At 40.3% G+C, this 71332-nt stretch overlaps 4 protein-coding genes across 10 annotated transcripts; all 4 read right to left on the reverse strand.

Annotated features, from left to right (window-relative positions):
• Window positions 1-2455: 2455 nt before the first annotated feature.
• On the reverse strand, window positions 2456-22126 carry LOC146500949 (attractin like homolog atrn-1-like). 5 transcript variants are annotated; one of them, XM_085136329.1, is made up of 8 exons: window positions 21697-22126; window positions 13453-13645; window positions 12771-12853; window positions 12518-12671; window positions 10525-10571; window positions 9902-10022; window positions 9191-9374; window positions 2456-5446 (listed from the first exon to the last, which is right to left on the reverse strand). In XM_085136329.1, exons 2-8 carry the CDS (start codon window positions 13613-13615, stop codon window positions 4834-4836), a joined length of 1365 nt encoding a protein of 454 aa, XP_084992455.1. In that variant the 5' UTR covers window positions 13616-13645; window positions 21697-22126; the 3' UTR covers window positions 2456-4833. The 5 variants fall into 5 exon arrangements, with proteins under 5 accessions (XP_084992455.1, XP_084992453.1, XP_084992456.1 ...); XM_085136327.1 differs by having other exon boundaries at window positions 13453-13648; window positions 21697-22125; XM_085136330.1 differs by having other exon boundaries at window positions 12593-12671; window positions 13453-13648; window positions 21697-22119.
• A 521-nt stretch (window positions 22127-22647) lies between these two features.
• On the reverse strand, window positions 22648-27017 carry LOC146500950 (ileal sodium/bile acid cotransporter-like). Its single transcript, XM_085134547.1, has 3 exons — window positions 26335-27017; window positions 26102-26190; window positions 22648-25905 (listed from the first exon to the last, which is right to left on the reverse strand). Exons 1-3 carry the CDS (start codon window positions 26492-26494, stop codon window positions 25726-25728), a joined length of 429 nt encoding a protein of 142 aa, XP_084990673.1. The 5' UTR covers window positions 26495-27017; the 3' UTR covers window positions 22648-25725.
• Window positions 27018-30186: 3169 nt separating this feature from the next.
• LOC146500951 (ileal sodium/bile acid cotransporter-like) lies at window positions 30187-41383 on the reverse strand. Its single transcript, XM_085136072.1, has 6 exons — window positions 36703-41383; window positions 36139-36254; window positions 35150-35238; window positions 34545-34720; window positions 34299-34456; window positions 30187-31185 (listed from the first exon to the last, which is right to left on the reverse strand). The coding sequence occupies exons 1-6, from the start codon at window positions 37098-37100 to the stop codon at window positions 30995-30997; spliced, it is 1128 nt and encodes a 375-aa protein (XP_084992198.1). The 5' UTR covers window positions 37101-41383; the 3' UTR covers window positions 30187-30994.
• A 3899-nt stretch (window positions 41384-45282) lies between these two features.
• On the reverse strand, window positions 45283-57523 carry gtpbp8 (GTP binding protein 8). Of its 3 annotated transcripts, XM_085136073.1 has the most exons (8): window positions 57370-57523; window positions 56886-57086; window positions 55486-55639; window positions 53561-53659; window positions 51395-51525; window positions 50647-50746; window positions 48695-48813; window positions 45283-48409 (listed from the first exon to the last, which is right to left on the reverse strand). In XM_085136073.1, the coding sequence occupies exons 2-8, from the start codon at window positions 57053-57055 to the stop codon at window positions 48319-48321; spliced, it is 864 nt and encodes a 287-aa protein (XP_084992199.1). In that variant the 5' UTR covers window positions 57056-57086; window positions 57370-57523; the 3' UTR covers window positions 45283-48318. The 3 variants fall into 3 exon arrangements, with proteins under 3 accessions (XP_084992199.1, XP_084992201.1, XP_084992200.1); XM_085136075.1 differs by lacking the exon at window positions 48695-48813; XM_085136074.1 differs by lacking the exon at window positions 57370-57523 and having other exon boundaries at window positions 56886-57352.
• Window positions 57524-71332: the final 13809 nt, after the last annotated feature.

The following is a 71332-nucleotide window of genomic DNA, read 5'->3' on the forward strand; positions in this document are numbered from 1 at the left end:
GTAGAGAGCCATAGCCCCGTCCCCCAGGGCATGAAGCAGGCATGGAGGAGATCCAGCTTCCAGATATCCTGAGGCCTCAGAGTGCAAGAGCCCAAGGAGGACCACCGGAGAGGCATCCGTGCCACCCTCATGGGAAGAGCTGAGGAGAGCCCCAGATGAGGGGTCACCCAGCAGCCACGGAGCAGAAGCCAGAGGGGGCTGCAGTGGCGTGCCCGCCGGCTCTGCCGGCAGCCAGCTGTGCCGGCAGCCAGCTGTGCCAGAGTGAACCAAGCCGCTGGCCCAGAGGCTGGAGGCCCGAGGGCCCCCTTTGCCCCAAGAAGAGGCCTGACCGAGCAACGGGCACCAGGCCCCGCCAAGTAGTCACTGGGAGTGAGCTGGTACATATCTGAGTGCCCAGCCCCGGACACCAAGAACCACCAACGCACCGACCCCTGAGGGCATCAGTTACCGGCAGGGAGTGTGGTGAGGGAAGATAGGCCTTTGGAGGGCCTGGGAGTTCCCAGAGAGGTGGAGTGTAAGACCCGACCTGACATAGAAACACAGACAAACAGGCACACACAGACACAAACATGCATTCCCACCCTCATGCACACATATACAAATACTCAGCACTCACTCAACGCAGGGATAGACATACATGGACACTGTACACACAATCGCACTCCCCAAACAAACTCTATACCCCAGGTCCAGGTACCCTCACCCCTGGAGGGGGAAACGGCACCTAGACCCAGGAGATGTTACCTTTTCCCCCGGGGTGGAGGCAAGCAGACCGCCCCAGGCTCCGCAGCAGCAGGGAGGCCCCGCATCCCAGATCCCAATCGGATGGCCAACACCTCCTCCCAGCCCCCCCGCCCCGATGGCCAGCAGAGAACAGGGGTGTGTGATCTTTTGGTAATAACCTCTCAATTTAACTACATAAGAAGAAAACATCAGTGTTGGATTGCTTTCATTGGGTCTTTAGAACTACAATCCCCAAAGGAAAAGGCACCTGCTGCTCTAAATGAGAGCCAGTATGTTGCACAGCAGTCAGATTAGACTGTGCAGCCTTTAAGTCCCAGTAAGAGTGCCTGTTGTAGTTTTGAGAAGCGTCTGTGTGTCATGTGTGGAGCAGCAATGTAGGTCAATAGGTCAAAAGAAATGAAGAGCAGCAGCAGCGGCGGCGATGGATTAGAGCAGCCTGGTCTGCAGCATAATAGCTGATTAAGTTACTCTCCTACAGGTGTACTCACGCAAAGCCAGAGTAATCCCAGAACAGATGTACTTCAGAGAGAAAATAAAAGTTGGATCAATAAAGGTCCACATGAACTCTATTTAGCATTTTATTAATGCTGAGATTCTAGGCAGACCCAGTGTTCAAGTTCACTGAACTTCTCTGTAAAATCAAGTGGAAATCCAACGTTTCTGAGGTTTACATTCTGACTTCCCCCTTTTTTTTTTGGTAAACTCAGCCTGAAGTCCACAGATATTTTTCAAAAATATGTAACTTTTCATTTTTAAAGAGTGGGTTTTAGCAAACCTCAAACATGAGGATTTGTTGCACTTTACAGGGACAATTTACAGAAGTGGATTAAGAAAATCATTTGAAGCCTTGGCATTTCTAACAGGACATTCTGGGGGAAAAGAGGGTCAGCCATGAAAGATGTTTAAATTTAGAAAGTCATAAAAGTCATAAAAGTTCAGTGCAATAAAGCGCCAATGGTCATATAGAGATCTTTTTAGACATCCAGTAACTCTGAGGCAGTTACATTAAAGTGTTACACATTACTCACATTAATAAAGCACAGACAGCATACAGGACACAACGGCACCATTGTACAAACTACATCAGTTACAGTGAAGGTACAGGAGCCCCTCGGTGACAATATTTGCATCTAATGTAATAAAAACTTCAGATTTTCATGACCTGCTCAATCCCCTTTAAACAGCAGTGAATTCATGATGTAAACGACAGTTCTTTTTAAAAACAGACACATCTTTTTTTTTTTTTTAAAGCTGAAATCAAACCCATCTGTGAGTCCAAAGGAATTTTTAGTCAGAAGTGAAAACAGACATAGGTGAACAGTTCATCTCCTGGAGCTCGTTGATGGAGTCTGTGGAGATGTGGCGCCCTCTTGTGTAGTGTAGCTGACATTACTGTTAGGTGAAAGCATTCGTTGATTGCACTTCAAAACGATTTAGAAGATCGTCAGGCTGGCCTGTGTTCAAATTTCTGAGCAGGTGAAAACATTTCCAAACGGTCACAGCTGTGTGGTCAGTAAGAGGAGCTGATCAGCGGGCAGGTTCAGTGTTTCGAAGTTTTATCACAATTTCCTTTTTGTTTTTGTTAAGTTTGTGTCCTGGCATAAGGACGCACTCAGCACACTATTATTTTACAACTCACTAATATTCCTCACTGACCTTTAGGTGACATTTCTATGTACTTTTGCAATACTTTTTATTTGAAAAAAAAAGAATCCTTTTAGAGAATTTGGTATGACTTTGACACTCTTCAGATATTTGAGTGATCTATAGATTTTCTGTTTCTGTCAAAACTCTTGCCGATCTTCCACATCTGCAGCCCAGATGTTCAGATTTAGTTTGAAAGTAAAGCATGGAGCTAACAAAGAGCCTGACTGTGAGGTCTCCAGTGCAATATGTTGTTCATCAAAGTATTGCACAGTCGCCATTGTCACGGGCAGGCGGATCAGCTGCACGCTGATCAGCACGCTCTATCTGTTTATCTCTCTCTCCTCTTCTCTCTCGCCGGGGCGGAACTCACTGTGGGTTCACGCCCTCGGCCCACGCCCTCGGGAGATGCGACACCTGGGTCTCATTAAGATGATCAGCATTTAAGCCAGGAGGTGACTGCTGTTCGTTGCTGGATCGTTGTCTACCACGCGTTAGTGAAGCCAAGTCGAGTTAAGTGTGTTTCTTTTGTGCGTTGTATTTAACCCCGTCTCCCTGTCTACAGAGCTCCCTGGATTCCCCCACCCTGTGTGATTCCCGAGTGGCAAGTGTTGGAGTGAGAGCCAGTGATCGTGTGTGTGGATGATCTGAAGAACGCGTGCTTTTCCCCTGGACTTCCCTGGAGCCCCTTTTCCCTCACCCAGCTGTACATAGCACCCCCCCTGCACCTTCTTCACCTACACCTGGCGAATTGTAAATAAATCTTTCTTGTGTACATCTGAGCCTGGAGTCCTGCGCTTGAGTCCTCCTCCAAACCGTAACAGCCATGCTAAAATAATATAAGCACACTGTAATTCACTCAAACACACGCTCAGTTTACTTTTTGTACTTTTATTAAAGCAAAGAAGTTGTTTTGTAAGAAGTAACAGATGGGAATTGTTTAAATGTCCATTTCATAGAACAGGTAAGAATTTCTGTCATGAAGCTATATTTCTGTAAAAATATGAGAACATAAATGAAACCATTTTGGTCATTTTGAAAGGAGCTGTGGGAGAAGCTCAGCTGACGAGCGAATGCAACACAATTTCAAACATTTTTTTACTCGAGTAGAAATATTCTTAACTCACTCAGACACACGTTCACCTTTGTTGGCACCACCTGAAGGGAGTTTGTGTATTTTGAATGAGTATTTCTTAGCAGGTTTGCTCATTACAGTTGATTTTTCTTTTTTTTTTATTGTTTGCAAGTGTTCAGTTTTAGATTAGCTGTTCTGTCTCATGTGATGTGTGGTATTGATCGTGGACAGATTTAAGGAGGTTAGAAGAATAAAGTAATTCATCACAACACAAAGAGCTGACTCACTCTTTAGATGTCCCTGCCTCAGTAAGTACCAATGGTAAATACAGACACTCCAAAGCCTTCTGACACTGCAAATACTTATTTTAATGTTAATTAAATAATGCTTATTTTTCATTTATTTCTGTTTTGCTCTTTTTTTCAGTTCATTAGATACCTGAGTATAGCCGTTGCCTATCTGTATGACCACAGTGTACCCATCTTCTGATGGCTGCTTCCAGCAGGATAACATGCTGTGCCACATATCTGGTATCTGGTATCATGAAGAGGACAATGAGTTCACTGTACAGCCACTGTGTGATGCTGTCATGTCAATGTGGAACAAAATCTCTGAGGAATGTTTGCAGAAACTTGGGTGAATCTGTGCCATGAACAATTAACTAAAGTAGGTCCACCCTGGTGGTAGCATGGTGTACATAATGAAGTGTACAATGGGAGTACAACCAAGAATAAAAATGCACTGATTCTGTCTTTATTAATACAGGAATAAACAACTACAGGACCAAAATAAATAAAACGAGGACCTGCTTTGTTTGTCCTCCTCACAGCTCAGTGTGGGAGTCTTTACTCCAGTTATTTACAGTCATGTTAGTTTCTCCTTTCTCTGCTCTCAGTCTCTGTGATGCACCTCCTCACACACAGGGTGGAGCAGACAGACACAGGAGAAGGCAAATCATATTAATGATGTGCTCTACAGCATCTTACTGTAAGTGTAGCGAGAGCTTCCCAAAAAGTGTTAAACCAAGCCTTTTAGTGGAGTCGGTTCAGTTTGCAGCAGTTGCTGGGAAGTAAAAAATGTTTGCAAACATCAAAGAAAACCTGTCAGTGCAGCAGTATCTAACTTCTCCACACTGCTGACGCCTAGTTTATGAAACACAGAGCTCAGCCAGCTTTTTGAGTCAAATATCAGACTGCCAAATCCCTGTTTTTCTCAGATTTTGTTCCTTTGTGTACACATTTTACAAAAATGGAAAAATCAAAACACTGAAACTGTACAAAAGTATAAAAATATTTCATGTTTTCTTTTTCACAGAAAGCTTGTAACACCTATTAAAACCTGCTTCTCACGCAGAGAACAGAATCGTTTATTCAGTCAATCATCGTCACCTGCCACATGGAGATGGGGCTGGTTCTCGTACAAGGTTTTCCGCCGAGCACCAGCAGCAGGTCGGGCAGATGCTGAGTGATGTCTCCATCCTTGCCCTCCAGCGCCTCCTCCTCTGAGCAGCTCCATTGTTTCATGAATGCTTTGTTCTCAAATGTCTGGCAGCTTCCAATACGCTGACCATCTATCTCTATTAAGGCCTCTCTGCTGGTCTCCAGTTCTGAAGAACTTCTGTTGGCTTCTCTGTCTGGAGTGAAAGTCTCCAGCTCTATAGCGTTATCTGGTGCTGGGAAGCACTTGTTCTTAAACGGCTTGAGTTTCCCTCCCAGTAACCTGGGCTGGAGTCCTGAGTCTGAGCAGAAGCTCTTGCTGGTGCTACTGGTTTTGTAGCTGGGACCCAGACCAGTGCAGCAGTGGTGGATCTTGTCTGGGGGGTTGGAGCCCGGGAGTGTGGGGAGCTGCATCCAGGTCCGAGTGATGAAGCTGTATCTCCACAGGCAGTTCTTTGGAGAGTCCTGGGTCTCGCCTCCACCGAAAAGGAGCATTGAGTCTTTATAGGTGACAGCTGAGTGTCCTGTGAGTTTAGGAGGGCCGTACCTGAGAAAAAACAACCACAGGTGGTGTTTGCAGGAAAGAGCACACCAAATGATGCCAAATAAGTTTAGCTGTCAGTGCTAAAAACATCAGAGCTAAACAGACCGGTCAGACAGGAAGTGCTGTTTGGACCACAGTTGTGCCTGAATGGGAGACTAGCTGGGAGCACCAGGAGCTGTAATCGATAAACTGCTGATCCATGTGTGATCGTACTCTCTGCCTTGCACAGCGTGTGTGATAATATTTCTATATGGCGTGTTGTGCCATGTTACTTTATTAAAATTACCCCTGGATATAAAACACATCATTTGCACTGTTAAACCTGGGATGATAAATCTATTTCTGACACAGATGTGTCACTCATCGTATTTAAAGGAGGCCCTGAAGGACGGACATCTCGTTTTGTTGAACACCAGCTGCCTTGATTCCTCTCCTTGTGTCTCTTCTTTGCCTCGTCTGCTCTCTGTGGTAGGGAGGGGCTAAGACTAATATGCAAAGAGAGGAACTGAGGACACAAAAGAGGGGGGAGGCAAATGATCTGTGGAAAAACATCTTAAAAAAATAGATGAGTGAGGTGTTGAGTTTAATACTGACTCTTGTGTGTTTTGAGGACACCAAAAAACGGACTGCAAATACATCTGTGTGTCACAGCAGACACTACAAGCTTCCTGTCCCCTTTTTCCTTTCCTTTTGCCAAAGCCCTTTTCACACTTTGGGAATTAAAGCTGATATATCACAGATTAGAAAAACAGTGAGTCTATTTGTGGTACGTTTGTCACCAAGAATATGCAGACAGTAAAATTTCCCTTTGATCTGGATGCAAACTTGATTTCCAAGTCTCCTTCATCAGTTTCAGAGCTCTAATGCACAGTGATTTCTGTGACGTGCACCTCTGATAATGTCTTTGAATTAAGTTTGCAGCACTCAGTCAATTCATTTTGTGAAGGTTGAAGAGGCTGAAGCAGACTTTATACCATTATCTCTGAACATTGGATGCTTAGGTTTTGTTGAAGTAGCTAACAGCATATTACTGAACTTGCTTCGTGGTACATACCTCTGACCTGTTTGGAAAAAATGAGGAAAAGCTAAGAATGAAGCTAGCTAACTACGGAAAGTCTTCAAATTAAAAAGGAAAACCAAAAAATAAACTCAGGAAAGGACTACATCGTTCAGCCAATGACTGCTCACAAACACCGTCTGACGCACCGACTCTCAGGACGAGGCGCTCTCAGACTCCTGCTTATAGAGAGCAGCTCCTCTCAAACGTAATAAGTTAAGAGTGTAAAACTATTAACGTTAAGAGAATGAACCTGATGTCAGATCAACACAACACTCCCAAATACCCCCCTCCTTTAAACCATACTTGGCACATTCCCCCAGGAACCCTGCCATAAAACACCTCTAAACCAACCAGGGAAAGTTTGGAGGGGAGGTGAGAAACAAACAATTACATCTGCATCTTAAGCTCTCATATTTTTCTTAGACTTTACTTAAATGTAACTGTAACGGTTTACAACCTACAAAGTCAGGTTATCACCATTAGAAGTCACAAGACCTTCCAGTAACATTGTGTTATTAAGGTCACACTGTCTGTCTGTTTTTTTCCATTTGCTGTATGATACCTGTGCCTCAGGGGGCAAAAACAAGTGACGTTAGTCCTGACTATGCTGCTGACCGGCTAATCATTAGTTCTGATAAACTGCTGTTCATGTTCATAACGCCAGACGAATCAGTCCACTCTGATGATCTGTTATCCACAAGTCTTTACATGTAACATATTCAGTCACCCAGAACAAAAAAAACAACAAAAGAAAACCAAGTCTCCAGATGTAAATCTCAGTGATCTGAAGCTCTTTATATACATAAATTTACGTATTACTAAACTATTAAAGAGACGGTTCCTCAGGACTCTTTCTTTCCTTTTTTTTTTTCAACAGACACACTACAATCAGTGTTTCCACCTCACATGTCAGCCTGTCAGCACGAGACAGCAGCGGCTGAAAACGGATCCCAGTCTTTTCAGCCGCTGCTGAAGGATTCTCTGTCTCATCAACTGGATCAGGTTCTTCTGCCATGTTGTGTTATGTGGGAATATTCAGATGGGGAGCTGCAACAGACTGCTTGTCAAGTTTTCTCGTGAGTCTTGACCTTCCCTTTATGTTCCTCCTGTTCTTTGCTTTACTCTTTATGCTAAAAACTGCATTTGTTTTACAAGGTTTGACTCATTTCTCACCCTTTACAATTTGCCATGAACACCACGCCTCATTACTCTGCATTACACCACTCTATGTGGAATAAATCCTTTAAATCATCTGAAGCAAATTAGTTTCTTGATTTGAAACACAAAGTTCTTTAAAAGCAAAACGAAAAAAATAAATAAATTACAACTAAAATATAGTTTCACAAATTAAAACACAGGTAAAAAAAATGTGAATAAAGAAACGTTAGGAAGCAAAAAGTACTTTAACTTAAAAAATGAAAAGCAATGTAGCAAGCTTGTAATTTGCTAAACTGCTGGAGTGATTAGGACAATACAGCTATAAACTGGGCCTAAACTGAAAAAGCTAATGAGCAAAGTTGTGTTTTTTAGAGGCTGACCATCTGTAAGAGCCAGTGTGAGCTAATTTAGAATGACTCTGGGTCTGGGTCCATTGCTAACTGGTGCATTTAACTATAGTTTCAACAGGCGGCTTACCTACTGCTTCTAGGTTTTATTTTCAGAGTGTAGACCAAATATAATGACAGTAAAAACTCCCAGAAAGCTTAAGAGTCAGGAGCAGCAAAAACAATAACCACAGAACAGGATTAAAAAAACATAGAACTTTTTGACAGCCAGGTTAGTGAAACCCACAGAGATGAATTTATTCAAGGGGCATATGATCCAGTAGTATATTCACACCTTTATATCATGGCAAAAAAGACTTATGTATACCTGCAACAAGTGTGCCTTGTGAATGGACTTTTTCCAAGGTTAGGGAGGTCAGTTAATAATAATAAAAAACATCTGACTCAGCCTAAGAATAGCTGAAAAACCAAAAAGACTCAAAATGTTTTGAATAAAAATCTTTGCATATGACAAATGTAGACAGTATTGCTTCATTTTTCTCTTATTTTATTCATTTTCCATAAGTGTAATTAGCTATATTCAGTCACAAAGAGAATAAATGATATTGGGGCCTCTACTTAACCTATTTACAAAGTGAGCCGCAGTCAAATCCACAGACCTTGTGTGGACATCATGATGAACAGAGCAGCTATTTTCAGTATACATTATTTATAAACTAGCTTGTTTTGTATTGCACTGAATTAGTAAGTAACTGAAACAGCCTCATGTACGTTAACACAACCACAGCAAAATAGCACATGCTGAAACACAGAGTTCATTGCAGTCATCGCTGTCTTTAACCATTCCAAAGTATTTCTTATTTTGTTGTAAAGGAAGTTCTCCAAAACATGTATTGATCATAATTATTGATAGTCTGGTATAACATGTAGATTTGTCTAGAAATGTGCAATGCTTGTCTGTGTTGTTTCACAGAAGAGCCTGTTCAAGTACTGACACAAAAGCAGCCAGCAGGTGTCGCTGTGGAGATGGCTGTGAGATTGTTTTGAAACCATGATCCAGTCTGGCACAACGACTTTGTATGTCTCAGTTTGCCCATCACTACCTGTCAGTGATGTTAATGTCGCAACTGATCTTTTTCACTGCACCCAGTTTTCAAAAATACCGACAAACTCCACACTTACTTGAGTGAACTCCATGTCTGGCTGCTGGAATTCCACTTCCAGAAGTCTCTCTGCTCCCGTAAACCTTTTAAGCCTCCAAACAGGTACACGCAGCCCTGATAGGCTATAGCTGAGTGACTGTGTCTGGGGCCTGGGCCTAATGAGTCCTGCTGAGAGCCACTCAGCAGGGACCAAGACATGGTATCTGCCATTAACACACACACACACACACACACAAGTATCTATAATTAATGCTCATTCTGCAGCTCACATTGTGTTTGCATGTGTCACAATGCTGATGATGTTCACATGCTGCCCTCTAACTGAATATGGGTGAGATTTCACTCCTAGAAACGGTTCAGCTCAGTTTAATTGTCAATTTGTTTCTCCATCTCACAGCTATAAACTACATTCACACTGGTAAATATGAGCAGTTTATAAAATTATATTGACCAAGATGGAATCACAGCTAGAAGATGAGCTTGGCATCAAGTGGGACTAAAATGATGCAGTTTACTGAAACTATGATCTATCCAATTATATTAATACTCAAAGTTGCTTATAGAAAAATCATGCAGAGCAAAAGCTACAATTAATCTTTTGATAGTAACTCTGGCAAATACCATAAAAGGTCAGCTGATTTTGAGTGCGTGAGGTGGGAATTTTAAGATTTGGTTAGTTTTATATGGAAGGAGCTGACTGAATTTTCCCTTTTGTCAGTTTTAAACTCACTAAAGTCCAAACTCCAGAAATCCTGGGAGGTGCCTTTCATGTCAATGAATCCTCCGTACATGAGCATGGCAGAGCCGAGCACCACGGCGCTGTGGCCCTTCCTGTTGGTCGGCATTTGGGTCTGCACCCAGAAAGAGAGAGAAATACATTTAGAATAGATGGTAAGCTACTAACAAGCAGGCCAGTATTCCTACATAGATCTTCTTCTATGGTATTGATTGAACAGTCACAAAAAAATGCATTAAATTTGGGGTTCTTCAACCTAACCCTAACCTTTCTCTTCCTACTTTGGTGATCCTGTTCCTACTTAGCTATATCCATTCTGTGGGGAAACACTGCAAATCCATTTATTTGACCTTTAAAGTTCTAACAAACATGTGGGTAGTGTGTGACTTCTATTCCACTGATACAAGCTAAAACAAGCAAAGGATGGCAGGAACTGTGCACAGTGTTCACTGATGTGCTTCCAAGTGTTGTGACTGCGTGATACAAAACAAACGGCAGCACACGAGGACTGAGCGGTTAATTATTTCTGTTATAAGCTGATAATGAGATCTAACCATCTGATTGTTTTCTATAGACAGAGAACATGTTATCATTTAGATATGAAAAATGCTCGGTACCTCAAGCAAGCTCCTCTTTCCCTGCCACTGCACCCACTTCTGCTTTGCTGAAACACAAATGACACAAGAAAATTCAACTAAAAGAGCGACGTACAATAAAATGGATATGATATCTTTACAACATCTGTCAGCCTTACTCCAAGACAAAAAAAAGTAAGTAAAGACTAACATACAAAAAGGAGAGGCACTTCTGCGATGATTCTGAAATACACTGACACACACTGTTGTGCAGCCCAATCTTATGAAATCTATTGTTACAGGGACACAAACTGTCCAGTTGGCCATTGTAGAGAGGCTTTAAAAGACGTGGTATGTTATATTTTAACCTAAACCAAGACAGTTTTAAACCTAATCCTGTCGTTTTTAATGCTTAAATGTAACCAGACAAAATAGTTTTAATAAATAAATAACATATTTAAAAATACCACCAGCTACCTGTGCTACCTGTCCGCTTCCTAGCATAGGTGATTTTAAGAGAAGTTGACCCCTGACCTTGACCTTCAACTCAATTGAGATTCGAACTTGTCCGAGATGTTTTGTTAACTACACCTATGGTAGCAATTTGATCTTGATGCAAGGTGACTTACTTGTTGAATTATAACAGTCATAAGATTTTCAGAAAACTTTGCTTCTGACCTTGACCTTTAGGTCCAGGTCACTGAAATTCAAACTAGCCTTGAGATTTTTCATATGTTGTAAGAATTTGACAAAGTTATATCGCTTAATTTTTGGGTTATTACATTCATAAGCATGTGTCAACACCCCATCAGCCTTTCACAGCTGAGGGATAAAAATGATACAAAAACTGTGAGTTGTATAGTCTCTGGCGTGAACTGCAAAACGCTTCATGCTGCCACTAACCCCACCTACCTCCAAATGTGGAAATTTTTTGCCTTTCAAAAAACTGCAAAATATTGAGAGCAGACTGATGCAAAGTGGTGTTCACGGACATAAAAGGTTGTGACTGTTTGACGAAACTGGGTTGACTCTGAGTGTTTGTGTTGGTGTGATGAGCTCTGGCAGCTGAATGTTAGTGTTTATAAAATGACAAGAGTGGATATCCTGTCTTATGCCAAATAATTATTTTCAGAAACTGAAGGGATGACCTGCTGATCCTGAGACCCTTCTAATACTTAGAAAAACATCTTCAGGACCTTAACTTGCTTTGATCAGTGTGATCTGTCCTAACTTTCATTAAGATTGTGGTAACACCAGTGTTGTTTCTCCACTCCACAGCTATCGCTACATTGACCTATCCACCTATTTCACATGGGGATATTAACCTTGAAAGTTTACCCAGAATGCACTTTTTCAATGTTTGTCTCTGTTGCTCTATGTCAAAGAAATGAAACTGCTGCATTTTATGCAAGTCATGACAGATCCCATCATGCTGAACCAAAACTAGATTTTTCTTTACATTGTGACACTTGGAGTGGGACGAAAACTTCAAGAGCTTATAATTCTAAAAACATCCAAGTTCGGTAAAATGTAACAATTGTGTAAAACATTTGCTTTATTAAACATATTATAGTTATTATGAAAACAAAAGAACCAATTGATTTTGAGGGTGGGGGTTTCGGGGGCTTTTTACAGATGTGATATGATTTTATATATAATAAGTGGTGAGAATTGAAAAAAAATGTGCATGAGATGGAATTTAGGTTATGTTGGAACAAGCAGAATAACAACTGAGCTGAAGTGAAGAACACAGGAAGTGTTAGAGCAGGAAATGAACACAGCTGCAGTTTTCGTCCATTTGATAAATATGTGTTGGGGTAAATCAGCTTTTCTTATGTTGTTTCTATATGCCTTTAGAGTCACCTGGACTTTGTTCACATACGTAAAACATGTTACTTCAGTAACCTGTATTGCACATGACACCGCTATTATGAGCATGGAGACCCTCTCAGGTTTCTCTCTCAGCTTTAGTGACACAGAGGAATGAAACGTTTTACAGGGATTAGGAGGATCGACATGCAGCATCATGTTTCACCTGCTGAGCCTGAGAATTGACTACAACAGCAGTGTGACTGGCTGCCAGCCCATGCTGCACTGTAGTGAAACTCACCGATGTCGAACACCCAGAGAGCACATCTGCATGTGGTGTATGCAGAGTCCAACAGGCCTCCAAACACGTACAGGAAACCCTGAAGAGTTCAAAGCTGTTAAACATACTCTGCATGCCCACCGCTGTCATAAGATGGTCTCTCTCCTTTATGTCCAATGATTAAAGAAATTGAAGGTACCTTGTGAGCTACCATAGAATGTCCCTCTAGCTCCTCTGGTGCCGTTTCACTATTGCAGCTCAACTCGGTCCATTCATCAGACACTGAAATATTGAACACAGCAGTGCTGTTAACTGATGATTACAAAAAGAATATTATAGGAGGCTGTTTTATGAGAATGCAGCAAAAAACATCAACAAATGTTACATCTTTTTTCATGAATGACAGTGTGTACATAAACTTGAACGACTTGCAACACTTTCTACATCTGCACAAAGGCACTGCCCAAATACCATAGAAATAGTTGGTGCTATCTTCTAATAAAAGACTGCATATAAAAGATGGAGATTTGAAGCATTGTAGCCTTCACCAGGGTAGAGCTAGAGGTGATCATAACCATACCTGAAAGGATAGATCTTAGTGAAGATCAAAGTGTTAAGTCATAACATTTGTCTGTTGCTTTTGTGCTGTTTTAAGTAGTAGACTAATTGGTCATTTAAAGAGAGGTCTTTATGTAAATGAGTACCTGAACATGGTTTTTGGCTACTCTGCCTAATATGTAATTGTTAAAAAGAGGTCTTTCTAGTGGCTACTCTGCGACCAACCACAAGGATATCGCTTCTAAGGAAGTATTCTGTCATCCGTCTTTCTATAGATCTGCATCTTTATATATGCATGGCTATTATTGGGTGGGGGCCCTTACCCACGTTGTATTTCCAGAAGTCCCTCAGGCATCTGTTCTCTCTGCCTCCCAGGACGTAGACGTTTGCATTGTAGCTGCAGCAGGCGTGCTTGTAGCGGTCGCACGGGGACAGGCTGCTTCTCAGGGGGAGCTGTTTCCACAAACAGGGGTTATTCTGACTCATACCTGGCAGCCCTCACTCTCACTGGAACATCTTCTAAAAGAAAGTAAATGTATACAGTCGTGCGTTATATGGACCCACTATCATGGCTAAAAAGTGCCAAGAACAAATGTTACAGACTGGTCACACCTTTTTAGCTTCATTGTGCGATGATATGCAGGACTAAATATCATTCTTTCTGTTAAAAGTTGACATTTTTTAAAATTAATTCTGCTCTCACTGCCGCTACAGATACTAGAGCCGCTGACTGACTCCACCTGGATGCTGTAAGTTATTAAACGGTGCAAAAAGATGAGTTTCATCTCCGTCCGTGTGAACAGGCCCTGATTAAAGTGGATAAAACAAAGGCTGCACTACAGGAGACAGGGACAAAGGAAAAACCCAAGCAACAGCTGCTTCCGTATTCAGGAGGGCTGTGGCTGGAACTGACCCTGCAACCTTTTACTTTCTAAGCTAATGCGCAAACCACTACACAATAAATGCTTTAAAAACTATCTGTACCACCAGAACATGAGTGGATATTCCCGAGTTCATATCTTAAAAGAGCAGAGGGACTACACCAAGTTTTTTGGAGCACCGCTCCTCAAACAGAGCCAGAATTGAAGTGTAATAATAATAATATAACACGATAATATAATCATAATTTACTCAACTTTCCAAAAACTCTAGTACTTATAATCCTGCACGCAACTACACTAATTTAACTTTCATTTTAGAACCCATCAGAGCTTTTCCCTCATTTGCATCTTTTTTCCGACTGCCTGCAGAGTCCTGAGAAAGATAAAGAAAGATAACTTTTATTTACATGCACATTGTGGCATTGAAGGAATTTTATGCTGTTCTTCTTCCTTCTTCCTTGTTGAATGATAACCTTCTTATCAAATGAACACATTTTTTTCTCCTGAATTAATTTACTGAAGACATTTGGTTTGAGTGCGCATTAACTTTACTCATCAAATGAATCCTGTTTGTTCTGCATTTACCCGATGGCCAGTGACTACAGCAGCCTTTGGAAAACTGTTCTGACGCACAAAACAACTGGATACCTTTTTTTTTTTTCCCTGTCCCGTTTGGTTCTTTTGCCATCGGAATTATTGTCTAAAGGCAAAGAAAGATGCCCAACGGAATTACTTGACCAAATTGACCATCCCGGCCCTGCCATATTGGTCTGTTTGATTCACCTTTGCTTTTATTGTTTATTTTATTTTATTTTATTTTCACTTGCTACACACGGGACAGACATGACTGGGGGAAAGAAAAGGGAGAAGGAACGAGGGAAAGAAAAACAGCGGGGAAGAGGAATGGTGATAAAGGGCAAAAAACAAAAACCAACAAAACAAACAGACAAAAAATACATATATCGATCACCTGGATCACCTGTTGAGAAAGACAAAAGAGAAAACAAGCAAAAAGGAGAGAGCAATATAATAAACAACATCATTGCGATGATCTATGTGAATATAACAGTAAATACTAAATATTAATTATTATTGTGCAGCATGTAGGATAAACAGCACACAGGAGGAGAAGTAGGAGCCAAAAAGGGTGTAGTTTGTATCTGTGAGCACCCGTGTGTACACCTGTGAGCATGAGCGCGCTTGTATTTAAAAGGTTCCTTCGTGTAATGATCTGCTAGAGGGTGTGGGGAGCCATGCCCCCGAATACCAACTGGATACCTTTTTAGTACCGACTGAGAGCACCCAGCATCTGAACAAGGAACAAAGCAGAAACCTTAAAACTGACACTCAAGTTTCTCATCTACAAAGAAAGCAGGCTAAATCCAGACTGAACCCCTACTGTGGGAAGCATTTATCCAGTAATTTCCTGCAGTTTTGAAATATGAAATTTCAAGCCTATAAGAAGTTTAATGTTACTTAGTTACAGTACTGAATTTGAATCAACCAGCCGTTTGGGGCCTTACTGGTTGGAGTTTGCATGTTCCTCCAGTGGCTTGGGTACTACAGCTTCTTGCCACAGTCCAAAGTGCTGCATGTGAGGTTAACTAGTGATTCAGAAGTGCATGTAGGGCTGGATGTGAGTATGAGTGGCCATCTGTCACTGTGTTCCCACATTTACTAGCTATTTTACTAATGAATAATCCTCCTCACTCTTATTTTGAAAGTCCAGTTGATGCTAATTAGATAGCCTTATGTTCTCCCTGACGGATGGCTTCTTCATATATTCTCTTGGAGGTGGAGTTACTCCCAGTATCCTGAAACATGCCAACACCCATAACACTCTAGGGAAACAATGCTTCTTTTCAAGAGTTTCACTTCCTGCTTAAATAAAAACTAATACAGCTATGGGAAACACTGCGCTCAGCATGTTCTCTCTGGCTTTAATAGATGGTGTCCTGGATGGCTGATGACACACATGATCTTTTGGCATTTCAAAAACGTATATTTAAATACTTGTTGTGGCAGAGACAGCGAAGCTAGAGTACTAAAGAGAACCAAAACAGGCACATTTAGAACATGGAAACTCAATACAGAAAAATTACCTAGCCAGCCTGTGGATTCTAACCCAAGGCCACCTTCAAAAAGTTGAAAATATAAAAAAGACCAAAATGTAAAACATGAACTACTGGCTCATTTTAAATGTAATTTAGTTTTACAGCATAAAAAATATTAAGGGCTGTTCTTTTTCCAATGGACAATGAAATTACTGACTTTTGTTATTGTTGTTGTTATTATTTTATCGTTCGTCAGCTAATCGATCATTCCGTGAAATGTCAGAACACAGATGGATATAAGGTCGGTTTACTGTGTAATATACGCATGAACAAGCAGTGGTGCTTTAGTTATATCAGTTATATTACTACAAGTCACTAAACAGCACCAGTGACTCATTTAAGCGTGCTTTTACATCACATGTAAGCTGAGTTTTAATAGCTTTGCTCTTTCTCACTGTGAGCAGTAATTTTCCATCTCTAAGTGAGGAAGTATACTCAGTTTTACAAAGCCATTAGTTTTCCTCTGTTTGGACTTGGAGTCTGCCTTGACCGCTGTCTTATCAGGCTGTCACAAGAGCAAACAGCTCTGAGGTCACAACACTTTCATATACTGGTTAGAACATAACTGGATTATTAATGAGATTTTAATTTCAATTCAGAAAAAGAAAATATTCGGCCTAAAACAATGACTTTTTTGTTTTTAAGATCTCATTTTGTCCTCTATTACAAATCAAAGCACCTGTTCTGTTTTTAATATAGATTTTGATTTATGACGCTCTTTTTTAAAAATCTTATTTAACCTTTCCTGTGTAAATAAACTCCTTCTTGATTGTAAATTTTACCTTATTAGATTTTATTTTACTGAACTTTTCTATTTTATTTGAGCTAATCTGTGATAGGCATTCTTTAATATTTTGGATACTATAAAACAGGAAGTTCCAGCTTTTGGCATAAATACAGTTTATTCTTAAATGTAACATTTTTACATTTTGTCTTCCAGTGATTCTAAATAAAACTGAATAATTAGGATAAAGTGATTACTCGTTTGTTTTCTGTTACAATTCAAATGCACCTCTGTTCAAGTGTTTTCTGAAAGCCAAAACTCACTCACGGCTCAGGCTGAGATGACAGTCAGAGAATCTGTGGTTTTCGAGGTCCAATTATGGAAAGCAATCATTTGCTATAATGAAGCAGCTCTAATTAAGGCTGTGCAAATAACTGTGTATTTTGATTTCAATTACAGTTCCAACAAATATTACAAGTTACTCTAAAAAGAAACTCTACTGTCGTTTTTAAACTATTTAACCAACTCTGAGACTTCAGATTCGTCGTAGGATTTTTTTCAGTGAAGAGGTTTTCTCCGGCAACTACTGAACCTCACTCAGTCAACAAATACTGTTATTGCAGCAGGATGTGTAATCATGTTATTACAGAAATCTGAGTCGCAGAAAACTCAGGTTGCTGCAATGCTGCCCACTGGAATTTAAATAACGTTTGAGCACCATGATCAACTCCTGTGGTGAAAATAGCACAGCAAAACTGTTCCTATGTTGTTATGTTGGTTTCTGTCTTACATAGGTTATTTAAGTCTTATAGATTTCTCTGTGTTAATGAATTTATTCTCAATATGTGAAGATATCAGCCAAACAAATGAAACGGGATGGAGCTCTTAAAGAAACTGTAATGTTTCGAAACTGTGAGCATACTCTAACTAGCGCTAGCCCATCTGCTCCATTGACCCAATAAATCATCCAATCGCAGTCGAGTTTAACATGCACCTATTAAAGCACCAAGCTTGGGCCCCAAGCACATCTGGGGCCCAAAGACAAAACACAACAGTACTGATGAGAAAAAAACTTCAAGAATGAAGAAATGTTCATGTGCAACTATGAAAAATTCAGATGACCAGAATTTGTGACCATATGTGGACAGCTATCAGCTGAACAGGTAAACAAATCTGCATCCTCTTTACATTTTTACCTTAAACCTGTAGCTCCACTAACTCAGTCTGCTGCTCACCTGCATAAACTCCGCTCTTTATAAAACACGCACACTTGCTGAAACAAAGTTGGAACAAGATAAAAGGAGATCTTTTTAAACTTAGCCACTTTAAGCTCCAATCTAAAATAAAAGCAAGAGAAAAAAATGTCCTCCTATTGTTTTGTGGTGCTAGATCATTCAGACTGCTCCATGTACACGTGTAATGATCAGGGAAAAATGATCTCTTCTATGCTGTAGCCCATGCAGCAGTACAAACTCAATACCGAAGTCCAGTTTCAGGTGAGCACAGCTGGGTCCAGTCCAGACAGTATGTGCAGTGAGGCCTGTGAATCACCTTGCTGAACTCTCCATGGCATCTGCTCCAGATCCACTATCTCCATTAGTTTAGGAGTGTCCTCTATACCAGCGGTCCCCAACCCCCAGGCCATGGACTGGTACCAAACAACTTTGATACTTTGTTTGGTACTGGAAAAAAGGTTGGGGACCACTGCTCTATACAGTATAGAACAGTGCAAAAGATGGACAGAGGCACCTCTGGTGTAGGTTCATCAAGTTGTGTTATGAAGCATCAAACTGAAGAGTTTCGCAACCAATTCGTGACAAAATGACCAAAATTGATCAAATAAATATTTTATCCTGTGTCGCCTGATACAAAATCTGAAAAGTGCTTACAAAAGTCAGGGCTAGTTTCCCACAGACTTCTGTGGGACCGGGAGTCTATGGAAGCAACTGCAATCAAACTGGAAACCAGAGATCAGTAAAGTTAATGGCAGTTAAACTTTTCTTAGTCCTGACTGACTGAACTGACCACCAATGAGTGCAAAGGATATCATTGACTGACACAGGAGGGGAGTAAATACACAAGTGTTGCCTAAGCAACCAGAGCCTGGTATCCTATCCACTACCAACCACAGCCAGTGACAATGCTATGTGAAGGAAACAACCAAATCACTTCCTGTGTGGATGCTACTGTGTGGAGGCCACTTCAGGACTATACACAGAGTAACTGTTAGTGTGTTGCAAAAAAAAAAGAAGCTAATATACAACAAATAATTTGGATTTCTTTTTAAAAAAAGGGTCAAATTAAAAAGTATTTAAAAAGAGACTGCATGGCCTCTTTTTAAATACAGTAAGCTATTACTGCTTTGCAAACATTCATCAGTACAGTGGAAGTGATCTGTGGAGTTACTGGACCAACATAGTGTCAGTATTGTATTCTGGTAGCTGACTTGTTAGGGAGGATGTTAATCAGAAATTCAGTAATATATTCTTTCCAAGGAAATGCACTTTATAGATGGTACCGAACTTGAAATATGAGGTAAAGATTTAAATCAACCAGTCTCTGACAATCCTCTGGGTAAATGTGTAATATATTACTTTTCCCAAGCTGGTGCAATCAGATAAAGCACACACAATGGAGCCTCTGTATTCCCATGAAGCCACATTAGTGATGTTTTCACTCCTATCGAATCTGAAATTCTCGGACAGTTACAGATAATAAGACATGAAGTTGTCTGGGTGACACCATTTACCAGGTTATCTAAGGCTCAGGCACGTGCAGAGGGGGGAGCTAGAGGGGCTTGAGCACCCGCCCCTTTCCTGATGGGTGCCCAAAGTGCCCTTTTGTTGAGGCAACTTTTTTTAAAAAAAAATTATTATTATTTTTTTTTTATGTGTGTGGGCGTGCGGAGTCCTGTCTGTGCCCCTCAACAATAATATTTAACTATTAATCACAGTTTTGCTAAATAAAAAGATCTGGCTTGCATCAGTCACATGATCACATTTAACCAATGATCGCCCTTGACGGCAGAACGCGCTGGTTACGAGCCAGGAACGAGCTCACAAAGAGCACGCGCATTTTTAGCGGTCCGGAGCTGTAGGAGAAACACAAATTAACTCAGAGACACAGACTGATGTGACAAAACAGTTTTGTTCTGCAACAGCGCGACAAACATTACCTGTCCTTTTATTAACTGTACAACTAGTGCTGGTCATAGCTGCTGGCTACCTGGCTGTCATGGGTCTGTAGCTCTGTCCACCGTTTTAGGGAACATATTTAGTTTTAAAGTAAGTTTCCGGGCTTTTCCTGCCTTTCTGGGGGGATTATATTTCACTAAAAAACGATCTAATATGCATGTCCACATAATTATGCAGTATTATAATTATAATATATTAAAAAAACACACGCTGTATTTTAAAGAACATACATTAAGAAGCAGATTATATTAGATTTATATTTTAAATAAGACAAAATTTGGATTTTACTGCAGTAAAATTATTGTATCTCTACAGTTTAAAAATGTAATAAGCTTTGCCCCTGCACAGAGTGGATAGTGAAACAAATGGAATCATCATAAATACATAATTTCATATTTATTACTTCCCCCTCCTCATTGCTTTATTATTGTAGCTCTAGTATTAAATAATAATGTAAGGATTCTGGATCAGCACCACGATGCCCATAGTATATACAGTATTGTGAAGAAGGTCTAAAATGTCACTGTTCGTGCGTGCATGTGTGTGTTTTATGTATATGGATTTTTTTAAATTATTACTCATGATATAACATTGTCCAGACATGCCTGGTAAGGACATGAGGAGGAAACAGTAGGAGCTGTGTGAGGCTACTAAAGGCAGTGCCATAACATTTTTCTGTCATCATTTTATTATAGATTAAGTGCAAGAGTTGTTAGGTGTGGATAATTAGATTATAGTTTATTGCAATAGCAAGTTGTGCCTTGTTCTCACATAGACAGCAAGTGGAGAGTGATATATGAAATGATGGGATGGAAGGAAGAAGCAAAGAGTGATTCACAGGCAGAGCCTAATTTATTTCTCACAGTTTTTTGTTGCCATATGGTTCCAAGCGCTGTCACCAATCTTTGCATTCTGTTATTATCTCATGACACTTGTTTAATCAGCTACCATCTCTCCTGTGGACTTTTTAATGTCTGCAGTCTCAGATCAACACAGCCCTGCCCTTCCCATATTAGATTCTTGATGAATGTGTGTTGTTGTTATTCAGCCTGGTTCAATGTGCCCCTTTTTAACTTTGAGCACCTGCCCCTTTAAACCTCTCTGCACGGCCCTGCTAAGGCTACGCTAACTGCCTTCTTTCTTTATCTTAGGTGTATACTCAAGACAAAAAGTGTTTTCTAACCGTTTAACATTAGATAAGTAGCAACAGGCGCCTTTTTGTACAAGGCGGCTGTTAACGTGAAGTTGTCTGATGTGTACAACCGTTCCTAACGTGACTTTGGACACTTCAGTTTAATCAGGGGGAATGCGACCCGTGAACCCACAACTCGCTCACATCTCCAGCAGCGACTCCCCGCGTGCTTTCAGTAGTTTATGTAATCGAAGGAAAGCCACTTGGCTAAAGTAAGATACCTTACTGGTTTCCCACATATTAAACCCCGAGGAAAATCTATCAGAGCAATGATAACGGTATCGCTCGAGAAGAGGAAATGAGATCAACTTTTTTTTTTTCGTCTGTTTGATCAAAACGGAACCAAAGCAGGTCCGAGCTTCAGTGCCGAAAAGCTTCTGAGCTCTAAAATAGTTATAAAAAGGTCACTTCATGTGAAAAAAAAAACAGCCAGTTTTGGCGTTAAAATTATGTTTTACTTACGGACAGTCCTCCGCTGCAGTGTCTCTTCTTTTGGTCGTTGCTTTACTGCTAACGGGCTGCTGATGCGTTCGATTTCACCTCGTAAATTCCCACCGCAGGACGGCAAAAAACAAATGTTCTGCGTATGATGAGGTATGAAACCTCGTTTTAGATACACATTACAATTTTATTTTCAAAAGCAACCTAATTAGGTGACTATGATGTATAAGAATAATTAAAAAAAATCCGTTTTAATATAATACGCGTGCTCTTGCTCTTGCGTTAAAGTTGTCCCAGGGACAACATTTACACGATGTCCCAGGAAAAACATTTACGCGATGTCCCAGGGACAACATTTACGCGATGTCCCAGGAACAACATTTACACGATGTCCCAGGACAAATTTGTAAATTTCTGGATTACTGTTAATCTCCATAGAATCAAGAACTCATGTCCAGTTATGTGAGTTCTTGTGAGTCTTGTGAGTCACATTATGATTGTGACCTTGCACCAAGACTACGTGCAGCTGTTCACATTTTACCACACTACGGTCAAAGACAAGCTTTAGTCTTTTTTTTTAATGAGACAAAGAACATTGGAACAACTGCACAAAAACAATAACATGCAAATAATGTTTATTTATAACTACACAACTGAGAACAGAAATGTATTCAATAAAAACTGTTTGTGTTCATCATTTAAAAAAAATGTCCAAGTAAATTAAATTAAACTGTAATTGCTTCATTAAACAAAGTCCCTTTGCAGTACAGCAGACTAATACATTAAAGTGTGAATATGTTGATTTCAAAGTCTGATGCTTGAGTATGGACAGAAAAACTGATCGCTGAAACCCCAGACTTTCAAAGACTGATTACATTCTTATTAACCATTTATGTATGACTATTAAATTATTATTTCAATCATTCACACTCAGCTTTTAGCCTCACTCAACAACTAACCACAGGATTTACTAACCAATTTTAATAATAAAATAATAATTAATAATAAATAACCGAAATAGTAATAATAAAAATCTGTTTAACTACTACTACTACTTTTATGGAGCTGTTACACAGTTAATTCATGCTAACAGCTTTACATTTACATGACTGGATCTCACATAGATTTCTCTTACGCTGTAACTACATCAGTATATCACATTTTGTTCTTTATTGTCATCACTGTGTTCTTGTTGCTATTGAAATAACATTAATATGAAATAAATTATGGCTGTCACCTTACAAAAAACCCCAAACACCCTGTTTACAATCACTGAAGCACTGATTAAGACACATGTCTAACAAAGTATAGGGAACGTGATTCTAAATATTTAGATATGAATAAAAGTAAATGACACATAATTCAGCAGTTGGTCCCCACCACGTTCCCACTTGAAGTTAGATACTGACTGTCCCGGGGAAGAAATTTGTGCAACCCTGTTCAGCTAAAACTTTTCCAAATGGTTTAGTGTGGTGCACATACAGCCTGCAGAGTGCAGTGTGTCTTCACAGTAGAGTCCGAATGCTGTGATCACTGATGCAGTTGTTATTGCTCATACCAACAACCCAACATCTCTGGTTTTCAGAGCTGCAATATCACAGCTCAGTGCTTTTGTCAGTGCTTTTGTCCTTCACATCCGTGTTGACGTTCTCATCGCCCTCAAAGCCGCCATTTTCCTGTGGGCAGTGCTTTTACTCTTCTACATCAGCGTTCTGACCATCCAAGTACAGAGCGTCACTATTTGCAGACGAACCGCCACCACAATACCTTTTGTAAAGCTGGAAGCCTGGACAGGAAACAAACCATAGATTCAGAACCAGTGAGCAAACACCTTTGGACAAAACCTTTGAAAGTGGAATAAACAGGACTTCAGTGACAAAGCATCTATGCAAGATGCCATAACAAGAAAATTTGAAGCATCCCATGTTTTCTTTTCTGTTCAATTTCAAGTATAAGTGAGCATCTACGATACACTGTAAACCAGTGGTTCTCAAATGTTTGGTGCCTAGGACTGATAGAATTCAAAATTTCAAGGTATTCTGCAGAAGATGCCCTCTATGTCATTTTAGACAATGTGAACTATAACTTTCATTCATTCCCTCACTGCACATTTTCACACAAAAACCTATTTTAATGCAAGCCTATTCTTACGTCTGTGCCATTAAGTAGCACCATCTTCTCAAACACACAGGAATTGCTCATTTAAGCAAATTCTGTCCTTTGGATGTGTTCCGACATGCACTGGGGTATGGCATTAGTGGGATTGTGGAAGGTCCATTTTGTCACTGGTAAATGTGCAGGAGGTTTGTTTTAACCTGAAGTGAAAGGAATAAGTAAGGGATGGAAAAAAAAACAGCAAGCAAAAAATACCACAAAACAAAAGATCTCCTAGGTGACATAAAAACTCATAAAGATGTTGCACTTCTTAAAGTTTTTCATAGCTGTTAGAGCATCAGTGCAGTAATGCTAAAGATGTCTGCATGCATGGGGAGACACAGGAAGCAGACCCGAGAAAGTGGTGTTGTACAATACCTCTTTTTGAGAGTGCATTGTTCCTGCTTCTTCTGGTTCAAATCCACCACTGTTTTACAGAAGCCAGTATTTCTCTCAGGAGAATGTTTAGTTAATTCCTGCCAACAAACGCCACAGTTGGGCTAATGACCATTGACATCTCTGATCCAACTAAAGCCATAAGGTTTTGTACCTGACAGTTGGTTGCTACTCGATATTTCAGATATCAGTTGCCTAGGCAACCCTACCCATATGGAAAAGATATATATAAATCTTATAAAGTTTGTATCTGTCTTGTGTGAAACTTGTATGAAAAGCATACAAGAGTGAAAACAGATATAAGATCCCTTGAAAAATTATATATTGAAACTTGTATGTTTTGGATACTTCCTAAAACAATATATGAAAGTAATGAGAAAGTGGCCACTTTCATGAGTAAATCATATAAGTTTTTACTATTTCTTTTCCATATGGGTATAACATATATGTTGTCCTCTCATGTCACTTATAATCCTCTCAACGTCTACTTGAGCTGTTATTTTACACACTGTTGCAGGAAGTTGTGAAAAGTCATTGCCATTCAGGAGTCTCAGGTTGTAAAGCTGCTGCTAGTTACTTCATGCGAGGAAATTTCTACAGGTAGCTTTTGTAGGTGATTTTGGGGGTGCTTTTCTTCATCTTCTCCGCCATTCTCCAATGCTCTCCTCAATCACAGCTTTAAATGTGTCAGTCAATAATATAGTCAAATTCAATTTCTTACATTACTTTTATTTCTGTTACAAAATTATGTTTGGTTTACACAAAGTCCCTGGCACACCTGGACACCTCTTGGGAAACACTTAATTAACCTTGACTGGTGCCCTTGAATTCTAAGCAGCATCCCCCTTTATGTAATTTGCTTTCACAGTTAGATAATTTAATGGTCAAAGAAATAGTAATAAGACTGTGAGGTAAAGTCATCCATTTTCCCAATTTTCCCGAAAGAAACTGGTGGAAAAAATATTCAAACTATGTGCTGACATGGATATTACGATACTTTATAGCTGACACAGGCAAACCACTGAAACAACATGAAGCACGCTGCAATTCTGTTACTGGTTAAACTTGGGTTAAACATTTAATCCTTATATGGCACAACACCTGGCTCAAACTGTTGACTCGACACAGCAAAAAAACATCACAATGGAGGAAAAGAAGGAAAATAAGGAAGCTGCATTCACTGACCAAGAATTGAAAAAAAGTCCAGTGATGCAGGAGAAAATGGCCAATGTATATTTCGTGTGTTTTAAGGTCTTACATCCCACAAAGACGAGTGCTGACACGAGCTAGAAGATGCTGTAGATGATGGGGAAGGCAAACATCGTTTCCAGCTCCTCCTGGGTGAAGGACAGTTGGATGATACTGACGCACAACTGGGAATTCTGGAAACCTGTCTCCAGTGCAATGGTTCGACATCTGAACAAATAAAGGAACGATGACGAACCTCATCAATAAGTCAAATTTTAAATATAGCGGTGTCAGAAACATTTTGGTGTCACCTCACCTGTACCAGGGTTGACCCACAAAGCGAGCCAGGAAGAACCCAAGGCTGCATCCAATAAAGGGGTAGATGGTGCCAATTATCCACAGGGATGGAGAAATGGTCCAGGACGACTGGTAGAGGACTCCTCCAACCACAGCTACAATGATAATGAGAACCAAGCCAGCAATGGATCCCACCTGTTCACAACATAAACACTCCATTAAAACCCAGTCCAGGTGATTTAACTGGTTCGGCACTATAAAATGGAAATATCACATATGTATGATGGAAATGCTATTTCTAAAAACAAACATGTCACAGAGGCACAATATGTTATAAGTGAAAACATTAAACCTGTAGAATTATATTCAATAAACTGTAGAGTATTCCTACCTTCGGGATCTTTTTTGCCATCTCAGGCCACCTGTGCTTTACGTACATTCCCACACCGATCGGGATGATTAGGGCTGCCAGTGTGATACCTGAGGATGCAAAAAAGTAGATTATAAAAAGGTTACCTTAGAGACAGGAACAGCATTCACAGTTACATCCTGATAATGCACATTATTGAGAGCACTTGTTTGAAATTCTTACAGGTGTTTCAGTTCTTTGAAAGCTTTCCTTACCGATTCTGTCATATGGGATGTTGATGGTGACACTGGATGTCCATAAACTGGTGTAGATTAAAAGACAGAGAGGCATCATCCCCAAGGCCAGGAGAGAAGAGCAGGTTGTCATACTGATACTGAGGAGCGAAGGATTTGGACACCGATGAGTTTCCTGCATTTGTCCCTAGCTGTGCTTATACACACTAACACAATTAGTTTTATTTAAATAGTGCATTAACATTGAATAAATGTAAATAAAACTCTAGACCAATAAAAACTTGTAATACATTAATTCTGTTGTGTTCTCCTGCCAGGTACCTACACAACAAGAAACTCTTCCTTAAAATAGCTTAAGAGTGTTCTGGGATCCAAAAAACATGAAAATGTTCTATTTAGTTTACATAAATACACAAGAGAAACAAATAGTTATCATAGAGTAAACATAGTGGTCCTCTAAGAGCAGCACTTGGTGATAGTAGGGAAAAAAGAAGGTTCCTTTTTTAACAGGGAGAAACCTCCAGCCGAAAAAGGCTCAGGGAAGTCGGCTCTTTAACATAAAGGGAAAAAGAAAAAAAAATAGCAATGAACCTGCCCAAGGTCTCACCTGAGGTCCATGTCTCCATCCAACCAGTAGCAGATGATGTTGGAGCTGGAGCCACCTGGACAGCAGCCCATGATGATGATGACGACTGCCTGCACAGCCTGGAGCCTAAAAGCCAGTGACAAGGCATAATGCCAAACTGGCAGAAGAAGCCAATGATAATGCCCCATGGCTTCTTAATGTGGCCCCACAACTTTGCAGCCTCCACTGTGCAGCCCATGGCGAACACGACCACGGCGAGCAAGATGGTGAGCACCGTGCGGATCACTACTCCCAGGATGGCATTGAAGTTACTGGGAGGAACAAGGCAGTCTGTGCCCGAGCAGGCTGTGGCAGCATTGTCACCGATAGCTGGCAGCATGGTGGTTGGCTTCAGCGTGGACATTGCAGAAGAAGAATATCAGCAGATACTAAAACTTGCACACACTTTGGGGCTTCTTAGAGTCCTTGAGGTGAGACAAGTCCAGTTTCTCCCCCTGTCCAGGAAGATGGACCTGACAAAGAGAAGGAGTGAGCTTGGATCACTCCCCTTTATGCCCACGGTTTCAAAGCCAAATAAAATTGGGCGGAAAGATAAAAAAATAACCAATAGTCTATGTTTCATACGGTCAGCGTTCAAAACACATGCATATAAAAAAGAAAATCACAATGAAATATGAAATGCCATTACACCATGGCTCCAGTTTTTACAGCCTTGTGGGGTTTAAAGTTTTAATGAACTCTCATGTCATCAAGCATCATCATGCAGGAAAAGTTTCAAAGAGGCAGCAGCCACAGAATACATGTCCTTTGCACAATTATATATGGCCCTCTTTGGTCTCTTAATCATTCTTTTAAACATGAGTAACCCAGAGCCCATAAAACAAAATAAAGGTGTACAGTGGTCCTTCGTTACTTAGTTATGTTCTAAAAAATAACCTGAGATAGGTAACATCTGCAAAGTAGTCAGCTTTAAAAAAAAAGTATTATAGATGTTTTAAGCTGTAAAACCCCTCACTACACACTTTATACACTTTTCTCAGACAGGCATGAACATTTTCACACTTTTCTCTCTTGTTTAAACACCCTCAAAGTTCAAACCTTTGTAGAAAAATAAGTCCAGTATTATAGAATGAAACCAAAGATCAAACCCTGTCTCAGGTGCAGAACGTGAATAGAGCAGCTGCCAGAGAATTCAACATCAATGAATCAAGTAGGGGAAGCAAGAAGAATGAGTTAAGTTTGACTTATCTGTTTTGTTTCGCTTAACGCGCCTTATAATCCGGTGTGGCTTATAATCCGTAAAATACGGTAACTTCTACCTTCCAAAAAATCCAACTTTTTGTGCGATGGTTAGCGTCTTCCTCTGCCTTTTGGGTGGTACAGCAGTTGCCTTTGACGGTTCAAAATGTTTTGTAGCCATTGTTGTGTTTGTTGGGGAGAAAACTTACAAACATACAGCACAGCACTGCAGAGTCACACTGTAGCGATCGAAAATGTATGTAAATTTGACAAGCTGAATGCATTCTGTTCTGTACAGGAGACTAGGCATGGAGGAGAAAGCTCGTCAGGTCATGGTGACATAACCTTTAATTAACACCCCAAAGTCTGCACGATCAACCATTTTGAACATGAGTTAATTTTTAATCTGAAATGCTGTTAATATAAAAACAGCCTCCCTAATTAAAAAAACAACAACAAACAAATCCACCACGTGAGTGTGTTTAAACCCAGCAGGAGATCCCAGGGCTGTTCCCTGATTAGTGGCTTTATTTTCCATATATTTTATCTTCTTCCTGGTTTATGTAATTTATGATTCGTTCACAGGGGTTTCGTTCAAATTAATGAGAACATGTTGTAACAGTCACAATGGTGTGGTTTCTCTTTAAGACAATGTAAGGTAAGGGTTAGTAACTTCATAAGTATGCACCAATGCCCTCCCTTTGCAGTATGAGAGCAACGTGCTTGCACGTGAGCGTATGGACTGGACGGACCTTAAATCTTTCACCTCTTTAACTACTTGCAATGTTGTAGGAACACAGGTTGTGCTTCATGTATGATAAGCGGGCCTTGTAAGGTAGGTGTAGCGAATGTGCACTTAAGGACAAGCACTGTGGAATTTCCAGTACCAGTGTGGTCGTGAGTTTTTCTGACTGTCCTGTTAAGTGCTTCTACTGCTTCTCTTAACCACTGAGTACAACCCGTGTTGTTTTAGTTTATTAAATTCTTTATCTCCTTCCTAATTCACTTTATGCAACTTTGCCATTACCTATCATTTATCATCTATCATTTATTTTTCAGACTAGTTTATGTAATTCATGATTACTTCACAGGGGTTTCCTTCAAATTAATCATATCACGTGTTGTTTCATTTTATTAAAGTTTTCATTTTAAGCACTTGCTATGTAGTGTACTGTACATGAGACATCATGAGCTTAGAAACCTAAAACACATCAACGCGATATCTTTTTCTATCCTCTCTGGATGCCCATATCAGTCCATAATGGTGATACCAATATTTAACTTTCATTTGTGAACTAAGTTAAATGTTTTACGTATAAACATAATACAGATTCTTGAGGAAGTAAACATTTCCATGCTAAATCTGGTGCATCTCATTTTAACACATGAAATGTCTGTCTGTGTGTTTGCTGCTTTATCCACCAACTCCCTCTGCACAATCAAGAGTTGAGCAACCAAACTTGGCACACAGGTACATTTTAGGCCTCTACAGGTTATTATCTATATGGTGGATTTACAAATCTGATTAATGTTGCCTTCACCCTCCACATCTCCTTGAGTTCTTTTCTCAGCTCTTGGTATTTCTCCAGCTTCTTGTGTTCCTTCTTTCTAATGTTGCTGTCATTTAGGATAGCTACATCTATCACTACAGCCATCTTAATCTGCTTATCCACCACTTCTGTGTCCAGTTGGTTAGCCGTAATCAGTTTGTCTGTTTGTATCTGGAAGTCCAACAGGATCTTGGCTTGGTTATTCTCGACCACCCTACGGGGTATGTCTTATTTTGACCACGGGACTTCTAGGCCATATTTGGCACAGATGTTCCTGTATACTAAGCTGCACATTCGGTTACGCCGCCCCATGTGTGCCCGGCAGGGCATAAATAACATCCAACAAATATGCTTGTTTAGATAACAACAATAATAAAAATCTGTTTATCTTTATCTACTTTTATGGAGCTGTTACACAGTTAATTCATGCTACCAGCTTTATTGGTAACCATATTTTTTATATAAGAAATGTCACATTTTTCTTTAATATTATAGCAATCTATTTACATTTTTTCTTGTATTTGTGTAACTTAAACTGATCTGTATACTTTTGGGTTTTCTTCATCCTACTTGATTTCTACTTCTTGTCCATTGCATTTATTTAACTGCCAACCCCTCTGCCAAAGCAAGTACAGTTGCACTCAGTTTTTTAAATTGGTGTTTCTTCAGATTATTTGTATGTACCACCACCTACATCTGAGTTATCCTTCTGCAGTAACTGTACCTCAGTGCCACTTCATCAGGCAGGGTCGTTTCAACCACACACTTTGAAAAAAACAAAAAAACAACTCCACAGCACTTTTTACATGACTGGATCTCACATAGATTTTTCTTACGCTGTAACTTCATCAGTATATTGCATTTTGTTCTTTATTGTCATCACTATGTTCTTGTTGCTTTTGAAATAACAGTAATATTAAATAAATTATGACTGTCGCATTACAAAAAAGAACAACAACAACAAAAAACCACCCTGTTTACAATCACTGAAGCACTGATTAAGAGACACTAATAATGTACAGGCAAAGTGGTTCTAAATATTTACATATGAATAAAAGTAAATAACACATAATTCAGCAGTTGGTCCCCACCACGTTCCCACTTGAAGTTAGATACTGACTGTCCCGGGGAAGAAATTTGTGCAACCCTGTTCAGCTAAAACTTTTTTAAATGGTTTAGTGTGGTGCACATACAGCCTGCAGAGTGCAGTGTGTCTTCACAGTAGAGTCTGAATGGTGTGTTCAGTGATGCAGTTGTTATTGCTCATACCAACAACCCAACATCTCTGGTTTTCAGGGCTGCAATATCACAGCGCAGTGCTTTTGTCAGTGCTTTTATCCTTCACATCCCTGTTGTTGCTCTCATCGCCCTCAAAGCCACCATTTTCCCGTGGGCAGTACTTTTGTTCTTCTAGATCAGGATTGTGACCTTCCAAGTACGGAGCGTCACTGTTTGCAGACGAACCGCCACCACAATACCTTTTGTAAAGCTGGAAGCCTGGAAAGGAAACAAACCATAGATTCAGAACCAGTGAGCAAACACCTTTGGACAAAACCTTTGAAAGTGGAATAAACAGGACTTCAGTGACAAAGCATCTATGCAAGATGCCATAACAAGAAAATTTGAAGTCTTCTTTTCTGTTCAGTTTCAAAATTAGTGAGCATCTATGATAATCTGTAAACCACTGTTCTCAAATGTTTGGTGCCTAGGACTGAAAGAAAAGTGAAAATTTCAAGGTATTCTGCAGAAGATGGCCTCCATATCATTTTCAACAATGTGAACTCTAATTTCCATCCATCCCCTCACTGCACATTTTCACACATTAAAACCTATGTTTATTCAAGGCTGTTCTCACCTCTGTGACATTAAGTAGCACCATCTTCTCAAACACACAGGCATTGCTAATTTAAGCAAAGTCTTTCCTTCGGATGTGTTCCGATTTGCACCGGGTTATGGCATTAGTGAGATTGTGTTAGGTCCATCTCATCACTGGTAAATGTGCAGGATTACTATTTTTAGGGGGTTTGTTTTAACCCCTGTTTTAACCCTTTCTCTCTAAATTACTTAAAGTACTTGTAATTACCTAAACCCAACACAGAACCTTTTGGTTTGCAAACTAAAGAGAGTAGAATTGAAAGGAAAAGTGAGGGATGAAAAATAACAGCAAATAAAACATCCCACTAAACAAAAAAACTCCTGGGTGATATAAAAACTCATGAAGATGTTGCACTTAAAATTGTTCATAGATGTTAGAGCATCAGTGCATCAGTGCTAAAGACACAGATACACAACGCCCCGCCATTACTGCAGGTCAGCCAGCTGGCTGCTCAGTTGCCTCAGTGACACGCTTGCACCTGGCTGCGTGGCTGCGTTTCATCACTGCTTCGCTCAGTTTCATCTAAGACAGAGACTGCGTTTCCAGACAATATTACATTTGTTGAGCACGATGGCATCTATGATCACTGTAGTGCCACTTGGACTGGTAAAGATGAGAGTGTTTCAATGCTGGACTCTCTCTCACCACCTGTGTGCATCGCGTCACCTCTGGAGGAGGCTGATGGTAACCATATCGTGCATGCTAGTTCTCTATCCCTGGAGGGAGCCCAGGCTACTGCATCAGGGCTCTCAGATGGGAGGGTGTTGTTTCGCAAGGTGGTGTCCACAGATGCTTCACTAAGGGGGTGGGGAGCGCTGTGCGAGGGTGCATCAGTGAGAGGGATCTGGTCCGCAGCCTTGTGTGAGCTTCACATCAACCACTTAGAGCTGTTAGCAGTGTTCTTAGCTCTCAAACATTTCCGTCCAGTCCTGGAGGGCCAGCATGTCTTATACAGGAAGGACAATTCAACAATAGTCTCTTACATAAACAGTCAGGGAGGGACACCCTCCCTTCCCCTATTAAAGCTGTCTCGCTCTCTGCTGTTATGGTGCAGTGTTCATTTCCCCCAAGGGGGGTACTCTGGTGAAGGAATGGAGGTTGCACCCTTAGATAGTGGCTCAGATTTGGGATCTGTTTGGCAATGCAGAGGTAGATCTTTTTTTGCCTCCAGGGTAAATATTCACTGCCCCCTGATCTTCTCAATAATCATTCACAATGCAACCTTGGGCATGGATGCGCTAGCGCACCAATGGCCAGTCATGCTCCTGTATGCATTTCCCCCAGTGGAAATGATATCGCAAATTTTAGAGAGAGTGCGTCAGCAGTCTCTCTGACTGATTGTAGTGGACCCTTGGTGGCCCACAGGGTCTTGGTATTCAGAGATAATCAGCCTGCTAGCAGTGAGTCCTTGGCAACTTAGTCTCCGCAGGGACCTCTTCTCTCAGGTGGGAGGAGAAATAATTCATTCGCGCCCGGATCTGTGGCGTCTGCATGCTTACCTGCTGAGAGGTCAAACTTGATTGCTAAGGGTCTGCTACCTAGTGTGATAGCGACAATTGAGAACACTACGGCCTCATCCACTAGAGGCTTGTACTGTGAAATGGCGAGCCTTCGAGCAATGATGCCATGACCGCCACATTGTCCCATTCCAGTGCTCTTTTGTGAATGTTTTGAAATTCCTGCAGGAGCTGCTGGATAAGGTCCTTTCATTTTCAACGATTAAGGTTTATTTAGCAGCTATATCTGCTTGTCATTTTGTCTTTGACGGGGTGACACCAGGTGCACATCCCCTCACCATACCTTTTCTGAAAGGGGTTTGTTGGCTGAGACCTGTGCTTAAGTCCAGTGTCCCTGCTTGGGACTTTTCTTTAGTGCTGGAGGCATATGTAACCCCCCTTTTGAACCCATTGAGTCTGTGGATATGAAATTTCTCTCATATAAGACTGCATCAGTTCTCACTTTGGCTTCAGCAAAGTAAGTGGGTGACCTACATGCGTTGCAGTGCATCCCTCCTGCACAGTGTTCTCTCCTGATGGCCATAAGGTCTATTGCGTCCGAATGCTGCCTATTTTCCCAAGGTCAAGCCTGCATCTTATAACTGAATGGAGTTTGAGTTGCTGAGCTTTTACTTCCCTCCTTTTGCATCTGAGGAGCAGAGGAGGATGCATTCTCTTTGTCCAGTGTGTGTGCTACGTACCCACATTGAGAGCACTCAGAATGTGTGTTTATGTTACAGCTGTTTGTTTACACAGAGCTCTACCTCTGGCTGGATTGGTGAAGCAGACAGAGGCTGTCCCACTGGATTATAGAAGCAAGCTCACTGACGTACAGCACCAAAGGTCTTGCTTTGCCCCAGGGAGTGAGAGCTCATTCCATCAGGGAATGGCAGCCCCTTTGGCCCTTTTTAAAGGGGTACCTGTAGCTGATATTTGTGTGGCAGCTAGTTGGGCATCACTGCTGCTGTCATAGGTGTTATGATACTTGATCTCTGACACAGATAAACCACCAGAGAAGCATGAAGCATGCTCCAACTCTATTACTGGTTAAACTTGGGTTAAACATTTAATCCTTATATGGCACAACACCTGGCTCAAACTGTTGACTCGACACAGCAAAAAAACCATCACAATGGAGGAAAATAAGGAAGCAGCATTCACTGACCAAGAACTTAAAAAACGTCAAGCGATGCAGGAGAAAATGGCCAATGTATGTGTTGTTTGTTTTAAGGTCTTACATCCCACAAAGACAAGTGTTGACACGAGCTGGAAGATGCTGTAGATGAGGGGGAAGGCAAACATGATTTCCAGCTCCTCTGGGCTGAAGGACAGCTGGATGATAGTGCTGCACAACTGGGAATTCTGGAAACCTGTCTCCAGTGCAATGGTTCGACATCTGAACAAATAAAGGAACGATGACGAACCTCATCAATAAGTCAAATTTGAAATGTAGCGGTGTCAGAAACATTTTGGTGTCACCTCACCTGTACCAGGGTTGACCCACAAAGCGAGCCAGGAAGAACCCAAGGCTGCATCCAATAAAGGGGTAGATGGTGCCAATTATCCACAGGGAGGGAGAAATGGTCCAGGACGACTGGTAGAGGACTCCTCCAACCACAGCTATAATGATAATAAGAACCAAGCCAGCAATGGATCCCACCTGTTCACAACATAAACACTCCATTAAAACCCAGTCCAGGTGATTTAACTGGTTCGGCACTATAAAATGGAAATATCACATGTATGTATGATGGAAATGCTATTTCTAAAAACAAACATGTCACAGAGGCACAAGATGTTATAAGTGAAAACATTAAACCTGTAGTATTATATTCAATAAACTGTTGAGCAGGGGTGTCAAACTCCAGGCCTAGAGGGCCGGTGTCCTGCAGGTTTAAGATATCACCCTGGGTCTACACATCTGATTCAAATGATTAGTTCATTACCAGGCCTCTGGAGAACTTCAAGAAATGTTGAGGTCATTTAGCCATTTAAATCAGCTGTGTTGGATCAAGGAAACATCTAAAGCCTACAGGACACCGGCCCTCGTGGCCTGGAGTTTGACACCTGTGCTGTAGAGTATTCCTACCTTCAGGATCTTTTTTGCTATCTCAGGCCACCTGTGCTTTACGTACATTCCCACAGCAATCGGGATGATTAGGGCTGCCAGTGTGATACCTGATGATGCAAAATAGTAGATTATAAAAAGGCTACCTTAGAGCAGTGGTTCTCAAACTTATTACATCAATTCCCACATGGCAGGAAGAAATATTTTCATTTCCGATCTAAACAAAACAATGACAGAAAATCCTACCTGCAACTTTATTTAGATAATAAATTCATTCAAAATGAATCCTTCAGTAATTTGTGTTTTAAAACAACTTTCATTTCAAATTACTATTTGTAACTTTTGTCACTAGACTGCTTCATTAGTCTGCACTACTTCTTCAAAAGAGCAACAAGTTAAACAGAATGTGAACATTATCAGACATGGAAAGTTCAGTCTGTTCAGTCTTAGTTTAAAAAAAGGAAATCCAGAAACTTGTGAACAGAGATGAAAAATATATCATTTAAATGAGAGTTTAATACGATTCACTAATAGTGGCTGCAGTGAACCTGCTTTTGATTGCAGAGCTTTGCGGGGCGTGGTCTGCAGGGCAGGTGAACATACCTGAGCGCCGTCCGTGAACACACCTCACCAGCTTAAAACAGAATGAACTAGGTCCTGTTGATGTGTGTAGGCTGTAGCCAAAAAGCTGCAGCCACATGTGTAAGTTGACAGCCGACAGACTTGCACACGCGGCTGCAGTTTTTCAGGGGATGCAGTGGATGTGCATAATATTAACCTAGCTGCCACAAATGTCTTTGTTCCACCATAAAAGTGATTCTGATGTTAGTTCCGCATAACCTTTCTGCCAGGTAACTTGTGCCCCACCAGTGGGGTGCTCCAAACACTTTGAGAACCACTGCCTTAGAGGCAGGAACAGCCTTCACAGTTACATCCTGATAATACACATTCTTAAAGGCACCTGTTTGAAATTCTTTAAGGTGTTTCAGTTCTTTGAAAGCTTTCCTTACCGATACTGTCATACGGGATGTTGATGTCACTGGATGTCCATAAACTGGTGTAGATTAAAAGACAGAGAGGCATCATCCCCAAGGCCAGAAGAGAGGAGCAGGTTGTCATACTGATACTGAGGAGCGAAGGATTTGAACACCGATGAGTTTCCTGCGTTTGTCACTAGCTGTGCTTATACACACTAACACAATTAGTTTTATTTAAATAGTGCATTAAAATTGAATAAATGTAAATAAAACTCTAAACCAATAAAAACTTGTAATACATTAATTCTGTTGTGTTCTCCTGCCAGGTACCTACACAACAAGAAACTCTTCCTTAAAATAGCTTAAGAGTGTTCTGGGATCCAAAAAACATGAAAATGTTCCATTTAGTTTACATACACAGATGAAAAAAAAATAGCTACAGTTCCTCTAAAAGCAGCACTTGGTGATAGTGTGGAAAAAAGAGGTTCCCTTTTAAACAGGAAGAAACCTCCAGCTAAATCAGGCCTAGTGAAGTCTGCTCTTTAACATAAAAGGAAAAAGAAAAAAAAATAGCAATGAACCTGCCCAAGGTCTCACCTGAGGTCCATGTCTCCTTCCAACCAGTAGCAGATGATGTTGGAGCTTGAGCCACCTGGACAGCAGCCCATGATGATGATGACCACTGCCTGCACAGCCTGGACCCTAAAAGCCAGTGACAAGGCAAAAGCTGTGAAAGGCATAATACCAAATTGGCAGAGGAAGCCAATGATAATGCCCCATGGCTTCTTAATGTGGCCCCACAACTTTGCAGCCTCCACTGTGCAGCCCATGGCGAACATGACCATGGCGAGCAAGACGGTGAGCACCGTGCTCATCACTACTCCCAGGATGGCATTGAAGTTACTGGGAGGAACAAGGCAGTCTGTGCCCGAGCAGGCTGTGGCAGCATTGTCACAGATAGCTGGCAGCATGGTGGTTGGCTTCAGCGTGGACATTGCAGAAGAAGAATATCAGCAGATACTAAAACTTGCACACACTTTGGGGCTTCTTAGAGTCCTTGAAATGAGACAAGTCCAGTTTCTCCCCCTGTCCAGGAAGATGGACCTGACAAAGAGAAGGAGTGAGCTTGGATCACTCCCCTTTATGCCCATGGTTTCAAAGCCAAATAAAATTGGGCGGAAAGATAAAAAATTAACCAATAGTCTATGTTTTATGGGGTCAGCGTTCATCCCAATGAAATATGAAATGCCATTGGACCTTGGCTCCATTTTTTATAGCCACGTGGGTTTTAAATTTTTATTGGACTCTCATGTCATCAAGCATCATCATGCAGGAAAAGCCACAGAGCACATGTTCTTTGCACAATTCCCATAACATTCCCAATATAAAGGTATGCAGCTTACACAATCATAAAAGAAAGTGTAGAAATATTTTTTGCATGCTGATAGGAAAAGAGCATGTAAATTGGGGGTGTGGGGTGGGCTAGAGGTGATTTGTCTGTGGTGTCATTCATTTTTGCATTTTGATTTTACATTTTTTTATGTGCCATAGGTCTAATTATATAGCAAATCAAGATGCTGTAAAACAATAAAACATGAAAGAAGGATGAAAATGTTTACGGGCACTTCATGTCAATATACCAGGTGTGGAAACAATAAAAAGTCAAAGTGTCCTGATAGAAATTTAAGGGCTATCACAAGGATAGTACCAGCATCATCAACATAAAAACAGTTTACCTAATAAAAGAAGAAAAGAAATCCACCACATGAGCGTGTTTTAACCCACCAGGAGATCCCTGGGCTGTTCTCTAATTGGTGGCTTTATTTTCCATATATATTTTATTACCTTCCTAACTGACTTTATGCAACTTTGCAGTCTCGGTCGTTGTGTCCTTGGGCAAGACACTTCACCTACCGCCTACTGGTGATGGCCAGATGGTCCGATGGGGCAGCATCGCTTCTGTCAGTCTGCCCCAGGGCAGCTGTGGCTACAACTGTAGCTGCCTCCACCAGTGTGTGAATGTGAGAGTGAATAAATAGTGGTATTGTAAAGTGCTTTGAGGGTCCCGAAAAGCGCTATATAAATGCAATCCATTATTATTATTTTTTATCTATCATTTATTTTTCAGACTAGTTTATGTAATTCATGATTCTTTCACAGGGGTTTCCTTCAAATTAATCAGATCATGTGTTGTTTCATTTTAGTAAAGTCTTCATTTTAAGCACTCACTATGTAATGTACTGTACATGAGACATCATGAGGTTAGAAACCTAAAACATACCAACACAAAACCTTTTTAAATCCTCTCTGGATGCCCATATCAGTTAATAATGGTCATGTCAATGTCTAACTTTCATTCTTGAACTGAACTGAATGTTTTACATATAAATATATTGCAGGTTATTGAGGAACTAAGCATTTCCATGCTAAATCCTGACATTAGTGCATCTCACTTTAACACATGAAGTGTCTGTCTGTCTGTGTGTTTGCTATTTTATCCACTAACTCCCTTAACACAGTTGAGCAACTGAACTTGGCACACAGGTACATTTTAGACCCCTAAAGGCTCTTATCTACAGAGTGGATGCCACGTGGTTGCCAGGCCAAGACACTAAAATGATCTATGCACATATAACATCCTATTAAACAACAGTGGTATTTTCATTTCATGGTAGTAAAATGTAATTTATATCCACAATAACTCATTTATGCATGACAGCCAAAGGACCAAAATAGTATGTTTTTGCACTTTTGCACCACAACACCACCCCATCAGTTTAATTTAATCAAAATAAGACCATGTTTATATTTACAAATCTGATTAATAAATGTTTTGTGCTCGTTTGGCTCTCAGCAAAGGCGGTCGCACTTTTCTCCTCTCCTCTCCCTTATCTTCCCTGCTTAGCTTCTTATGTCCTTGTCTTGTCTCGTGCTTTTTTCTTCCCTGGAACATTCTCTCACAGTCTGTTCTCTAAAACCTAAAAGAGGAATTATGGATTTGATCAACTGGTCCCTAAATGCAATTGACACCCCTTTCTCAACGAGAAGTCTTGGCTTGGGTGGGCCTGAGTGCTGAAGATATCTACCTATTCGGAACCATGGTAACAGGGTTCTGGCTGATCAGAACTGGCTTGGCCCTGACTTATCGAAGAATTAAGTAAGCGGAACCGGCTGTTCAAACCCCCACAAGGCTGCCCGCTGGGATTGGAATGATGGGAGAGATGTGAGTTTCTCAAAATGGGCTCATTGAGTCAGCACGGATAAGATCTTGGAGAGGCTACGGCTGCTGTGAATACAGAATAAGATCTCTGACTGCAGACTGGATACAACTTGGAAGGGCTAGCTCGGAATAACATCTCTGGGCGCAAATTGGATGACAACCCGGGGAGGCACACTGCCGTGAGTTCTCAGAAATCGGCTCCTTGAGCACAAGAAATGACAACATCACAGAACGCAAGTATGGCAAAGCTCGCGGCTCTCCAACAGGAGATTGAGACCAGTGTTGGACTGTAGAACTGCTTTGAAATTCATATGAGCTGTTCGCACTAAAGTAAAAACCACCATCACTTCATGCGGATACCCCTTTGGTGCCAGCGGCGGTCTCGAGGCTGGAGCCGAAAAACAACACCCTGATAACGACTGTGTTTAGTCTGTTCCTTCCCATTCCATGCAAGGCCACCTGGGTTGGCTGGTAGACTGTTTACTTAGCCTGGCAGGGCGAAGGACACTGTCTCAGCTTAACTATGGACACACACACACATACACTTACACTGATAAGCACACACTCATCCCCCTCCCTTTCCAAATGCCTTCGATGCTTGTTTCCTGCGGGGGAACACGGCGGGTCTGTGTGCCGCGCTGGAATGGTAGCGCTGTGCAGGGCGGCTGCTGTGTTCGCTTCGGATTACTCTTCACCCCCCACCCAATCCCGTTGCTTGTCATGTCCTTCACAATGTTGTGCTTTGGACATTTATGTGCTTTTTGTGCAGAGGAGTTTTTTTGTTTCCTGTTCTCATGCTGTCCTACCATGGAAGCACAGCATGAGTAGAGGTCTCTTTTTTTCCTCTTGTACTTTCCCATTGTAGTGTACATTTCAGTGTTTTTCTGTAACGCTACCGATCTCTGACTTGTATCCCTATGTAATGTCTGTGTTGTGTGTGTAAGGTCGGGGGGGGGGGGGGGGGGGGTCCTGCATGTGGCGAATACAGCTTTGATTGATTGATTGATTTTATTTTAATCCCATCATGTCGCCTAGAACATGAGGACATGCAAAAAAATCCCGTCTTGCCACTTCGGGCATTCTATCCTTCAAGCTTGGGTTCTCTACCACGGGCTAATGATATATGTAGTGTAGCTACATCTATTGACCACCCTATGGGGAGTGTCCTATTTTGACCTTGTGACTTCCAGGCCATACAGATATTCCTGTATACTATGCCGATCAGTTGGTTATAGCCAGGGGTGGAAGTAACGAATTACAAATACTCACGTTACTGTAATTAAGTAGATTTTTTTGGGGTACTTGTACTTTTATGAGTAATTTTTCAAGTGTGTAATTTTACTCATACTTGAGTACAACTTATACCATGTAATCTACTTTGTTACTTATAAAATCAAAAGTCGCTACTGAGTACGCTCACAATTTGAATTAATATTCAAACCTTTCCTCTGCATTTTTGCAGCCAATAACGCCGTGCTATTGTGACTTGCGAGAAAAGGGGACAGCGTCCAGATGCAGTGCAAACTTTGTTTGACCTCATTCGTAGGAATGTTTTAGCTTATTATTTGGACAACCACCGTCATTACAATAAATTACATTTGTAGTCATTTAAAACTTGAGGTAAGAGGTTTTACAACTATACGTGTACAATATTGCTTTCTTATTTTTCATGTGTGTTAAGGTTATTAGTTTGGCTAAGATATTGTCACCGCCATTGGTTAGCCTGATATTAAAATAAGACGGAGCTAGCTAACGGGCGTGTGTGCGCATGCATAATTGAGCTACAATTCGTAGGAATGTTTTAGTTTATTATTTGGACAACCACCGTCATTACAATAAATTGTAATTTGTAGTCATTTAAAAGTCACAGGCCTACAATCAGCTGGCCTATATAAAAAAAAAACTGGAACACAGTGCTGAGCTGCATCTCAAATTAATCTTCCAGCTCTCAGCTGACATGTACCAGAGCCCGGTTGATGGATCGGTTGATCAGTATCATTGGCCTGATATAGGTCTATCATAGTGACATGGCTCTTAATTAGTAGGGTTATATGTTTCCCAATATTATATTTTTTTAAAGAACATAATGTGGATTGTTTTTATTGTACTGTATGGGCAGCATTTTTGTGTATGTGATCCCTTTTCTTAAATTAGATTTGCTAAATACACATATTTTGCTCTCTTAGTATTTTTAGGACCTGACTGATACTGAAAACTTTAGGATGATACTGATAAAAAGGAGTTAAATATTTAGATACTGATACATTGGTCGATACTCTTTTTACAGATAGTATACACAGATTACAGAACTTACAGAACACTTGTAAATAAATACAGCAATATGTCTGCAAAATTGGACCAAATTCACCTTCTTTTATACTATGCTAAACAATCAAAGATTAGCTCAAGTCTAGTTGAATGATGTTTTAAAAATGTGTTTTCCTTTAATGTTAATCACAGTGATGTTATGAAGTAATGTATGAGCCTGACGAATGATAATATTTATCTCTACAGAGGAAACATCCATCGAAGATTGAGCAGTACAATATCACTGTGGCATCAACATCTCGTCAGCGAAAGACCACAGCTACACCAAACAAGCTCTCAGCAAATACACAAGCCAAGTTACCAGACCTGATGTTGAGAGCTGCAAACAAACATGTTCCACAAGCAACTATTGACAAGCTTGTCATCAATTTCATATGTGAGGGTCTACAGCCATTTGCAGTGGTAGAACAGCCATCTTTCAAAGAATTGATTACCACATTACAACCTCAAGCCAAAGTCCACTTTTTTTATGGGATGGCTCCTGCCAGTAATCCAACAACTACTGTCCAAACTTAGCAGGCTGGAGATATCAAGCAAGACATGCGTGCCACTCATCAGAGCCCTGCAAAATGGCCTTCAAAAGCATTTTGGACTGATGATGGAGGATCCAGAGTTGGCTGCAGCTGCAGTCCTCTTAGCCAAGTTCAAGACTTCCTGGACTGACAGAGCAGATGTAATAGAGGCTGGTAAGGATTCATGTGATCCCATTTTTGTGTATCTTTACATTTGAACACATGCTTAAGTGAGTATTTCACCTAATACGTTTTAAGTTATTGATGGTCTGTCCTGAATACTAAATAATCTTTTTTGAGAATTTGCCAATTTTAAATTTGTGTTCAGGAATAATCACTGAAATTTAAATAACAAAATTGTGTTATCTACTTGCAATTACAGCCTTAACATACATCAAACAACATCTTGAAACGACAAAGCATGAGAGTGAGGATCAGCAAAGAGAGTCATCTGATGAAGATTCTTCTCCAGACCAATCTCCAGAAGGCTGCAAAGTGCAGTTGAGCTTGATGGTTATCTTGCTTGTGCCACAGACACCATGGAGCTGCTGCACTCCTTCTCAGCCATCAAAAACCTCTCTCTTAAACTGAACACAGCTCTGCCTGCTTCTGCTGCGTGTGAACGACTTTTTAGCTGTGCTGGTTTACTCTTCACAGCCAAACGAAGTCGGAAAGCCTCTGTTAATTTAGAAAACCAGCTCTTGCTGAAACTGAACAAAAGGTTCAGAAAGTAAAGTGTGACAGAAATGCTAAGAGTTTAAGACACTTACCTGCCTGTTGTTCAGTGTATGGGGAAAAGTTTAAACGATTCGACGCATGTTCAGAAACAAATCATTCTTTTAACAAACAAAATTCCTTCTTTTATATCTACATTTATTTACAAAACAAGTTACCTTTCTATACCTTGTTCATCTGAGAAATGTGCTTTCAACATAAATATTTATACTGGTGAATCGAGTTGAATGCCTGCTATTGACGACAGAATAAAACATCAGTCAGTTAACAAGTAATTAATAGTTAATTAATTAATGAGTAGTTTTTGAGAAGAGTACTTTGTACTTTTACTCAAGTATTTTTAACACCAGTACTTTTACTTGTAATTGAGTACAATTTAACCAGTGTAACAGTACTTGTACTTGAGTACAAATTTTGAGTACTCTTTCCACCTCTGGTTATAGCACTCCATGTATAGCCTGCTGCTAGCATCTTCCACCCTGCTGTTATGTGCTGATTGTCTCAGGGGCATCTTTACACAGCCTGCACCGGGGGTCTTGCCTGGTGTGATAGACCCCAACCTCTATCGATCTTGTACTTAGAGCTTGTTCCTGTGCTGCCATGATTAGTGTCCTTCAGTCCAGCTTTGTCCAGCCACTGCTGGGATTTATTTATTTTTTCTTCTTTTTTTTCACCTGTCCCATTTGGTTCTTTTGCCATTGCCATCAGAATTATTGTCTAAAGGCAAAGAAAGATGCCCAATGGATTTACAAGGTGGGCCATTTATAAGGATACACCGTAATAACATGGGAATGGTTGGCGATATTAAAGTTCTGTTTGTGGCACATTAGTATAGGTGAGGGGGCAAACTCCTCAAGATGGGTGGTGACCATGGTGGCCATTTAGAAGTCGGTTCTGTTTTTTCAATAGGAAGAGGGCCATGTGACACATCAAACTTATTGGTAATGTCACAAGAAAAACAATGGTGTGCTTGGTTTCAACGTAACTTTAGTCTTTCATGAGTTATTTACAAAATTGTGTTGATATCTGGTGAACGCAGTAACCGGGTCATTGCAGCAGATTTCAATGCAAGACACCCTACGAGACCCCCATCTCCCATGCTACAGTTAGCAAACTGCTTGCTAACTGTAAATCCAACACTGAACTGTCGACGCAAGAAAACTGTCACTAATGAAGAAACATCAGTGGCTGTCCTAGCTTCATTCATGGTAAATGAACTGGGTCTTATATAGCGCTTTTCTACTCATCTGAGCACTCAAAGCGCTTTACACAACTTATGCATTCACCCATTCACACAAGCACACTTTTGTAAGTGCTTGATAGCTAACATTCACACACATTCATACTCTGATGGATGCATATGAAAACTTGTACTTCACAGTCAAAATCTACACAATACAGACAAGAACAGGAAGACTTCACAACCAATGATGGTCAGGAAAAATTGATGAAGACCTTTTCAGACAGGAATCTCACTGAACCTGAAAACCATTTCTCGACAAAAGTTGCCCATAGTGGACCTCGGCAACTTAACAAAGTCCAGACGCTTATAGTATGGTATAATTTTCATTTCACAGATAATAGCATGAACAGGCAAACAGTATTGCAGCATCAGTATGTACTAGTAAATGGCGGTAATGATCAATGGATAAATTATGTTTTGTAGTGGTGGGCTCATAAGGTGGATAAAAACCTGAGTACAAAATCACCAGCATGCTCTGGTGAACCCAGTGACTTGTGTCATTGTACTGTCGTTCGAAAAGTGAAGCTCCAGGTGGCACTTTAGTTTAGTGAGTTTAATGACCAAAGTCATTAAAAATACAATGACGCATGAAACCTTTACTTCGGTTAGCCATTGTTTTTAAAGGAGGCTCTTGGAAATAGCAGGGAGAAACTGAATGTGCTGAAAGAGCAACTGCTAGTGAGAGAAGTTGTTATTGATGTGTTACAGTTTTATGAGACTTCCTGGAAAATAACACATAAATTAAAACTGAGTAAACAGTCTTCAAAGTTTCCATGCATGCTCAATCATCCAGGTAAGGAAATTACAAAAAGTTTAATCTGTTCATCTGGACGTAGAATTTTCAGTGAGAGAAACAAACAAACAAAAGAAATCAAAACCTAATTTATCCTTTTCTTGATAGAGATAAACTGGCTTCACAGCCTATTATTTGTCAGTGGGTTCACTCATTATTCAAATGTACTGTTTATAATTTTGGGGAAACCTGCATTCAGCTGAGACTGAAAGAGTCACTTGGATTAGCGACGAAACATTTCTCCCATTGAAAACAGTACGTCCAGAGTAGAATCAACTTTTTGGGAGTCTTCAAAGCAAACACTGATAATTAAAACAAAGCAGTGTCTGATATAACTTGTAGTTACATTTTATTTTTTTAAAATGATGATCAGTTGTCTAGGAATGGCTCCAAGAGACCTTACTAACTTGTGTGAGTCTCATCTCAATTCTCGTTCTTAGACCGTCATTGAGTGCCTTGGACTTTTCCATTGTTCTGAGTATTGGTCAATTTATTGAGTACTGTCAAATAAATCTGTTTTATGCTGGCCAGTTGTAGTTTCCAATATCCGCTTTTTAATGAAAACAGATTATGGAGTCTGATATGATACCCATTCTTAAACAGCTCTTTGTAATCACTTCTTCAGCAACTTTTTGTCAGGATCTAGTGAGAGAGTTATGTTGATGAGCTTTTACAAAATGTCTCTCTTAATCTATGCTTCAGTTTTCCAAATGACAAGATCACATCAGCAGCTGAAAGATTTAAATCTTTAATCATTTCTTTGGAAGCTCAAACTGTAAATGTAACTGGTGGAAAAAAAAAGGTTTGCCTATCACTAACAAACATTTAATAGATCTCGGCCTTGCCAAGGTAAAAGACACTGTATAAATTTCAACACAACCTAATAAAATACATATCTATATATTATATCGCAGATGTATATATTCAAACATGTATGTATAATTTTGAGCCTGTGTGGATTAGGTAAAACCTAAATTAAATTCAAACTGACTTTTTTAGATAATTAAACATGTATGCCGTGCAATCATTCCTCTGTGAAAAAAGAACACTTACAATAAATCACTAAAAATGCCCAAAAGTTACCTTGTGAGGGAGGATTTTTTTGATCGCACCAGTGTTTTAATAAACTGTAACATATAGTTGAGTAATGATGTTGCTGAATATCAGTTTTTGTATAAAGTGGGCGTATGTAAATATACATAATATCTCTTCTGCTTTTTAGCCCTACTACTTTAATAGGGCACCTTTAAAGTTTTCACGGCTCATAAAGTGTAAAGGTATGTGTGCAGATCAGCTATGAGGAAGGGGATCATAGTCATCCACTGCAGTGTAAAACAGTTTGTCTTCAGAGGGCGTCTTATCAGTCTTTATCTGGGTCAGCTGTTATCTTTTCTGCTCAATCTGACTTGTCCTTCATTCTGACTGCAGTAAACTTTAAGTATGACTTCTCTCCTGATGTGAACGAGCATGTGAAGGCTTGTTGGGTCATATCTCCACAAATCTGTCTGCAGATAACAATCTAATCTGATAGGATTCACACCGTAGTTCCTGCTCTACTGTTAAAAAAAAGAAAAAAAAAAAGACGTATGTTTTCCAAAGGACAAGATCACATCAGCAGCTAGAAGATGAGTCATTGAATAATTTCTTTAGAACGGGGAAGAAGGGGGAGAGGGGTGGGGGAAAGAAGGTTTGATTCTTTTAGATTTTTTTTTTAACAATATAACAATTTTTATTCACATGTTCAACAGTTATTGGTCTGTTCTTGCACCTTTTTTCACTGTGTCAGAGTAAACAGATAAAAACCTTCATAGAAACACAGCGATAAATTTCGACATTTTAAACCCCAACGATCTAAATTTGCAAAGCTGCCAAGTCTTGTAAAAGAGATTTCAATCTAAGTGGAACGTCCTGGTAAAATAAAGGTAAATGTAAGAGGGTATAACAGAGATCAAGGCATCATGAGTTTTCTTTTTTCAACCATGTAGATTTTTATTTTTAGTTAAGAGGTTTTTATTTTTTTTAATCAACAGAAAAAACAGGCCTGAGGTTAGGCCTATGCTTAAACTGGAAAACCTTTAACATTTTTATGTCCAGGATTATCTTAATGGCTGCCAGTCTCACTGTTTTATGGTGTTGTATAATCACTTACTTGCTATATTAAAGTTTAGCCAAGTTCTGTGAAGGATATAATTCATTATAATGTATTCAACTCGTTATATAAGGTTCCTTTTTTATTATGTTTGAATTAACAGTGAATTCCTGACATTAACATTGTATATGTAGAAGTATTCCACAATTGTTGGCTATAGGTATGACATTGTCTTAGTCATAGCTGTAAACTGGAAAGTCAACTGTGACATGGCGTTCACTCAATATTTAACCAAAACGGTCATCTTTCCTTACGCAACCCAAAGCCTTCCCATGCAAAAGCCCATTCAAGGTGCAGCATGGAAACTCTAAGTCCCACCGTCAAACATTTGCCCTTTGTATCCGTCTACATGCCAACCTCATTAGACAACACTCTCTGGATAAGACAAAACATAATTTTTAAAAACAAACTGAATAAAAACACTTGCAGTACAGAGAAGTGGGATTGTAATGAGAGATCTGGCAGCATCATGTAAGAATAAATGTAAAAATAATAATAATAATTTCATCAAAAAATAATCACCTCTAATCTGACCCTGAGAATTCTGATATTCTGCATACAGCTTCAGTATATTTAATGAAGCCATGCAAAATATTACCCTTATACTATGATCATTTTCTGAGACGCAGACCCTCAGTAGGCGTGGGTGCAAATTTGTTTTTTAATTATTGTTTTTAGCATTTTTCAGCCCTAATAACTACATAAGTACTAGCGATATCCTCAGTAAATTTTCAGTAAATTCTCCTTCCCATTATTGAGTGTAACCAGTAGTTTTTGTACATTAGAAATAAACAGAGTTTACAGCAATCATGAAGGATCCTACTACCGCCTAAATAGTGTTCCTGACTTGGTTAGATGGTGTGAAGTTGGTTTTCATAACCATGGAAATAATTGTCAGCATCTCTATATGTTTATTTTAATTTTTAAGCCTAACAGTGGCTTTCCTCACTTGCACTGAGATTTCTTTCAACCTAATATTGAGAGTTCCAATGTAAAGACAAAACACAAATTCAAAGCAGTAAAGTGTCTGAAACTGGACTTGACAGTCTGATAAACTAGAAAGTAAGAAGATAAGCAAACCAGAGAGTCTTTCACATTTTATTAGAAAATAAAAGCCTCTGAAGCAGTTTTTTGGATATCAGGTGTTGTTGTTGTTGTTGTTGTTGTTGTAAAAAAAGAAATGTAGCAGAGAAGCCAGTTTCCCCCTCTCAGTGAGACCGAGTCGGCCTCTTTTCAGCTCTGTGACGTCTCCTTTAACCTGATGCTGCCTGTTACATGAGCGATGAAGCATCTCAGCAGGTAAATCCCCCCAAACTGGAGTGAGCTGTTTCACAAAGAACACAAAAAGGGAGAAATATAGACATTTTATTATGCTGTGAAGTATTGTTATACTGTAAAACTATCAGCTTTCAGGCACTGAGTTTGTACAAAAACAATAATTAATGAAAACATATGTGTCAGAGTCAGGTTTAATGTAACAATAGAAATCCAGGAAGTATCACTCAAGCTTCAAAGGAAGAAGACTCATTGAGGGCTCTGTTTATATTTTTTCATCACTAAGAAACTCACTGTGTGAGTCTTGGTCTGTGAGAGGAAGTGAGACAGTTACCTAATAAGAAACGGTTGAGGGAAGCAGCTCGTCGTCTCTGTCTTCACCACATCCTGAAGGTTCAGCAAATTTGTCAGCAGAGTGCCACTCCCACATTTGTCGATCTTTGTCACCACCATCTGAACAATGAAGTACAACCCTCAGAAAAGCGCACAGACAGGATGTCCCCGTGGCTCCTCCAAAAAGCCTTCAGTAAATCCAAAACTGCAAGAAGAATACTAACGGGACTAAGAGTTGTGAAGAATCCGGCTCCATCATATTCTAAATACTTAATTGTGCCATATTATTCCACTTATCTCAGTCTGTTGGCCTACTTGACTTACATAGTTTCTAAAACTAGAATGGAAGACAAGGCCCTCTGCTGTGGAACCAACTCCCAGTTTGGATTCAGGACACAGAAACACTCTCTAATTTCTCTTCTTTTAAGGAGAAGAACTTTTCTTTGTGATCAAGGTTATAAATAAGTTATGAATCAGATGATCCTGATCCACTGATAACTTTAAGCTAGTGCCTGTCAACCAGAGGATCCTGGGTTAAAATCCAGGTTGTGGTCTCTGAGTGAAGTCTGACCAATGTCCCTGTGGTTAGGTTAACCGGCACTTTTAAAGTGGCAAATGAAAGTGCTTGGAATGGCACAAAAGCATGGTTAGAATAGTTTTTTATTCTAAACTGTATTGAGTGCCCAGTAAGACTGGAAAAGCACTATATAAATACATGGACCCTTCCCTTAGCAAGGATCTCTTTCACTTTATGCTTCCTTCTACCATCTTGAACACAGCAGACTAGCTCTGACACCTGGTGGCCTCATAAAAACACTGCACTCCCTGATCAGCATTTTAAAGGGTTCACTTTGTTGTTGTTCTCCTGCAGTTCAAAGAAATGAACGAGCAACCTGGTGAGTCTAAAATGGGTGCAGCCGTGACTGTAAAAGCTGTAAAGAAAATCTATCGGCAAGAGAACGTAGACCTCCTGCCACCTACTACCATGTGACACGCAATAAACTTCACTGACAAGTCTCAGTCCTTTGACTTGTAAATCATTAAAAGAATCCGATCATTTGCAACCATTACTTCCATGTAATCATATTTAAAGTGTGTACACTCCCCATTTCTTTTTCAACTTCACAGAAATATCAGTTTTAAGTTTGAAACTGTCTTCGACTGTGCTGTCACAGCCTTAATGTGTTGCAGTGTTTAATCAGCTCAGAGCATGAATAATTGACCGCAGAGTGCGCAGCGAGCGAGGCTGCTTCATTTTAACGGCCAGTTTTTAAATAGCTGAGTGGGAACGTTCAGCATTAATTCAGTGTGGACATAATGATGAAGGACTGAGAAGAAGAATGAGCCACATGTAAGGCGGAGGGGGAGGCACTTCGATGCTTGTTTCCTCCTGGCAAACACGGCGGGTCTGGGCCCACGCTGGAGTGGCGGCGCAGTGGCAGGATGGCTGCTGTGTTTGCTCAGGAGTGTGCTGTGGACACTTATGTGCTTTCTGTGCAGAGGAGTTTTTTGTTTCCTGTTCTCATGCTGTCCTCCCATAGGAGCCCAAGCATGAGTAGAGGTCTCTTTTTTTCCTCTTGTACTTTCCCATTGTAGTGTACATTTCAGTGGTTTCAGTGGTTTTCTGTAATGTTACCGATCTCCGACCTGCTTCCCTATGTGATGTCTGTGTTGTGTGTGTAAGGTCGGGGGCGGGTTCATTCCACTGCAGGGCAACCTGCATGTGGCGAATAAAGCTGATTGATTGGTTAGTGCTCAACAACTCCACCAAAGAGCGCAAACCCAAAGAGACCCTAATTCCACAAAATATTCCACATGAAAGCTGATTAAATTTAGTTACTTTCAATCAACTAACCAGGCTTCACTTGTTCTACAAACCGCAAGATCTTAAAACCTTTTTCCGCAGCAAATCATCCTGATGATTACAAAACTGAAATTAAGCCAGAGTCCCACCACATACGGACATCCGGTCTCCTCACACATCTCCAAGGCAATCAGGTCAGCCTTCTGCAGACCGACGCTGCCATCGACCAACAGGAACGTCCTCACGAGGCTGAAAGAAGACATGTTACACAAGGTTTTTTAATGAACACCAGGTTCACGCCAGGAAGACACGGTCGCTCACCATCAGAAAGACAGGAGCACAAACGCTGAGTGACATTTAAGCTCACCGCAAACCTAGATGTGTCACCTGAGACCTGGTGAACATCCATTTAGTTTTTATTAGTTTCAGTGTTAGTTTGTACTTATTAGGAACTCCTAAATAAGCGGGAAGGATCAAATTAATATAAGAGACTGCATTTAAAAGCTTAAGACTACTAATGTTAAACATTTTCCTTTTTAAAATGTTGGTGGTCAACCACTTTTTAAGTTTTGTATATATTGTCTGTGAAAGTTCTCAGTCATCCAGGTCATAGTACTCTAAAGAGCTTGGAAAGAAAAGCGCTGATTTTTGTGAACATGTCTTTGTTGGCAAAAACATCACAACAGCAATGACCAATCACTACAAGGCAAACTAAACAGGCTTAAAGGTTTTTTCACTGCAATAAACAACTTTTTCTTACTTACCTCAACCCATCAGGATAGTTTCATAGCATGATTTCTTTGGCTAACTGTCAGAGGAAATTCTCAGTATTGCTCCATCATAGACATCATGAATAAACAACACAAACAAGTCTTTCATCAGCTCTTCATCACTTACTTTTTCCGTGTGTAGAGGTAAGGCTCTACCATATCCACAAAATCTCTGGGTGCCTTGTGTCCATACCCTGGCATGTCCACGATGGTGAAGGCTTTGCCCACTCTGAAGAAGTTCATCTTCTTTGTGTGACCCTGAAGGTAAGACACAGGCAAAGCTTATGATGTCCAGATATTGATGAACTCAATCATTGCAGCATCCGTGAGTGTTTTTCAACTTTTTAACATTAAATTACAATGTTTAGTTTTTATTAGTTTCAGTCTTTTTATTTATCACAAGGAGGAGCAGCATGTAAGAAGTTCCAGATGGGTAAAACATGCAAACATGTAGACATCCTAGTCTCTATAATCAGGCTGATTATGTGTAAAATTAAAACCATTGAGATTTTTTGGACTAGTTATTTTTTCCACTCTTACTTTGATTTTCAGATAAGTTTTAAATAACCAGAAAAAAATCCTGATTCTTGCTGATTGTTTGTAACCCTCATAACGCAAACACAGAAATGGAAAATGGAATGGAAATGGAAGAAAAGATGGAGTAGCATGTCAGTGCAGTGTGTGATCTGCGTACAAGCGAACTTGTAGAACTTTGGAAACTCATTTGAGGATTTTCGATGTGGCTTCACAAAATTATCACGATCAAAACAACCGTGAAAACTGTTGTATGGACATTGCTGCTCAATTGCAGCTGACTGGTCAATGTTTTTCATTAGCAATTTAGCAAAGTTGATGGTGGTGGTGTGTGTGTCTGTGTGAGTGAAAGACAGAGAGGGGAGAGCGAGAGACAGATTTTGTATGATAAGCTTCATTTTATGGACGCACAGTTTGAGCACTCAGGTCGCAACACAGCATCAGGCCGTATAGTGTGAGACCCTGCATCGTGCCCTACGAACTTCTAACCCTTGCGATTCAATTGTACAGTTTAGGTAGGAGCTGAATAACGCGACTGATGACACAAAAAAAATAAATAAAATCACACAGTGTATGCCCAGTTTAAGATACACCCTAAACAGATCGCCAGTCTGTTGCAGGGCTTAACACATAGAGACAGACGACCCTTTACACTAACATTCACACCTATGGGAAGTTTAGAGTTACCAATTAACCAATGCTCACTAACTGCATGTCTTTGGACTGTGGGAGGAAGCGGGAATACCTGGATAGAACCAACACAAACACAGGGAGAACATGCAAACTCCACATAAAAAAAAAAAAAAAAGACCATGATGGTGGAAATGAACTCAGGGCCTTCTTATTGTGAAGTTTTAATCTGCCAGTTTCTATCTTATTTTTATCCCTGTGGCAAATGTGCATCTTCTGAGCCAATCTCTTTGTAAAACAGTGACTTTTATTATTTTCTACATGTAACACATTTACAGAACACACACTGAACGGTCCCCACACCAACACAAATTCAATTAAAATGTGCACATCATATTACCTACACTTTCTATAGTGCAAAATTTATGTTTTTAACTTTTATGCTCAGTTTTGTCAAACTGAGAAGTATTTTGGATGAAAGCAGGGTACTGAACATACATCAGTACCTTTTTAATACATTTTCAGTAAGATGTATGTTTGAGATGACTGATTTATAATAGAGGCAGATTAGAGTTTCCTGTCCAAGGTCCAAACTCATCACCTCCCATCATGTCATGGCAGAGGGAATGATGGGAAATTTGCAGCTTAAATAGGCGTAAAACTGAGTGAGGCATGCTCATGTGTACCACCTGAAGTAGTTCCCAGGATTTGCTCCATTTCTTAGATGCAGGTATAAAAACACGTTATTTTTAGAAAAAAAATTTCTACAAGCCTCGTCTGTGTTTAAGTGAGTTGGTCAGAAATTCTTACATCTCCTCCCTCGCCGTAAGAAAGAAACTGAATATGCAAAGTGTAATGTGAAGTTTCCACTTCCAAAAAAGTCATAATTTTAAGAGTATTTAAAAAAAAAAAAAAAAGCCATCTAATAGTATAGAGAAGATCATTTTAAGTCATTTTCACAGCCAGAGCGGCCAAAGAACAACAGAAAATCAGCAACAATCAGGTGTGAATGTAAATACAGCATTTTATAAAAGAAATACAGCTTTTATAAAATAAATAAGTGAGGTTTGTGTTTGTTCACAACTTTAAAGGGAAACAGTGTGTGGAGCTGGAGTGACGAGTTACTCACTGGAGTTTTAGAGACTCGGACTTCCACCTCAGGGGTGAGAGAAAACAGAGCTTTGATGAGAGACGACTTGCCCACGTTGCTCCTGCCGATAAAACACACCTGGAAAACACCAACAGGAAGTCAGCTGCAGATTTGTGTGCTGTAATTTACAGTTCTGTGATTTTTATCCTGGAATCTTTTTCCTGCTCCAGTTGCCACCATATCGCCTTTAGCGCCATTTAGCCACGTGGCACACCTGCCAGGTGGACACTTTCATCGAGCTTTGAACGCTTTGCCTTCTGGAGAAGGCCGAGTGGTAACTGAGCCTCTCGGTCCTGTTAACACTCGCTGCCAGAGCTTAACGTTCTTCTCCATGAGGTTATAAATCTGATGATTTATTAGCCATGTTCAGTTCTGCTTCATTATTCATGAGGATGAAGAGACATTAGGTTACATTTTTCATTCATTTAGGGTTGAGGAGGGGCGAATGAGCTACTTAAAGTCCACATCCTCTTTCTTTACCAGCTGCTTTCTACACAGCCATCCTACCTGACCCAGAGTCAGGGAAATTATTCTGCACAAGTGTTTTGTGTTAAACCTCAAGTGACCACTGAAATAACTGAGTAAAGTGATCATATTTTACGCAAGAATCCTTTTTTAAATGGTTGTTTGTGCTCCTCATACCTACAACATTTACTTTATCATTCAGTTATGGTTTTGAGTTACTTTTCCACAAGGAGGGTAATCCAACCCGACTCATCTTCTGAGCTGATTTCATTGTCACTTTGAGGCAAAATTTCCACCTCAAACCTTTCCCGGCAAGAAATGTTGCTACCCTCACTCTGTTAGCAAAGAGGCTTTGTCCAGTAAATGTGGTTTACTTTGTGAAAGTGCTTTGAGTGCCCAGTAAGAGTAGAAAAATGGCATTTATAAACCAGAAAGGAAACAATTATATTGTAGTGACAAGAAGTGGAAAATTATAGTCAAAGCATCAACATGTTTGAAAGAAGACATGTTGTCATGACAAATGCATGGGGGGGGGGGGGGGGAAGCCCACTTTTATCAATAAATATATCATTAAGAGCAAACAGAAATATGCATAACCCTTCCCTTTGTAATCCACTTTGATCAAGTATTTACCTATTAAACAAACCTGCAATGTACTGTTGGGTAAATTACCACCTTACATTGACTATTAATGACAGGCTAAATTCATGATGGACGCAGCTAAACTGGCATTACTGACTGATTTGTGAACTCCCGTTGATCTCAGCACTGCAGTCCTCAATATCTTGTTTCTGTGGCGTCATATTTAGACAAGAGGAACAAATGCTATGTTTTCAGCTAATGCTGCATCCACAGATACCTGCTAATTAGTGCTCAGTAACATCTAAACAAAATCACTCACCAAAACTGGAGCTCAGACTTTTTGGATGGTCTGTTAGTGAAATGAAGTGCACAACACCCATATTATTGGTCAGAACTATGGAATTAAAATGCTCCAAAAGGCTCCAAGAGCACAAATGTGGTCCAGAGGTCCAGTTCAGAGACTCTATTTAGCAGTTAAGAGTCAGCTGAGCATCTGTGAAAGTTAGTGTATCATGATAGTATCGCGATATGGATTTTGAGCTTGTCTGTCTCACTGTGGCAATGGTAACATATACAGATTGGCATTATACAACTTTGTAGATAGATATAGATATAGGCCATAGACTGTATATAAGAGATGGAGGTCACTAGCAACTAAGACCACGGTCTCATCAGAAAAGTGTTTTATGAGGTCACAGATTCAGTGAGTAGGCTTTTTCTCTCACTGCCTTCTTTTTAAAAGCTGAGGAGTCGCCTCCTACTGGTCATTAGAAAGAATGCATGTTTACGGCACTCCCAACACAAGAAGTTACGTCCATGATTTATGTACAATGTTTTGAGCAATGCTGTCCTCTGACCTCTGGCTGTTTGAGATCGGGTGCGTGCTCCATCCTTTCTGCAGAGATATAGTAATCGATCTTATGAGACGGTGAAGAGTGGAAGAGCTTCTCTGCCTCAATCATGTCCTCCAAAGTGGGATCAAAAAGCTGGAACTGTGTCCGGTCCACAGACCTGAAAATACAAATATGGTTCAAGTTCATTAGAAAATGTCTGTATCAACAGCTACATGCTACAGATTGAAACAGAAGCCACTGGCAAACTCATTTATATTTTTTAAACGGTAAAAATAGTTCCTCCAAATCTTTTACAATAAAAACCTTACTAAAAATGAAGTCTGTCAAAATGATACCAATGAGCTGCCTTATTAGTTAGAAATATGCTGCAGTGTAATATTATATAATAAGATAAAGTTATTCATGTGCAGTTATTTACAGGCTTGTACCCATTATATATTACCTACACCTACATTATGTTTGTGTAATCAAAGTAAAGAGCTGACATGTTACCCTGCGATTTTTGGAGGCTTGCACTCTCAGAGTGCTTTTTATTGCTTTATTATTTATCATTGTCTTATATTCTGATATTTTTATTTAATTAAAGTGAGTTCACATGTATTGCTGTCTTGATTGTCTGTTTTCATTTTGATTCATGAAAACTTTCACACAGATTTATAGTTTCATCCGTATATTTTTCCATAACTTACACATACATAAATATTTTAAATTAAACATTTTAAATTAAATTAGTTGTGAGAATAGTGGCATAATTTATGTTTTATTTGTTGTAATGTTTCCTTTTTTTTGTGTCTTACATGTTTCTGTGAAGCATTTTGTGTGACTGGTTGTAATGGGTGCTGTACATAACACAGCACTCAGAAGCTGCAGCTTCACAAGTACTCTGTTTAATCTGCACTGGTCACTTCACTTTATTGTCATTGATATTTATATTTAAAAGTGCAATACTGTAATTTTCTGCTGCTCATTCCTGTGCAATATCCCATCTGCCCTCCCGTCGTATTTCTTTTCAAGATTTTCTTATTTAATCACTAGTGTACATATATTTATATTTATAGATACATATATATTTAGTCATCTTTTCTCTTTTACCATGTCTCTCTAATATTTAGCTCCTTACTATTTTTATACTTTTATATTTTATTTTATTTTATTATATTTTATTATATTTTCTCCTACTGTATCATGCTGCTGAGTGACTGCTGCTCGTCAAACACATTTCAATGTTGACCCTGTGCTAACTTGCATATGACAAATAAAACTGAAAACTGAACTGAACTGAAACAAATAAACTTGATGATGTTATCTTTCACAGTTATCAGTGCAACTCCAGCCGATGATGCCAGCTCACATTCACAAAATCTCCTCTACTGATGACTAAGAACCAGCCCTGTTTTACGCACCTGTCCAGGTAAGCCTCCAGCTCGCTGAAGGGATACAGCAAGCTACGCAACTTCTTTGGGGTAAGTGATTTGACCTTCTGCACAGAGGCCAGTTTATGGATCCTCTGCCCAGTGGCACAGCTGACAGCAACCGCAGGCCGGAGCCGCAGGAGCTGCCGGACAGGAAGCATGTTACCCCGCTGATTTCAGACCAGTCAGACCCTGAGAGGAGATGCACACGCGGAGGTCACCTGACAGTTTCGCACAGGCGCAGTCCCCCCTGAACTACAGCAGCATAAAAAACCTCCCCGCTTCCACTTCTGTAGTTTTACTGTGGAACACAGTCTCTCACTCTTCATGTTTCATAAAACAGTAAATTAGACAACGTCCGAGCAGATTCTGCGGCTCTTTTTGTTCTCTGCGAGCTTTTCTGATCACATTTAATGGGTGGCGGGGGGAATAAAAGCGTCCAAAGTGACTCCATTCATTTCCTTATATTGCTTACCCGAAGACCTCCACCTTCACTGCTTCATGCGATCAGAGAGCAGCGGAGTTTCTTTGAAAATGAACGTTTAAGCCGCGTCCATCGCTTCTGTTTACACACCGTCCTCCATGTTGCGTGCACTGGTCAAATGCATCCGAATGAAACAGCTCAACAACAGTTCCGCGACACAAGTTTAAAATTCCGATTTTCCTCAACGCTTGAAACTTTACCCATATACCATGGAAGTCCCAATTAACAACAAAACAAAACAATCGAACAACCATTTTTTAAGATCCTGTTATTCTGTTTTATTTCTCACAGAATGAGATGTTTCACTTCATGCAGCCACTTTGTTGTAATACATTGAAGTTTGTACTTTTTGTGTAGGCTGCTTAATCTATATTTTTACTTGTTGATTCTTTTTTAAATTTCATTTTATTTTTAGTTAGGGATTCACTAATTATTTTTCTCGCATGACCCACATCCATCATTACAAATCTAACTATCACTGGCTTTGATAAGTGCTACGCAGATAAACATTATAATTATTATCATCATATTACTGGCACAGCATATGATGATAATCTGTGTTTCCTTTTGAAATGCTGCTGTGATCTGTAACAGCCCAGTTTACACTCTAAATCCCGCTGATGATACCAGCTCCCATTCAGAAAACCTGCACGAGGAAAAAGGACGAGGGAGTAATCCCAGCCCTGTTTTCTGTAACTGAGACATTTGTGAACAGATGCTGGCAGCTGGCCCATCAAGCTGCCCGTCATCCTGTTTCCCATGAAAATGTCATGTTATGAAACATTTTTCCATGTGGTTTAAATGAGCAACGCTGAAACAAGTCTGATGATTCCATCTCCATCCCTGTGCTGCTCTAACGTCACTCTGTTTATTAAAAGTTGATTTATGAGCGTGAATCCTCGCTCAGATTTCCTCACGCTGATGCACAGAAACATTCCTGGTATAGCTCGAGCTGTCTCATACATCCTCCCTCACCCTCTCACTGAGGATTACTCAGGATTAGAAATCTGACGTTTAGGCTGAGCACGCCAGAGAAATGTCTCTATAAATTTGCTTATAGGAGGTGGCAGTGATAAAAGCGACTCTGGCCTCGCTCCCCCCACAGCATTCTTCTCCTCTGAGACTCCCAAAAGGAAATGGACTTTCATGTGTTAATGGTGGCAATAGAGCAGTTCTCCTCCTGCCTGTAATACTCTCATATTCATCCAGCTTTGACCGATGGTTTGTAAAGCAGACTTTTATTTCAAGAAGGAAACGTTGGGCACATTTTGGGGCTCTCATCTATACCTTCGCTCGCCACACGGTGGCAGCGCAGACTGCTGAAAGCGCTCATCCACATATGTTAAACATCCATCCTGCTGCTCCATCTGCTTTTATGATTCATAGTATGTTCACTGAACACATTAATTCACAGTCACCGGCTTACAGCCCTCACATCCCCCCGTGCTTCAGTCTTTTATGTGCTAATACCTGCAGCTTTTTCATTACCTCACATTTAAGAAAATATATGCTGGGAATCCAGCTGCATTAAGTGTCTGATCAAAGTAGAAGATGGAGATGGAACTGGTTGGTTCTCCCTTTACTGTGTCTGGCACACGGAGAAGGAAGTGGAGCTCAATTTACAAATTAAAAGCTCCTCTCTGCCTTACATTATCATTTTATTATTTCACAGAGGGATCTGCAGCAGGGGCCACTCATAGGTAGAAGTCTTCGAACCATTAACCACAAATCGCCCTAAAAAATCTATAAGAGGGAGCATCAAAGGTGAATAACTGCAATGAGCCAGTACTGCTTTAGCTCAACCCCAGTCCGGTGCATTTAGTGATTTATGAAGTGACACATATCAGACAACTGGCAAATGCAGGCTCATTTAAATGCTTATATAGCATCTGGAAGTTTTTTTTTTTTAAATTTTGATTGAGTGGGTGTCCCTTTGCTTACTTTTGATAAGTCAGCATGGCTCTCTGTCCATCCTTGCGGTTTGTACCTCACAGAGAGCCTTCTTGAACTTCTCGTGACAATTTTGTACCTTAATGTGATGCTACAAAAAGGATTCTTAAAAGAAAAAATTCAAAGATTAATCGATGTGCTTGGAAACAAGCTATCCTTTGTATTTTTAAATTTTGAGTGCAATTAGTTTCTATCACAAAGTCATGTTTCATTCAGACGTTAAGTATGGAATTAAAAATATATTAAATATCATCTTAAAAGCAGACGTAACCAGGCCTTTTTTCTGGGAATCAAGACAAATAGGGGGAGATAAATGATGGGAAAGGGACGAGAGGGACCACAGAGGTGGGGAATGGTGAGCAGGGTGGCCATGAGTGCTCTCGTGGCTCTGTGTCCCCATCCTACACTGTGAGCCACAGGATCAAATGCCAGACCAATCAATCGTCCACCAAGCAGACATCTATAGCACGAGCCATGATGGCATTTACCTCCCCAGGGTGCATATCAATAAAAAAAAAGAGATATCATACAAAATTGATTGTCCCCAAACAACCTGCACACCCACACCATCAAGCCTGAGAAAAGCCATCGTCACTCGTTATGTTACTAATTCTCTTTGCTTCTCCATCTGTTCCTTTTGTTCGGTTTGATTTATGTCCAAGAGAGCTTTATTTTATTAATACTGATTTTTATCTACTATTACTTGATACACTTGATTTTCCCATATTTTTATAATTTTTTTCTTTTGTGTTTTATTTTTAAAAATTATTTAATCGCTTAATATTTCATACAAAACATTTTTATTGTATTTTTATGTTTTTTTTATTTGTACTGTTGTTACGTTCCATTTAAAATTTGTTATTAATTACACTGAATTTAATTGTAAATGTATGATTTCATCTTGTAATCGATTTAAATTGTTCTTTTTTGGATAGATAAAATCTGCAGTTTCTGAAACAATCTGACAATCTTACTCGCCACGTCTACGCTTTAAAGCAGATCTATTCTGCTTCTATCTATGCAAAATATGTTCCAGTGGTGATTCGTCATATTTAACATGTCCAAAAGTTTTCAGTATTTTATGAATCATGCAAAGCTAATCTCGTTTAGTTCACAAATACAAAAACAAAAATGAAAAAAAAAAAAAACCTAAACAGCTGGAAATGCACAGAATAACTTCTATTTAACGTTGGAGAGCAAAGAAAGAAGTCCAGCTGCAACGCTGCGCAGCCACCCACAAACACCCACACATTTGCTTTGATGGCGCTTTAATCTCTTTCTCGATTATCACAGAGCTCGACCTCCATGACCTTTTCAGGCCCATTAAACGCCTCATTTGCATGTTAACCAGGCAAAGGCCAACCCCCTCCCCAGCCACCCCCACCTTTCCTTTGGCCTCCTCCCAAAGCGATGTGACAGGGCCACAATGGAGACGTGCGCCACCAGAATACCAAAGCTCCCCCCTCCCCATCATTCCTTGCTTTTGTCTGCTCCAGAGGATGAAGTACAGAGGAGTTTATCGAGTCAGGAGGTCAAACCGTCAATACGCCTCATGCAAACACCCTTGACAGTCACATCCACCAGCCACAAGGGCAAAAAGACAACTGGAGATTAACACGGCCTGTGTTTGCTCTGCTGCCCATCTGGCAGAGCTGGGAGCTGTCAGGTCTCACACCTGTGGCAGACCATTCACCAGCGGTCAGCACGTGGAGGAGAGGAAGCTCATGTCTCCCTTTGTCTGTGTTAAATAAACACCCAGAAGAACGAGGTCATCCACCCTCCTGTAACCTGCAGATCAGTAACATTTATCCTCCTCACCAAACTTGAGCTAAGACTGAGTGGAGCTGCATCTCTTTAATGAGAACAGCGTAAATCATGAGCTACTGTGATACGGTCTCGTCACTCCTTATTCTTCTCTGTGTCTCTCTGAAAATCTCCCATGAACACAGCATAAACATTTTGGCAGGCGCCGCTCGGAGGATATTAGAACACAAGCTCCGAGCGCTCAGGGATATCGATTTTCCTTTAGCGGCCAAGAACCTTAGCTCTCTTGGCATCGATACGTTGAGGAGAGGAGGCTGAGCAAGAAGAAATGACCTTGAGCCAGGAAGCAATCACGACAAATAAAAAGCCCGGGAAGGAAACCCAAGGAAACAAAACACTGAGGATGTTAAAGGGTAAAGAGACTGTGGGCTCTCCAGAATCCCAATACAGATGAAGTACTCAGATTATTTGATGTTTAAAGGAGCTCTTTGCTTCCAACTCTTAGATTTTCCCTTGGGATGATGCCTGCATATCTGTTCAGGCTGGATTTACATTAAATAATTAGAGTCTGTGCATAATCTGTACATCTAGACGACTAAAACTGGCAACTGAAGACATAAAAAGCACATCCAGAACGCATGCAAACATCTTCCTTCAGCAACACGAGTTTAACTGCTCAGTTTAAACTCAAAGCAGAGGTCAAAGGGTTTAAATCTGCCTGCTTTCATGTATACTGTAACTGGCATGTACCCTAACTGCTGAAAATAAGATGGTGTTTCATAAAAGCAAAAGTGTCAGATGAAAAAATAGCACCACCTAGTGTTCACATGAAGACAATTTAAACTTGAGCAGACAGAAGGACTTTAATTTTTTGCTTTTTAATCTTTAACCTCTTTTAATCAGTTTAAATATGTCATATTTTGCTCACTTCCTGTTTTTAATCTCGGATTATACTAGAATTAGAGGGCTTCAGTTCATCCACTCTCTGAAACAAGCTTTTATTAGCTTGTCCTCCTTTAGTTCAGGTTTCCTATAATTGGCCGATTTTGAAAAAAAGAAAAAAGAAAAGACCAGCAGGTAGGTGGAGCTTCTGTACTTCTGACATGGCCACAATATGAATATCACCTCTGTGACGCCAGAAACAAAAAATGTGTGAATCTGAGTGTTTTAGGCATTAACACTAAAATGTTTCTGGGGAATTTCCCAGTTAAAAGAGCTGTTCAATTCCTCAGAGTGTCTAAAAAATTAGAAAGAAAACATTGGCTACTGACCATCTGACAGCGTGTGCCATTATCACGCTGTCAGATGGTCAGTAGCCAACTGATCTCCTCTACAAACCAGTTTTGAAAAGAGCATCGATCAGCTCTTAAGTAAAGACGGGCAGGATGAAGATATGCTCAAGAATCATGTTTGTTGGGCTTAATTTTGCATTTCATTCTATCTATTTGTACCGTGCCTACATTATTTGGTGCACAGATGAGATGATGGTATGTAAAAAAACAAAACAAAACAGAATACCCCAAACCTGTGATTTAAGGGTTAGATCATTTTAGGTTTTCTATTTCATATCAGCTACCAAAACCTCTTTAGATGATTTGAGTCAAACCTATCCTTCTAAAAGTTAAAACTCTCCTGAAATTTGTATAACGGCTTTGTCTTTGCCTCAGAATTGACCTCCTGTTTAGATTTCTGTCTTATTATAGCTAATCTGCTTATTCCAGAGAATTTGTTGATGCTACAGTCTGTTTCAGGTCAAGGGGAAATGGAGTTTAACTTGTGCTTGCATGCTCCAACAATAAATAGCACCTGAAACAACAAGCACAGACTCAATATTTCTTTTTCTGGGTCATATACAGAGTCATAGGAGACCAATTAAAAACCACAGGACACCAGTTCCTTCAGGAGCAACACAGCGATCTATCTGCCATGGGAAAAGTGGGAGAAATGAGAGATGAGGTAAATGGCATTGAGCTGATAGGCCTCGATCCAGAAACTGTGAACTGTTGTTAATTCATCTGATGCATTTGTCAGTGTGGAAATGAAGTGTGATCCTCCCACAGAGCTGCGCTGTGAGGTAACCTTCAGATTTATTAGGTCATGTTTCAGGATTTAGACTGCTCCCCACTTCAACAAGACCATTACCACTGCCAGCAGCTAACTCTCTCTCTCTCTCTCTGCTCCCTATTGCTTCTTCTCTACAGTCTTTGTCTGTCACACACTCACAAACCCACAATCCTCTTTGTGTCTCAGTCTTTCTCTCTTTCATTCCACAGAGATGATTTATTTTGTTTCTCCCCCTCTCCTCCTCCTCCTCTACTCCTCAGCCGCCCTCGGGGTCAGCGCCGAGCTCCATCACTCTGTCTGGATTCTTAATCCCCACACTGGAGACGCCCGTGCCAATACAGGAGAATAACAGATTAAAAAAACGCATCCAAAGCCCAGAGTATCTCCCCTTCCTCTGCCTCTGTCTCTGCCTCCCTCCGTCCTCACCACAGATAAGTGGAAAAATAAACTCGGGGGAAGCTAAGCCGGAGTTGAGAGGCAAGTCATCGACCCAGGGATGACAGGGAAGCTTCCAGCATGGTGGTTAATGAAGGTGATGCAGTAAAGCAAGGCCCTCTGCAGAAGCTCCTCTGAGTTATAACACCGGAGCCTTGGGAGGTGACACGAGTGCTGGCAGGAAGGTTTCCACTTGGCTGCAATTGTCTAAGGAAGATACATGGATGACCTGCAAAGGCAAATACACGAGTAGCTGAACATAAAAATAATGAAACCCAGGACTCTGCTTCCACATAACTAAAACTGATGGCATCTTCACCTCCGGGAGGTCAAAGTCACAACTTTGGCTCCAAAGTGAATGGTGGGCGGATGGGTATTAAAGGGTTTCATTATGAAAAATGTAAATATACAACTTGAAAAAGCTTTAATCGGACAATCCAATAATCCATGGCTCATGCTAATATTTGCATGGCTTTACAACAAATTGGTGACCTTAAAGCAGAATCTTTAGACAAAGCGGCTGCCGTCCTTTTGTTCGGGTACGAGACTCCCCTCCCTGTTGTGTGAGAGATGGGAGAGTGGAGAGGAGGGAGGGTTGAGACAGAGCAAGATAATGGCTGTGTCAGTTTCACACTGCTGTCCTCTCAAAATCTGAGCCAGGAGGAAGATGAGAGGAAAGGGGAAAGCAAGTGTATTTGTGCCGATGCTCGAGGTGTAGCTCAGTCCAGTCCCCATGTGAAGATTTTGCAGTGTACTCCCTTCAACACTCCAAACTCAAGCAAATTATTTAATTATCCTACAAAATCACAGTGATTTTGTAATTCCTTTGTGATTAAACTCTTAGCATACAGTAGCTGCACCAGTTAGCAGTCCAGGATAATGGTTGTTAAGGCTAATTTTCTTTGATTACCAAAAACAGGGTTTGAATTTCAAGTCTAAAAAGACAATAAGAATGGTCATGTGCTAGGTTAATGTTACCTTTACTGGAACGTGCTTCTGATGAAGCAGTATTTTCACCTTTAAAACCCACCGACTAGGTCTGAGGCTGTTTTTTGTTTTAGCCATATGCTAAATGCTAATTTTCACATTTTCAAAAGATGCTTCATATCAAAAGAAATCCTATATTGTGGCATTACACGAGTTTAATTGTAGGTATTTAAAGAGAAAACACAGAAATGTAGTGCCTAACCTTAACTCAAGACTTTATTATCAGGACTGAATCTCTTAACCTTAGCAAGTGATGTTGACTTGCCTCATCCTAAACAGACATATTCCAATACTTCATGATGTGAAATTATATTATAAGCCAAATCACAAGTACTTTGGTGACCAGGTGAATTGCACAAAGCTAAACAGATGGATTCAAATGCTGGATTAACTCTCAATACAAACTCTCAATATAATTCTGGATACTTAAGTTAATAAAAAAGGGAAACAAATACAGTTATGGAGTGACGTAGGCACTGGTGGTTTGAATGACAAGTGATGGCTTGTGAATTATCTTTGACTTCTCTGCTCCAAACCACCTTAAAGTTCCTTAAGAAATCCAGTTTGGGATTTCAAAAATTCACCTGCATGGACTTGTACCATTTGTCCAGGCAAGAAAAGAGTTATTGAGACACAAGGATAAAGACAGGTGTCAACGACAGAGCAGTTGTCAAAGTATTGTGGTAGCACAGCTAAATAAACACTTTACCCTTTTCTCTCTATGAAGGCTTTTTTTCACTCTTCAGCTAATCCTGGTTTCTATTACATATGCATACTTATACTGTGATATGTATATTTTATATCAGCATGTTTACACAAAACAGTTCTTGGCCTTAACACTGAAAAGTTGACTTCACTACCTGCTGATTCCAGGAACACCGGTGACCCTGAGAGCCGACAGAAAAATTGATCAAAACACTGAACTCGGTCTGATTGACCAAATCATCGCCAAAATGCACAACAGAAGCTCCCGTGGGCAACAATGACACAACAAAGCCACAGTCCCACTCATTTCAGCTGGATACCCTTCTATAAACCTCATAAGAACCAACGCTTTTTAACCTACTTCCACCCCAGCTCCTCCTTAATGCAAATGCTGGTGTGTCTCAGTTATGCACTGAAGCACATATACCTTCGAACTGAAAGCTGATCTCAGCTACACACCTGTAAAATTTCCTGACAGGAACTTGTAATATTGACATGATAAAATAAGTCACCAGACAGACGCGTAAACACCTGCTGAAGTACTTCAACCAGCCTTTGTGGTTGCACCTACTGCTTTAGGTGTCCCCATAATAACACATACAGGCACACAACACAGACAGACTAACATAGGGCTTGTATCAGCTGGTCACATGAGTCTTTTGAGCTACGCAATTGCATGTTCAGCATGAGTTCTCCCACAGATATGTGGGATGAATCAAACTACCAGTTTCTTACACTTTTTTCAAACTAGCCATTTTACTTTTGGGTCATCCAGTCTTAAAAAACATTCATTGCTCCAGAGTTCACTGAGAGGTTTGGTATCATGAAGCTCCAGCCCTCAAATTTCCTGTATGGAACAAACCAATGCAGCGATTTCCACATGAAATCTGAGGGAAAAGAACTTATGTGTCTTGCTATGCATATCTTGTGCTAACAGCTCCATTCTTCACCTCTAAATACCTCAGGAGGATGGTTGAAGAGGGATGCACTGTCCTCCCTCCTCCTCCCTCTGTGTCACTTTAAGGCCCCGACAACAGGACATCACTGCACCCAGAACACACACTGTTGGCTCATTGTGACTCGTTGGACTCGGAAAGCACGGCACAATGTGTTTATTGGCTGCATGTGGCGCTTTAGCCACCCGGCTCCCACCCCCACACAGGCCCCTGAGCTCAGTCTGCGTGGTGCCAGTGGCAGGTGGGGGCTCCGGCTGGACCGTAAGGTCATCTGTGCGGGGACGATGAGGCGGAGGCTGGGAAGAGAAGGGGAGGGCAGAGTGGATATGTGTGTGGACAGTGAGTGAAACAGCAGGGAGAGTCTGTCTGCAGGAGCAAAGAGGATTAAAGCCAGAAGTGTGTTTAGTGAGGGAGGGGCGGGCCGAGGTAAACAGCGAAGGAGCAAAGCGCTGTTCAGGTTGAAGAGAGAGAGAAAATATTTGCTGTGTTCTCCGTTACGTAAATCCACGCTTAATTATTGGAAGTGCTGGAAGTTAGTATCACTGTAATTCCTTTGACAAGAAGCCAATGAGAGTTTTCCTAGGCCTCCGAGTTATCAATGAAAATAAGATATGTGAGAAATAAAAGTTTAGAGTCAGAAAAGATTATCCTGCTGAACAAAAAGTGTATGACTCATAAAGTAAAATATTGAAGTTAGGCTGTAAACAAACTATACCATGGTCCCATGACTTTAACGTCAATGCCTTTACGTTGCTGTATTTGGCACGATAGCCTGGATATCCCCAAACATCTTCCTCAGTCTCAATGAACTACTTGTTAGCAAATAGTTAAAAAAAAAAAATCACACAATTACTTCAAGACAGAGAACCGCAAAAGGGTAACTGGGTATTTCCATATAAAATCAACCAAATGTGAAGCAAATTTTCCACCTGATCTTTTCACAATAATTTGTTTTATTTCTTTGTACAATAACTTTATCAGTTGTAAATATTTTTAGAATGACAGGCACATAGGACTGAGCCAAAATTTGGTGTTCATTAGCTCAAGTTTCTTTTTCCAGGATTTTTGAACTCTCATAACCACATTTAAGCTCCAGTTAAAAAGGCAACAAATTGCAGTCTAAAGGCAAAATCTGTTTTTAATTCAATGTGATTATTTCTATAACCAGCTCGGAACATCAATATGATGGGACACATCGCAGTTTGAATAACGTGCAGCAGTTTAATATCTGTGACGCAAAGGAAAAGAAACCAGCACTGGTACTCTGGATGTTTGATGAATTTTCTAATAATTTGCTGGAGGAAACATCAGAAAAGTGCATTCTGGATATATTTTCAAGGCTTGTATTATGATGGGGCTTAGGTGACTATTCAAAGCACATTAGATCATGTGAACTCTTTTTTTAACCTACATTTTAACATCGTATGCCAGATGACATTGGCATTTACATGTTCTTTTAAATATTTTGGACACATTACATAATTCAAACAATTTAAGGCCCTAGGAATTTAAGCATGCATGAGGTGGGAGGTGATTTTTTTATGAAATGACCCAATTTATATCTAAGTTTTAGGACTCATTGCTGCGGCACTCCATCCACATCAATAATGCAAAAGAAAATCATACTCTAAACTGTGGCTGAGGGGGGCCGAGTAGTTCAGCTAAAGTTTAAAGTGTGGCTGTGATCCATTCACACAGAGCAGAATAGAAAATGACTTGAGTTTTATTCATATTTATGAATATGGCCAATTTTTGTATTCGTTGGCTATTTGTATCTCCAAAGTTGAATGTTTTTTTTGTTAACTAACACAGGTTTTATTTTTGGTGTATATTTACTACAAGTAAGTATTTCATATTTCGGCACTTTGTGACAGATTTAGCTTCAGTTGTCAAATATAATTAAATGTTCTTAACTTACAAAAGTTCATCTCTCCCATCCCTGCAATACCTATAGAAGTTGTTGCTGAGATACTTGACTTTGGCCTGAAGCGTTGGAGTGACCACATGGCATCTGTCTGTCTGTAACACTGGTGTGCACAACAGCAGACACAGACAGAGCTGTTTGATGAGTTCTTAACCTTGCAAAGCCTCATAAACATCCTGCAGAGAGACCTTCCAACTGCTCATTCCTCTTTTTGTGTGCGGACTTGTGTGTTTTGTGTGCCACTCTCATTCGATCGTGGAATTTGCCGCTTGCAAGTCTTTCACTTTGAGACGACAGCGCGCTGCCCTCCGTCTTGTTAGAGCGGTGATTGATTGAGAAGGTCTGGCAGTCCTGAGTCCCCTGCTCGGTTCATTTGTTATACATTTATAGTTCATAATCCATCTGCTCTCACCTCTTCACATTCCATGCCATTTTTCATCCCTCCTTTTGTATCAGGGGGGTCATTTTTCTATACGCCTGTGATAGATTGTTTAGTGTCTGCAACCTATAATTGGCCCAGATAGTGGGAAGACTCACATGTGTTTATGATTAGAGCCCGAGGCTGTGTGGAGATCTCTTCATCATCACTCACAATAGCTGTCGAAACCTCACTTATTGCACCAAGTTGATTCATTAAGCAGTTCCAGGGCGTGTTGAGGGTAGAGTGGTGCTATGTGTAAAAGTGGCACACAGTGAGCATTTACAAAGATGGCAAATAGTGCAACTTTTCCCCTTATTTGTAACTTAAAGCGCAGTCGATCCTTACCGCATGTGACCTGCAGGTGCCAGTAGAGGACCATGCATGAACGAGCTGCAGCTGAGTCACTCAGAGTTTACCATCTGTTGCTCTGCAAGAGTTCCCGGGAGATGCCAGACACGGGAGGTAGAGCTAATGCTCGTTACAGCCTCATCCCAGGTTTTATTCGTGTTTTTTTTAATTACTATTTATCCCCACAGCTCTCGACTCTGTTTTTCCTGGTCACTCTTCACAAAGCCTGAGGGAGGGTGAAGCTTTTACTGACATGGCCAACTTCTGAGTCAAGACAAAAAGTGACCTGAAATTAAATCCTCCTGAAAAAGAAAAAAAGTCTAATACACACAATTTATTTTAATGATAGCTTAGCTTTATTACTGAAATGAAAAACCCAAATTGAACAGATGACGAGCTGCACTCGGACCAATGTGAAAACAACCAGAAGCAGCTGAAAAATAGCAGAGAACATGCAAACCCCTCAGGCTTACAGTAACTACAGGACAAGGTTAAACAGCACGGCTTTCGAATTTGCAAGCCAGAGGAATTTTCTGACCTCGATTTGTGGTTGCATGCCAAACATGGTTGTAAAGATTTTGGATTAATGTTGACCTATTTTCCAAACGGGAATTTTTCAAATGTATCAGCACAGCTACTTCACCTATGCATGACCTACAAATGATAAACTCCAAGCTTAATTTACTGCTAAAGAATAACTAAAAGATTTACTATGGAACATTGCATGTTAAATTTACTGCTTCTTGTTTTCCTTCCCTTTCTTTTTTTTTTTCTTTTTGGTTGTATGGATGATTCACCAAGATTTAGAATCATTTGTGGTTTGTTCAGTCTGTCTTATATTTATTATAAAATGCTGTATTATTCATTGGTGCAGTGTTATTAACTCAACATTTATAGTTATTGAGACATTTTAGGGGGAATTAATAGAAAAGGACTAAAAATGGTTTTGACATTCCACCTTAGATGTACAGCTTTTATTCATATACACTAAATCTTTCAGTACGGTGTCACTAAGGGAAACATTGAGCGTACATACAGTACGTTTCAGCAGTGAATTACAGCCAGTTTTATTGTCATCTTGCTGCTTGTCATGCTGCGTGTTAGCTTTAGTGAACATGAGCTAAATGTGCAGGTTTGAGTCGAAGGCGCTCCAGAAATAACAGTGTCAAAGTGAGAGCTCCCTTCAGTATCAGGCAGGAACCCACCCACAACCCCCACAGCGGGTGTTGTAATCTGGATGGATGACTGACCTCTGTGTGTGTGAGAGGAAGAGAATCCTTAGAGCAAAGTGAAGGTGGTGTGTAATGAGAAAGAGTCTGATCTCGCTCACCGTGTCACTAAAAGCACGCTTTGGTGGCTCGTTCCCCTTCTTTGTCCTCATCGCTCCAGAGGACAGCTGTGCTTTTTTTGTCCTGTTATGAGACCTGCAGCTCAAGTGAGGACACTGTCGCACAGAAGGAAAATAAACATTATGGTGACGTATTGACAGCTAAGTATGTATGAGTTCTAACCTGACGTGAAGATGGGTTTAGCTTAGCTTAGCATAAAACTCAAGAAAGCCTGCCTTTGTACAAAATAGTAAAAAAAAAAAAAAGTCAGTTAACTTTCACCTGGAACCCAGAAACAGCAGCTTGTTCATTAATAAGTTAATGAAAGTAATCCACCTTGGAAAAAGACAGCATTAGAAGTGTAAGTAGCTAATCGGCAGCTAAGACCAACGAACCACTGCTGCAAACTTGGCATTAAATATCTCCAAAGACCTGCACAGGTAACATGCTAACACACAAGCAATAGTTAACACTGAAAGGCTGCAAAGCCCAAAATGATGCTGAACAGCAAACAGAAGCACAGACCTGAACCATGGTGTACAATGGTATAGAAGCTTGTGTCCTGCTACTGAAATATAAACATATTTTGATATTCATGAGCAAAAAAAAAAAAAAGGTCATCGTCTCAAAATTCCAGCTTGCTAACTTAGGCTCTTGAGAAAATCAGTTAAAACTGAGAAAATAACTTGAAATTTTGACTTATTGTTGACTTATTGACTGGTTAAAAAACAAAGAGATTTTTTTCAGCGGGCGAAACAAGCTTTCCTATGAAGTGAAATTGCAGCGTGTTAATGTCACTAAAAGGCTTGGTTAGCAATATTAACCCTGACACTCTATGGTTCAGATGTCTGCTAAATATTGTTAAGTAACATTATCTTATAGGCTTACTTCTTTAGCTCTTGAGGCTGTTTAGTTTCTACCATAGTCTCCAAGTGACCATTCTGAGTGGGAGGATGAAGTGCCAGCTTTCAACAAACACTAATTACCTTGGTTTGCAAGCTAGTTAGGTTTGAGTTCATTGTGCAAAGATGCCTGAATATTTTAGTAAAATCCAAATAAAATCTGATAATTT

This window comes from Neolamprologus multifasciatus, chromosome 16 (genome assembly GCF_963576455.1).
Source record: "Neolamprologus multifasciatus chromosome 16, fNeoMul1.2, whole genome shotgun sequence".
NCBI lineage: Eukaryota > Metazoa > Chordata > Actinopteri > Cichliformes > Cichlidae > Neolamprologus > Neolamprologus multifasciatus.

Bases quoted from the DNA above. Each gene is read 5' to 3' on its own strand.
- LOC146500949 (XM_085136329.1), bottom strand. From the start codon at position 13,615: ATGAGTCAGAATAACCCCTGTTTGTGGAAACAGCTCCCCCTGAGAAGC. The intron at 10,023-10,524 runs GTACCGAGCATT...TTCTGGGTGCAG, and splicing joins GAAAGAGGAGCTTGCTTGAG to ACCCAAATGCCGACCAACAG. The intron at 9,375-9,901 runs GTGAGTTTAAAA...TGTTAATGGCAG, and splicing joins TTTCTGGAGTTTGGACTTTA to ATACCATGTCTTGGTCCCTG.
- LOC146500950 (XM_085134547.1), bottom strand. From the start codon at position 26,494: ATGCAGGAAACTCATCGGTGTCCAAATCCTTCGCTCCTCAGTATCAGT. The intron at 26,191-26,334 runs GTAAGGAAAGCT...TTGCATCCTCAG, and splicing joins CATCCCATATGACAGAATCG to GTATCACACTGGCAGCCCTA. The intron at 25,906-26,101 runs GTAGGAATACTC...TGTTGTGAACAG, and splicing joins TGGCAAAAAAGATCCCGAAG to GTGGGATCCATTGCTGGCTT.
- LOC146500951 (XM_085136072.1), bottom strand. From the start codon at position 37,100: ATGTCCACGCTGAAGCCAACCACCATGCTGCCAGCTATCTGTGACAAT. The intron at 34,457-34,544 runs GTGAGGTGACAC...TTATTTGTTCAG, and splicing joins GTGGGTCAACCCTGGTACAG to ATGTCGAACCATTGCACTGG. The intron at 31,186-34,298 runs GTAAGACCTTAA...TTTCCTTTCCAG, and splicing joins AACACTTGTCTTTGTGGGAT to GCTTCCAGCTTTACAAAAGG.
- gtpbp8 (XM_085136073.1), bottom strand. From the start codon at position 57,055: ATGCTTCCTGTCCGGCAGCTCCTGCGGCTCCGGCCTGCGGTTGCTGTC. The intron at 51,526-53,560 runs GTGAGTAACTCG...TCTTACCTTCAG, and splicing joins TCCGAGTCTCTAAAACTCCA to GGTCACACAAAGAAGATGAA. The intron at 48,410-48,694 runs GTAACTGTCTCA...TTTGTGAAACAG, and splicing joins CCTCAACCGTTTCTTATTAG to CTCACTCCAGTTTGGGGGGA.